Here is a 72089-nt window from a genome sequence, read left to right as displayed (position 1 = left end):
TCACGGTGCTGAGTGTAGTAAACAATGTCGGTTAGGAAAACAAGCGTTGATTTTCGCTCAGAGTTTCTATAAAACATAGACTGATGGGGCTTGTCATTAAACTTCCGTGACATTTTGAAAATATTATTGCTTTTAGCTCAGTTGCGTCATTCTTATGTATATTGTAAAACGTATTTCGTAAACCATACTTCACGATATACATATATGGCGACGAGGTGCGGAGTCAACGATTTTATGCACCACATTTTCAACGGCGCAGCCACGATTCAACTTCTAATACTGTGACGCAAAGTGGTACTAATCACGGATATTTTAGGCGACCTACCACACTTCGTGACAACCTTTCGATACAGGTAAAATATATGCGACTGAGGTAAACAAAGGTATGTTGAGTCGTATAAACAGGACGTTTTGTATGAAAATAAATGACGCAATTTCTTACTTTCGGTGCCAGGAAATGAAATTGAATTGTACGAAAAACGATAAAAAAATAAAATAACTTTTTAGTTACTTGTCTCACGGCGGAAATAGCGCCCATTGCCAAAACAACGCGGAAAATATATTCTCAATCTAACGGTTCTAACTGATTCTATCCGGTGCGAATCGGTTTGAACCATTATTGTTGCTCCCCGTGATTGAACCGAAAGCCGTGAACCTGAACCCCGAACCGATGCGAACCGATGCGATAAAAAAAGTTTCGTTCGACACCTTGACCTCACCTAACTATATCCTGATCCTACGGCCTTTTCTTTTTCCGGTAGGCTATTTAGTATCGTGAAATTAAAAATAGATATTGTGAAATCTGCTAGTGAAAAGGATGACACAACCAACATTCAAATGTGCCCGCTCTCTTCAGTGCCGCGACGTCACTGGAAGGCAGGCTTGCAGGTCGAGCGGGCAGTCTAAAAATAGACTATGCGGATCATTTGTTTCGTGCTGTTGCACGGGTGCTAGAGCCAGCTTCCAATGCATTCATTTGACACCATGAAATTGTTTGTAATCAGTTGGAAATAAAGTTTACAGTTCAAAGAGGGAACCCCTACCTTCCGCTGACGTCATTTTTTCAATGTTGCCAGAATAATTTTTTTTTTTGTTGAAGAACTCGGTGAGGAGCAAAGTTGTAAATTCAATAATTTTGCGAACGAAAAATATTTTGGTTCGATATTTGGGTGGCTATTTCAGCGATGTTTGCTGGTATGCTTACCCAGTTTTTAGGCAAATTGGGAATTGTGAAGAAAGCGCCGGAAAACGCCTTTTAAAATCATGTTTCAAAGGCTCCGGTAGTGTGGTACGTGGAAACCGGTAACGGCTTGCTAAAAGTGCCCAATGGTAAAGGTACTGCATTTCGTTAAAATGTTTGGTGAATGCAAAAGCTGGTTGATCCGGATTTTCCAAATCAAATTTGGAGGATTTACGTGCCAAACGACGGGCATCTGGCACGCCCCAGCGGAGGACTAAGGATTAATTTGGACCATTTGGGGATCTTTTGACCCGCAGCCGAAAGCTCGATTACCCGGCGCCTTCTCAGCAATAAGCCTCCGTCAGATTGCGGGCACCTCGGCCGGGATTCGAACGCACCACCTGGGGATACGTAGGCCGGCGCTCTCGCCTCGGAGCCAATCCCAGCGTCATACACGAGACACAAAAGAGCTAGGAACACGGGGCGAGCGCTGGAAGCTAATATATAAAAGTATGCAGAGTAATTTACTTCACTTAGGCGACAGCAGCCGTCCTGGGTCTCCGCTTGGTTCTCTGTCTCGAATGTACAACCCCTGCTATACTGTTCACAGAAAAAAAAAAAAAAAAAGTAAATTACAACACGCATTAAAAATAGCGCCATGGGGTGAGCCTCCTTGAAACTGACGCGCGCCGGCCAATGAGAGCCCATCCATAACATTTTTGCTTCTCTTAGAAAGGAGAATTTATTTGCCGTCTAGCGCGGCTTTTTGCGCGACTTCTAAGCTGAGAGCCATCAGATCGCGGCTTCAGTTCACTCCATTGGGAGAAGAGAATTTAGCTGCCGTTTTTCGCGGCTTCAAAGCTGATGACGTCGGCTCGCTCCAAGACACAGTCGATGCTTTTGCATTAAAAAAAAAAAAACAGAAGAAACGGCGCCAGCTAGAAAAGAGCATGACGCTGCGGTCATGCTACACGGACGCGCGCGCAAGCAGCTTGCGCCTGTTGCGAGCAGCAAGCTCTCTTTATTTTTTATTTTATTCTTTATTCATGAAAAACCCGCAGCGCCTATACAGGCATTATTGCAGGGGGGCACAATGCATTAAAAAAGAGATCCACAGTCTCGCGGCACACCATTTCCGCCGGCAATGAATTCCATTCCGCAATGGTTCGTGCAAAAAAAGGGTGTTTCATAGTGTTTGTTCTGGAGAAGTACGGCTGAACCTTATAACAATGGTCTGTGCGAGCAAAACTGCAAGATGGGGAATGCAGAAACTTTGCAGCACAAATTCCTGTTTGGTTGTGATAAATCGAGTAAAACAATATGAGACGCAGCCTTTTACAACGTTCATTTAAATGCACCCATCCCAGTTCCTTTTTCATTTCAGTTGTGCTACTGAAACGATCGTATCTTCCCAAGACAAACCGAGCAGCAACAGATTGCATACCAAAGCTGTGTGTTGGGCTAGTTGGTATTGGTCTTGGGTTGCCAAAGGCATGGTAGCGCTTTTTTGGACGAGGACAAAAGAAAGAAAGACAAGACAGACACGAGCGCTGCTCGTGTCTGTCTTGTCTTTCTTTCTTTTGTCCTCGTCCAAAAAAGCGCTACCATGCCTTTGGCAACCCAAGATTGCATACATTCTATAGTACTGATACGAACCTGGTAATACGGATCCCACGTATGACGAGCATACTCTAATATCGGTCTAACATACGCTTTATACGCTGCCTCCTTAAGCTCTTTGCTTACATGTTTAAGGTTGCTCGCGTGACTCGTGCCGAGCCAACGAAAGTGACTGTGATGGAACTTCTAGCGCACATAGGGCGCAGCGTCGAAGCTTGGGTTGTGGTAGGACGCACACTCTCACAGCGCCCTTCTCTCCACCCTGCAGTTTTATCAGTTTCCAGAGGCCTCCAGGAGGCGCAGCATGCGTCGACGGCCACTCGCTCCGCTGTTCGTTTTTCATTTCAACCCGATAGTACGATACTACTATCATTGACGTTATAATTTTATGTTTATTTCGAGAATTGATGAATGACATTGTAAGTACGAAAAACCACTGGGTCAGCCATATTTTCCGCAATGTGCATTTCATTTTTACTTCGAGACCACTGAATTGGGATGAGGAAAAGGTGAGTCGATTAAACTTTCACGCAGATAGGTTGTTTCTAAAAACCTACCTCGAAACGCAACTACAATTTTAATGTGGATGTACATAAAACGTGGTGATGAAACGAAGGTTTCATTACCGGAAGTCTAAACAGCCGGTCTATCGAGAAAGGCATCCGAGTAATAAGGAACAAATATAATATATACGGTACCTTTACCAGCACCCTCTTGCATTCGGCAAGCGTCCTTTGCACGTCAGTCACGGTGCAAAGCAGATATGTGACGAGCACGACGTCGACGGAATTGTCTGGAACGTCTGGCATGTCCTCGGCCCAGCCTCGAATCCAGCGCTCCAGCTTCACCTTGGGGTTCTTCCCGAGGTTGGACAGGAAGTCCTCGTCGAACTCGCGACTCGGTTCCACATTCGTGTACCGCACTTTCCGCGTTATGTGCTCAAAGTTTGCGCCATAGCCAGTGCCAATCTCCAGGACTCTGATGGCGCCCTCCTCCTTCAGATCGTCGTCGTGGGACTGGAGGTCGTTCAGCTGGGAGACCACTCGCCGACGAATCCCGTCGAGTTGGTCTCGGGACAAGTGGAGGAGCGCGGGAAAGACCAGGTGCGCACATGCCTGGCGAAACTTCCTGCTCAGCTTCAGCGGTACAAGGAACAAAAGTCCGAACGTCAGGAACCCGTACAGGAAACAGTACGCTGACAAGTTGACGAGTCGGTCCATGGCTCCACCTGCGACAGCTGTTTGTGGGAAGACGGCCGGTAGCAAACTCTGTTTTTGGGCTGCGTGTTGCCTTAAATTCGCGGCGAATAACTTATCTCTCGCTCGTCACCCACCACTCATGAGCTGCTGGTTACATCGACTGATGCTACGTGATGACCGTGTAATTCAACTGACTGACTCACGCACAGAAAAAAAAAAAAGAAAAAAACATCGCAGGATAAAGGCGCATTTAGCGTGCGTCACTGGCATATCCGGTGTTAACGCTCCCCGGCAGCAATGTCCTTCCAAAACAATAAAAATTCAAAAAAAATAAAAAAAAAACGATACGCAAAATTTTGCGTATCTTACTTTTGCGTAGCGTATTTTGCGTAGCGTACCAAAATTTGGCGTAGCGTATTTTGCAAAATCACTGCCCAAGAGCGGGGAGCGAAAACGCACAAAGACGCCTAGTGCCATGACGATGCACTTTTCTTGCTTGATTCGGTCTCGGTCCATCGCGTCGTAGAGTCGGCTGCTGTCAGACTGAACTCCGCCGATTTTTTTAGCTACCTAATCCAAGGGCATCATCGGAATGCGGATGGTTTATTCCTGATTCCGAAATGCTAACTCGTTCCCCCAGATTCACTCTAGTGAAGTAAAGAAGTGATATTTTGTACGCTGTTGAAACCGGAACATCGTCCTCCCTCGTTTTTCCCCGGTTTTCCCCGCCACCGAAACATGACGTCATGGGTAGGCAGCGAGGCGCGCGGCCGGCAATCGGGTACGCTCCTGCTTGCCTTTCTCGCGTCCAACAGCGAGAAAACATAAGCGTCGGTGCTATCTGAAGGAGATAATAATCTATATTCGCACAAGGTATGACCTTGGCTTACCTGCTAAACTACAAGAAAGTAAAAAAAAAAAACGAAAGCAATTGGGATTTTGAAAGACTTCGCTTTTGCAACTCGTTACGCTCAAGCCGCGGCTCGCTGGTTTTGTAAGATCGCTAGCAAATCCCTACTGTTTCTATCAAAAGCTGGCAGTTACGCTGGTGAAGAAATATCGACGAGTCATTCAATACCTTTTTTGAGAAATTACCCGAGTACCACGAAGAGTGCTCGAAATGCGGACACAGGTGCCCCACACGCTCGTCTTAGCTTAGAAGGAACGTACCATTTGATTAAGCATATCTTCAAAAATGTTACTGTTGTAGACGCCAGCACGAGTAACTACTCTTGTAGCATAAATATGCTCCTTGGTGCTTAATGACATTTTCAGCGTTCGTGCGTGTGGCGCGCATTTTGCTCGCCTTCTAAAGCGGTGAACATGCGCGTGCTAGGCTGTGATTCAACACATGTAGGCTGTGATTTTTGTAAACGTTGAAATGTTTGGAAAGGAATGAACTAACTGCATTTGTCAAGGACAGATGGCAGGTTTCTGTTTATAAAAATCGCGCTAAAATAAAAAAAAAACAAAAAAACACAAGAACTCCGCAACCACCAAGCCAGACATAAAGGAGGAATGAAAGGAGTATAAAATACCCCAAATACAGTCATCTTCAAATAAAAATATATGCTCGAAATAGTGCGTAAATAATGCCCTCCTGGCGATGTATGTACTGTGAAAATACATGAATATATAAACAAAAATATTCACAATAAAAGTTTTAGCATAAAATAAGTTAACAAAAGTTACCTCTCAAATTTGTAAACCTGCCCATATTTTTTCTTTTTTTTTTTATTGTTGGAGTAGAATCCAAGACGCTCAAACACTCATCCACGAGTGCACATTGGGAAGGGGTGTAATACCATATAAGAGGTTTTATTTAAAAATAAGTTTGGATTTTGCACAGCCTCCATCAGCTGTAAATTTGCATGACTCTTTTCAAACACATTACTATTTTTATAGTTTTAAGAACTTTCCAGGCCCTATATAATACTTCTCCTCAAGAGAATAAAATAAGAACGTTTCCTCCACGTCTTCTGTAAAAAAAAAAAAAAAAAAAATGCATATCAAACATTTGACAAATCAGGCAATGGCTCAATCGTATATTAATGGGGCTTAGCACCTGCTCCCTAAACCTCTGTAATATCAAACACGAATAAAAATGTGTCGAAAGGAACGTGTAAACTCAGATTTCAACTTTGTTTAGACGTTTCACTTCTGATCTTCAACAGATCGGCCACGTGAGTGGAACTCCGACAGTAGCACGAGATGGATCCGATGTCCACACCAAAAATAGTGTTTAAGAAAAAAAAAAAAAAAAAACTGAAGTAAATGTGAACCACAAATGTGACTGCGCCGAATAGGCTGACCACCTTCCTGTTAGCGAAATGCGGGACATCCGTGGCCGGCGGTGGCGGGGTTCGCGGGGGGGGGGGGGGGGGGGGGGGGGTAGAGGAAATTTATAAACACGTACACAACGACACAACGAACCGAGGCTCTGTTAACGTATTTATTATCCTGTACTGCTTATAGACCTGCTAATTGTATTGCAGCAATTAAGCTCAAATAATTTCCACTACCAGTGATATTTTTAATGCCAAACATGTTATAAATGCGTCAAAGTTTAGGACATAAAAATTGACTGTATCATAACTAACTGCATCAAATGTAAATAATAAACCGTAAATCTTTTTCGGGTCATTGTTTCCTGTCAACGCTTACTTTTACCAACATGGTCCTACAGACTTTTTTTTTACCATTATGTTCTTTTCCGATCGTTGCGAGTGTGACTTTTTTTACTAAAAACAAATCCACAGCAACCCTTCCACATTGACATAGCAATAAGAAAATAATGATAATATTTTGTATTTAAACTTTTGGCGAGATATTTTTCTTACAATATTTTCCACCAAAAGGAGAGAGAGGCACAACGGTGCATGCGCGTCCGTTCTCCTGCAAGAACCACGGTCGATCCCCGCAATGCTTGGATAGAAAATGGCATACCACTGCGATTCACATGATTACCAGTGACCTCGGCGCTTCCATCTGCCCCGTTGATCCGCAGTACCATGAGTTGCAGAGTAAATTTTACGACAGTGTGAAATGCGGGACATTTTGAAGATTTCGAAATTTCTCGCGGGACACGGGACACGAGCCCTCAATGCGGGACAGTCCCGCGAGTCGCGGGACGGGTGGTCACCCTAGCGCCGAATGTGGACTATACTGCTAGAATGGGCATTATCTTTTTGATATTATTAGCGCTCCTCTTTGGACGAATGTTGTTGTGGTCACAGCCGGCTGGGGTCAGCGTTTGCCGCTCTTGATCGAAGCTATTTCAGATGCAGAAGGATTCTCAACTCGCAGCACGCGGCTATAAAGTATGTAGCCGCGTACTCAAGCCTGTAACCCTATGAACTATTCCGAGCATAAGCGGGAATGTTCAATGCGACACCAGTTCTCTCGACATACAGTTCGCGCAAAAACACCTTAACGTGGGTGCATGGCCTCCGTTGCTGCCGGGGAGCGTTTTATGTGTTTTTCCCGCCAAAACACTCGCAAAATAGATTTCCCGGCACTGCTCTTACAATGTACCGCAGAGCGCAGATTGCTACCCGTTGCAAATAAACTTGTATGCTTCAAGCTGGAAAAAAAAAAAATCTCAATCGCTAGCGCCCGGAAAGCCACTTTGTGGCCCGGGTCGCTCGTCCCCCTGCCCGCCGGTGACGTACACGGGTAGAGAAAAGTAAGGATTTTCCATTTTTACCAGTAGTGAGTCGCCTCCTGGCACCTTCGCGGCCGGCGTAATTCGAAAATTCAATAACTTCAAGGGAAATTTTTATTTTTTAAAAATATGTTGGCTATCAGTTGAGCAAGTATTATTGATGCGGTCTGCCGATTTTCAGCAAAATCGAAGACTGTCGAAAATCGCCGGAGTTCCTCTTTAATGTGAAAAGTAGGGGGAGAGATTGAGAGAGAATGCACTTTCTTAAACACAAATTAAGTGTTCAATATGTCCATAGCTTGTTAGACCAAGGTCGTTTGATCTTCTAGTTGCTCCGACGCTAGCCAGGCACCTCAGGAAGTTGGAAGGGGGGGGGGGGGGGGGGGGGGAGTTAGGGAGGAACGGGTTAGATACAGCAACCGGGCACTGTAGAAGGCAATGTTCTAGATTGGCGTATAGGAAGGGAGTTAGGGAAGGAGGGATCGGAACGGCGTCAAAAGTGGTAAAGCCTAGCGGGAGTTAGAAGGGTATTCGTTTGCATCTTTTTAAGGATGCGTTTTTTTTTTTTTTTTTTGACGTCAAGGTTAGGGTGAGGCCGAGGTGGGCGTTGCTGAGAGTAACGGAGCTGTTTGCAGTGAGGTTTGATTCAGCGTTCGTAGATTAAAGCCTAATCGCTTGTCGGGGGGCTAAGCCAGGGGATCACAGGTGCCCGGATATGCATTTCGCGGGTAAATTGATGACCTAGCTCATTACCTGCAATCCCTGCATGACCTGGGACCCACAAAGCCGCCTGTAGAGCCGCCTCAATGTCTGCTCGCAAACCTGGGGGATTTTACGCTGCTGCAGGGCGCGAATGGCAGCCTGGGAGTCCTATAGATCGTATAACTTGGTGTACGAGGCAGTTAGACAAAATCTTGTATAGCACGCACGATGGGAACTAATTCTAGTGTGATGACATTGGGGGGGGGGGGGGGGGCTGTTATATAAACCGCTGGTGTGAACTTGGGGGGGGGGGAGAGGAGGAGGGGGGTTGAGAATTGTGGTGTGTAGGTTGCGTGTGTCGCAGACGGACGCATCAGAATAAGCTATGATTTGTGTGTGAAAGGATGGGTTTTGGTGGTTAGCTTGCACCCTCCTGCGTCTGTCGTCTATATCCGGAGACATATGGTGAGGTACAGGGGCAAAGCGCATGTTTGAGGGTAGGGGTTGGGTATGTATATGTAAGGGAAGTCAATAGGAGAAAGTACTGCCTGATTCAGGATCCATATACCCTACGGTGTTCCTGAGAGGCGGGCTATTTGTCGATCCCGATGTAGCTTCAGAAGAGAGGTGAAGGGGAGGAATAGTCCCTTGTCCTGGAATTTCTGCTTGAAGCTGGAGATAAAAAAGTTTAGGGAGGCCTTATATAGGGGTTAAATGCTGATGAGAGTTTGGTGAGTTATTGTGTGAGTGTAAAATATGGTATAGAATAGTGAATCATACTGAGAGCTAATGCACGAACAAGTTGGATCGCTTGTTTTTCATAAAGACCTACATGCTTTCTTGACCACATTGCGTACCCAGTAAGTAACCGAGTAGCATATGTTTATGGCTGAATTGACATTGGCATGGTGTGTCTTCTGTAAATGTACGCCTAGAATTTTACATAAGAAGACTTTCAGGATGGGCGTTTGTCCGATGTGGAGAGACGGGATGATTAACAGAGCGCTGATATTGGGTTTGTGCAAGGAGTAGTTCTGACTTGTCTGATGCAGTTTGAAGGCCTGCTTTTGCGAGGTATTCACTTTTGATGTCCAGTCCTTCCTGCAGAGTTTACTTCACTTCTCCAGGTGACCCGTGGGCGCTCCATAGCGTGAGATCGTCCGCATAGAAGATTTTACAGATGGGGGATTTGTTAGAGGCGGCGGGCCATCTGGGCCATGCCAAGATTAAATAGGGTAGGGGAAAGAACCGCTCTTTGTGGGGTGCCGCCTGTGAGCGTGATTGGTGAGGACGTCTCATCAGAAACACTAAATCTGGCTGTGCGATTTTCGCGGAAGTTGAGGATGAATGAATGTGTTTAGTTTGTGTCCGCAGCTTGTTACTCGAACTAAGGAGAGTAAGTGGTCGTGATCCTGACGTAATCAGATGCTTTACGAACATCAGTAGTGACAAGGGAGTGCATTTGAGCACAAGATGGCAACAGAAAGGTATGCTGAAGGAGGAGAAAGAAGTCTTGGGTGGATTCGTGTCGGCGGAATCCCATTAGTGTGTGTGGAAAAAACGAGATGGCTTCAAGATCAGGTAGCGGTCTAGGACCATCCACTCCCTCGTCATTCCCACGCAAAAAGTAAGGGAAATTGGGCGAAGGTTGCTGAGTGAGGAGGGTCCTAACCTTGTTTAGCGGCGGCACGGCATGATCCTAATTGTACGCAAACCCTTACAGGTGATTCGCTCTGACCAGACACCTAGTGCTGCGTTGTCATCTACAGCCAGCGAAGTTCGACGGGCAAAGAAGACACGTCACGCGAAGAGGCGATGAACAGCGGCTGCGTCACAACCGCTAGTTGTGACAGATGCGTTCCAACCAGCAGGTTAGCACAAATATGTTGGTTGTGACGCATGTCTCAACCAGCAAGTTTTGTTAGTGTTTTGGAAATGTTTGGTTAGTGCAAAACATTTACAAAATTATTTAGTGGACTAGCTGTCGCTGCTGCCAAAGGTCTTTCTGGTTTTGAACATGGCAAATGACATTGCTAGAGTGTGCAATGAATTAAAGGGGAAATTGAAATATGAATTTAAGACGTTCAAGGAATCGCTCGAACGGAAGCTTAAAACAAAGATTCGCGAACTGAGCACTGATGTGAGGGAAGTGAAAAGAGGAATGAATTTCACAACAAAGTATTCGAAGATATAACAAAAAGCTCAAGGTGCTCTCTCTCACTCTCAAAAAAAAAAAAAAAAGCACTGAGTTTAAGCGGGAAAATGCGAGTCTGCATCAATCCCATGAAACGCTGCTGCAGGCGATCAAAGAAACAGCCGCGCGTCTCGTTCACTGTGAACAGTACTTGAGGGACACAAACCTAGAGATTAAAGGAATTCCGAAACAAGAAAGTGAAAATGTGACAGATATGGTACAGAAGATCGGCGACCTTATTGGGTCGCCGATAGCATTGAATGAGATAGAAGTTTGTCACCGCGTTCCAACACAGCATAAGGAAAGCAACATCATCATTCAAATCCGGGGCCGAACGCGTCGAAACGCCGTTCTGGAAGCTATTAAAAAGAAGCGTATAACAACGAAGATCTCAGGTTCACTAGTACCGCATCGATCTACATAAACAAACACCTACGTCTTGAACGTCTTGAAACGACTGCTTGACGTCGTTTCAAGACGTTCAAGACATAGGTGTTCGTTTGTTTGTTGATAAACGTCTTGAAACGACTGCTTGGGATGTCAATAGCGAAAAAAGCATGAATATAAATGGATGTTTCTGTAATTCCAAAATGGCAGGACCTTTGCCAGGAAAAGAAACAATGTATTTATACTAGAAATCACGCACGCGGACGACCTAGAGAAGAATATATAAATGTTGAATCATGTCTCGTAATCGAGTTTGTGTTAAAATGACTGACCAAAATTACTTTTTGCCATAACAGGTTACGAAAATAGTCAACACAACTAAACATGACATATATAGTGTATTTCATCTTAACTTACAATCTGCACGTAAAAAAAAGGATGAACTTAATACTTTACTAAACAACTTTGGGTTTACTTTTGACATTCAAATGTTCACGAAGATATGGTGCTACGTAGAAAGAAGGTGAAGTTATACATTTGAAGAACTACAAAATATTTTACTTAAACCGCTCAGGTAGACGTGGTGGCGGCGTATACATCCAAGCAAAAAATAGAATCGAGTGCGAACTCATAGAACAATTTTCTGTGATTAATAAAGGCTGTGAGATATTGACCTTAAAACATAGCGACTTTTCATTTTCAGTTCTGTACCACCCACCAGGCGGTAATATTGCTTAGTTTACTGCATTTGTTGAGTCTCTATTTTGCTTCGTAGGAGACAACGGCCTGAGATTATTTTTGGAAGAAGATTTTAACATTTATATGTTTTAAGCGATTAAAAAGAAAAGACTTTATTATGTTGATTGAGACTTTTGGATTTGCTAATATTATAAATTTCGCTACTCGTGTGACTCCAAACTCTAGCACACTTATAGATATGTTTCTCACAAACGTTGATGCCTCACTTTTACAAAGTGGTGTTGTGGGCTGTTAAATCAGTGATCATCTACCCATATATGTTTTTGTCCATCGGAATTTGCCCAAGGTAAACATAAATGATGCTCCTTGGTTTACATTTCAAGACATGTCCTTCACTGCCTTAGAAAGTTTTAAGTATCAAATCGAACAAGCGAGCTGCAATACGGTACTCTCTACGTACTCTGTTCATGAGGCATATGACTACTCTATCAAGGTATTCACTACCATTTACAAGAACAATTTTAAATATAAAATACATCGGGCTCCAAAAGGCTTTCGCAAACCCTGGGTGACAGCCGAACTTAAACAAAAATAAAATTAACACCAGAAATAAATGTATAATTAATTGTTCGTATGAAAAATTCTAAAATACTAAAACTTTTTAAATTATGTCGTAATGAAGTAACAAAATTAATTAGGCGAGCTAAATTTACCCACTACTTTCACATGTTCAAAAATTTAAGTACCAGTGCCATTTATGGAAGTAACTGAACTCGACTTTAGGAAAAACGTCTGCTTCTTTTAGAACTGAAACACTAAAATAAACGAACAAGAACTCGGAGGAGTTAAACTAGCCAACAAATTCAATTAACATTTTATTAATTTAGTCTTTATTGACCGCAGTAGAGTGAATGGGGCACTGGTGTATGTATCGAGATGTATGAATGAAAGTATCTTCTTTTATTCAAACGAATGTTTATGTGGTCAGCTCTGTGTTTTGTAACCTTAACAATAGTAAAAGTTGCGATATTGAGTGCATTCAAATAAAACCGTTAAATATGTGATTGCGCAAATTGCACATATTTTACCTCATTTGTTTAATCTATCGTTATCACAGGGTATTTTTTTCTAAAAAATGAAAATAGCACAAACGTCAATACTCCATAAATCTGGAGGCCAAAAAATTATTTATCAATTTATAGACCGGCTTCTAACTGATAGATTTTCAATTAAAGCAGTTTTGTGAAAAATTTTCAGTTGTTACAGATTTTTAATTTGGATTCAGAAAAGGGCGATCAACTGAACGTGCGCTGCTAAACATAAAAAAAAAAATAATTCTGACAAAAAAAAACTAAAATAAAATTTTAACGGTATGAATCTTTATCGACTTTTCGAAAGCCTTTGATCGGTTGAATCATTACACAGTAATGAGTAAACTTCGCAATTATATGGCATTCGTGGAAATACGGTGGCGTTAATGAGAAATTTTTTGAGCTATATCGTTTTCAGTGCATTCACATCAATGGAAAGTTTTATGATCTAAAACATCTACAGGTAGGTGTATCACAAAGAGGTTTGTTAGGATCTATTTTATTCAATCTATATATTACCGACATTATAAATATTTTACATAATTCCCAGATAATAACATATGCGGACCACACGAGAATTTTTTTTTCAAGGAACGGACATAAATATTATTACATCTGAAGTGAATAGTTTCCTCAATGTGTTAGTTCATGGGCACTAATGAATTCGTTAAATACCAATGGCAATAAAATGAAGACCGTTTTATTTCGCCCTAAATATTCTATGAGTCAAATACATATACTACTTAAGTTAGCTACATCTACCATACAAGTTGTTCCAACGGTATAAATACCAGGGGTGTCCTTCAACCAATACATGATTTGGAATGAACACATAAAACATATTGTGTCTAAGTTATAAAAAAAGGTATTATTTATAAACATCGCTTTTATTTACCAGAAAGAGTCAAGATTCGTATATATTACTCATTACAGTGAGGTCTCATTCTCATGAGGCAGCAAACCTCATGAGACTTTAAAAATAAAGATGTTTCGATAGAGACTGCAGCAACGACTGATATGTGTGGTCTGCAGTATTTAATAAATAAAATAAATAAGATAAAAATAAACGTCAGCCGTATATAGACTGAAGTTCTCGAACAGAAACATTCCCAACTTTCTTGGACATAACATCGTAATGTTCTCTGGGGATATTTTAGATGAGTCATAAAATATCAAGAAGGAGTAAATAAACTTTCGGACGCGTATAGTTTTCATTCCACGGCTCTACAATTGCTTTTGCATTAAATACTATAAACGGGCGCCCTTAAAAAAAATCTTCAATTTACGCTTCTCTTGACGAAATATTGTAATGTTCTCGAGGACTGTAATTGGCTGGGTATCATAGAACCCAAATCAATTATAATTTTGATATTTCCCCGAAAACATTTTAATCCGTGGATTATTATTATTTCTTATTATTATTTTTCTTTGCAGTCAGTCACACGGATATTAGCTATTTTCAGAAGTGGTTTCAACTCGGCTATCCAGCCGCTCGTGAAAGTTGGTACCGCCGGTTCAACGTCAGTGCGCTGTATGTCGAAGTGAAGTTTGGTGGTGCATAATATGGGACAGCCGGTGTAAGAATATACATCTTTTTTCTTTGTGTACCGGCTTTGTCTTTCTCCTATTTGGGCTATTTTATTTGTTATGAGAAATTACACCAACTAGAGCACAGACGTTTGCTTTGCTACGTATAATTGACGTGTTTTTTTTATATTCTCAGTCAGTTCTTTTGTATTCATTTTTTGCAATTTATCTACACCTGTTTACTTCGCAGTGTTTCAAATAGCTTGCACGGTCGACTTATTATGTGCCGGCGCGAAACCTGCGTATCATTTTAGCATTGCGAGAAGAGACCGAAAAAAGCAGCTGTGCTTCCAGTGCATGCGTGCTCGGGCAAGGGAAGTGGCGTTTGAAGCTCCAGGTCGTCTGTATTTTTGGAGAGACTGGCTGTTTCGTGATGATGCACAGATTAAGTCTAGTGGTTCGCTTAGCTTACACCCATTATATTCGTTAAACCGTAAAGAAGAACCATACCTTCTGAGACCCCGAAGCGCGCGCTCCTCCGGCCGTCCCCTTCGACTCGCTCCCCAGCAGTACGAGCGTAATTGCGCAAGCTCCGTCGCGCGCCGCTAGGTGGCGACGTCCTCCTAGTCGTTACAAAGGAAAAAGGCGTCAGCGTCTTAGGCGTCACGGGTGGGTGGTGTCAGTCGCGTCGTCGGGCTTCATCTTCCGTTCACCCGGGCTCCGCGTTCTGTTTTGAAAGAACATGTTCTGGTGGTACTGCTGAAGCGATTTTCTTTTATCTGCCGAAACAGCTTTCTACAAAGCTCGTTTCACGCGAGTTCTGCGTGTTTACATCATATATCTGCCAGGCACGTAGCCAGGATTTTGTTTCGGGTGGGGGGGGGGGGGGGGGGGGGGGGCCATGACAAAATGTTGTACGAGGGGGAGGGGGAGAGGGGTTTTAAACAAAATGGAAGATTTCGAAGGAAGCCCGGGCCCCATGCCCATGCCCCCCCCCCCCCCCCCCCCCCCCCCAACCCCCGGCTACGTGCCTGATATCTGTTATGGGCTCTTCCCACACTCAAAATGACGCGGGGCATTTCTGTTGTCACGTGACTTTATGATGTCTTGTGGCGTCACATTGTCACGTGGCGCCACACTGTCACGTGACATTATAGTGTCACATGACGTCATAATATCACGTACGCAAGTAGTCGTGTGACATCATCTATCGGGTTAGTTTTATGGTTATGGATAAGCGTGCCACACTGGAGCAGGTATTTGCTATGGTTCCTCCATCTGCAAATTGCAAAGAAAGCCTAGAGATTGTAGAGAAGAACGTCCATCTCGAACCATGGCGAGCGCTTGCAATTTAATAACGGGCACCTCCCGCGCCGTTTGGTCGCACGTGCGCATGCGCCGCGTTTTCGCGTTGTAAGTGTGAAAGCAGGAGGAAAGGCAGAAATGCTTGCAGTCAACCAACGCCATACTTGCCAACGCGCTCGTCACCTGTGGAAGTGCTGGTAACTGTCAAAAAGGTCTTGGCATTGATGTTCCACATATTAGAAAGCACAGAGGGCTTAAAAAGTTTACAGCACTGATTTTGCCGTATTTGTAGAAGTGCTCCCCTCCCTTCAAGCATGCCCAGCAAGAGATGACCACGAGACAAAACTTCTAGAATTGTAATAGAGAAGTTTGAACTGCTATTCCTGGTCAACAGTGGCATGCCTATAACAGACAGGGTAGCGTATCGAAAGAAACTGCTCGAAGCCAATGCATGGCAAGCTAGTTTGCGCCTAACCTAGAAGCTCAAGGTTTGGAATCTGTAAATAAACTAGGTTGGAAGTTAGAATATCGAATAAACCAGGTTGGAATAAGGTTGGAATTTATAAATAAACCAAATTTATTTTTCTTGGGATGCCATGGTTTGTATATCAATTAAGTTACATCACAAGGTGCATAACGGGATACGGTCGATTGTGTTACGCATGTGCCGAAAACTAGACGTTTACTAGATAACGCCCTACTTTTGGAATCAGTACTTTTAATTATCACGAAGTTTATACAAAAAAATTGTCGAATTTATTGCGAGGTGGTCGTATCTCACTGTCATAATTTGTTTCCCTAAAGCCGGGCTCACACTACTTATACATCATACACTGGACAGTCTTCAAACAGATTCGGACGCAAGTCTCCACGAGACCTGTGCTTCGAATGCTGCATGGTAACAAATTCAAGGAAAAATTTGGCACACGACATTCGAACCATGAATATCGTGGTGACTGATATCTGCACACTAACTTTTGTATGATGTGTAAGCAGTGCGACCCCGGCTTAAAGATGCCTCTAGTAGAAAAAAAACAACAAAACAAAAAAACACCGCAATATCAGCCGCATAAATTGCGTAATAAATAATAAAAAGTAATTAAAGAAGGACAACACGAGGACTGCACTTTGATAGCATCAAACCTCGTGCTCAGGCTCAAAACGCTGCGTCAAACTGCGTGCGAAAATTCAAATTCGTTTCTAATTAAATACGCATCACTACTTGTCTATCTATACTTCCCAAGATCAGCTTTTCACCATTCTACCACAAGACACAAGAATCTATCAGTAGAAGCTGCAGTAACTCGACGTAACACGACTTTTTCTTAGACTCTTCTCTCTTGGTCCATGCTCAAACAACTGAAACGGCGAATTCGATGCCTGGGTTGAGAGCGCGTCCCCGAGGAGAGACGCCGCCGCCTCCTCTTTTTCCGCTTACGACCTCTCCGCACGAATGGGACGGTAGGAGAAGCGTTCGCGCCGTTCGCGCGCTTCTGGATCCCGGTTGTGGTGGTGGAAAATCGTTTATTGATACATCAAGCACTCGCATAATGCTGGGCTTGGTCTTGCGACTGCTCCAGGCCAGGGGAGAAGCCAGTGCAGTGAGTCACGGTGGCGAAGGATGGCGCTACTACCGACAGCGGGCAAACGGGCGACGGCCCGTTTTTAGGTTAATGGGGGACGCGTCCTGCCAACATTAACGTTGCCTTATGCGGACATTGGTTGCTCATGCACTTGCGTGCGTTGCCGCAGTGGCGGAGAGGCTGAGCAAAGCCTGGAGACGCTTGCAGGTGCTCGACGCTTTTCTCTCAGCCTGTAATACACAAGTGGTCTACAAACCACGTGACTCTTATCCAACAGTTGGAAACACTCTCAAACCTAGGCGCACTACCCGCAGAGTTTGCTCAGTGGCGGCTGTGTCGGTGCCCTTCGAGGATAACCGGTTTGCTGCCGTTTTGCGAGGCAGCGCGCGCGACTGCGAGCGGGGAACGCCGTTCGTGTGGTGCAGCAGCCATGGACAGTAGCGGATACCCGGGCCAATTGAACGACAGACAGAAGTTGGCACTCGGTGAGGTAGGTGCCTCGTAGTGCGGCCAACATGGCACAAGGAGGGTCTGACAGACCTGCGACCTGCTATATTCAGTTTCGCTTTAACGTGCGAGCTTAGCATAAGCGACGAGAGCGAGCTCCGGGCTTTCAGTGTCCCTGCCGGGCACGCGCCGAATTCGTGCAGTGCAGGCGTCGTTTGGGGCGCCACTCTGCTCACTCGTGCTTGTAGTTTCAACTTCGCTGGCACATAAAGTGCGGGCGAAGTTGAAGCTGTCAAGGCTGTTGGAGCGAGCGCGTGGCTTTATCTTGAGATTCATTTGTTTGCTCCCGCGCAAAGGAGGTGCTCTAGGTGATTACAAACGATCGTGCCAGCAGCTTTGACTGCGTTATACAAATTTTCTGCCGCATTTCGGAAAAGTGAGTAAACACTTTTATTTTATTGCGCGAAGTCTGGTGGGGTTTGCGTTCAACAGCTTTAATCGTCGCTCATGGGCCTACCCACCCAGGCCGGGGGGGGGGGGGGGGGGGGGGCAAGGGGGCTTCTGCTACCCCCCCCCTTCCCCACTTCTCAGACAGGGGAGGCAAGGTGCGTGTTTTGCCCCCCTGAAACTGCCACCACTGGGCAGGGCAAACACGGGCCATAAGAGCGAACGTATGTTTTCAGTACTACGATCGCTGCCATAATAGCAAATGGATTTTGTGTAAGTTCGGTACTCTCTGCTATTATTTTTCGCGGCGTGGTAGTGTGGCGCCTTTGCATGGCGCCACACTACGGAAGAGGGCGGGTCCCAGGCTCCCAGCAGCGCGGCTAGGTTCGGGTCCTTGGATGACGCACATTCGCTCGACACGGTGTATAGCTGCCACTGGGCCGGCTCACCGATCCGAAGCCTGTTTTTATTACGTAGAGGCTCCGACTTTCAAGCTTGCAGCGGTACGCCTGTGTGTACTCTTACAAACGCGTTGTTGAACCTGTACGCTACGCACCTGTCGGCGTCGCCCCGATCGCGCTAAGGAGAAAAAAGCGGCGATGTACGGTGGAAAAGCTCCCCCATTGCCGTTTCTCGAAGGAGCTGCGGTCGACGTCTGCCCGAAGGTGAAAGTGGCTGACACCAAAATGTGTACCTCGCTGGAAAGATAAAATATTTTTGTTCCGAACGAGAAACGCGCACATTATACTCCGTTTCATTTTAAGTATACGACCGCAGCCAACGCTACGATCCGTCGGAGGCAATCAAGCAGCACCAAATGTGCACCGTCACGGCGCTTGTGGTCTTTGTGAGCTTGAGATCACCGGCTGAACAAATCACGCACAAAAATAAAAAAAAAGTAAAAAAAAAAAATTCATGAAACAGTGTGGCCAGTACAATCTAGCAAGAACCAAGTTCTTGCTAAAATGTATTGGTAACCGGTGTTCCTTGACATGTTTTTGTTACTTCCTCATTATTTTGGATTAAAAAAAAATATTTCTTAGGATTGAATAAGTGGGGGATACAAACTTCGACAACACACTTTTCGAGATAAATTTTATTGCGTTTATTACATCCTTCGCTTTATAATTTTTCTAAAATATTTCTTTTTTGAAGCTCTGGTCGGTTTTTTGCGAAGGGCTCAGAACGTTTATGCACGACCATGAAGCGCACCAATAGTTCTTGTTTCAAGTGTGCCGTGACAACACGACCTAGAATAATCAAAGCCTCCGCACTAAAATTTTGACGTCATTACAGTGAGATCGAGTGAGGACAGAAATTGGATACGAGGGTTGCGTTAGTACACGGCTTGGCCTCGTCTCCAACCGACGCCTCGAAGGACTGTGAGCATCGGGCTCGGGTTCGATTTCAGAGTTGGCGCAATCCGAATATGGTGACATTTCATGGAAAAAGAGCAGGATGTTCGCAGGCCTTGATTATCCTAGGTGGTGTGGGCCGGGCGTAGCTAAAATCCCCCCCCCCCCCCCAAAAAAAAAAAAGAAAAAAAAGAAAAAAGAGGAGTACAGTAAAGCAAATAATTTTAGATTTCAAGTCTACGTCTGAAGGGGAGAAGTGGAGAATTTTGTGTTCCTGGTCACCGGACTTGCGATAGAATAACGTAGGCGATTCAGCTATAGTTGCTTTTTATTATTATTATTCAAAAGTGGAAACGGCGCAACGACAAGGACAAAGTAAAAGAAGACTGACGACGCTGCTGTTTTCCAGACTTTTGTTCTTGTCGTGGTTTGTACTTCTCGCAAAAGAAAGAAGACCGCTTTGTTGCCTGACCTTGCTTTCCGGCTTGGCTCAATCATTAGGCCTCGGTATCTGACCCATTCTTTCCTGTCAGCTGCACGCCACGCTTTCTGAACACACATACACATACGCTCAAGGTCATGCGCCAATGAGGGGAAGGGGGGGGGGGTACGGAGACAAATGGACTCGATTTATTGAGGGACCCGAACGCTGTTCACAAATTCGCTAATGCTGAGAACCCATTTCCATTTTTTGTTGTTGTTTCCTTGTATAGGGAGTATTCACTGGCCGTCATAGCTGAGCTCGCTGCTGCTTCCTGACCACGGGGGAAGAGAGAGAGGGGAAATATGCTTTTGTACGAATTTAGAGTGGCAAGTTAATCTTCTATAATCTTCTAGAGGGAGAATAGCGACGTTTAGGCTACCCTGGGACCTACAAAGGAGAGCCCCGGTAATAAGAGGATTTCTTCTTCCTCTCTTCTCTTGCGGTTGCCCGAGAGCTGACCGGAAACTCTTTCCGGGCATGCGCTGTGCGCAGTTACCTCAAATATGGCGTCCAGTGAATACCCCCTATACATTCCTTCTTAACGGCGTAGGTGGGCGGGAACCACCACTAAGGTGGAGGATGGCAGCCTTTTTGACGTCTGGGCATTGTTGTGCCCGTTACCGGAAACAGGAAACGAAAGGGCGTTACCCTCTAATTTGATAACAACAACAGCAAGAACTAACGAGTTCCTTCAAACGTAACCTTTATTGTTTCGTATTTTTCCGACATCACAAACGTTACTTTCAAGGCGGTACTTTGTATCACAGTAATTGTTACTTGACTTACAACTCGTATCGCAAGGAAATCCTGAGAACATATACGGCGGGAGGGGGGAGGGTTAATTTGTCCGTGTTTATTAGGCGCCGTTTACCGGATATATACCGAATATTTACGTGCTGTTAAATTTGCGACGCGATATACGATCTTTTCTAAAACCTCGTCGAGCAGCACTGGCGGTCGATCGATCGCCATGACTTGGGCACGAGGCGCGTGATTGGATCCGAGTCCTCGCCGAAGGCTGACGCAGGCCTCGTGCCCAGTACATGCCCAGAATGATTGCGTGCCCGAACAAATGGCGGGCTCCGATAATTGGCGCGGAAGCTACTAGACGGCGCGAACTTCTGAAGCACGGACTATTTGTTAGTTCAACCTGGGGGATTCCAGCAGAGAAAAGTATGAGCAGATTCCACTACGCGATCGCTGGGAACGCAGAGTGGAGACCTCGAAACCTTTACGAGAAGGTCTCCTCACGATGGTACGGCGGAACTAGCTTTCACGGACGGTGACACCAGAGTTGTACGCGGTACTCATCGCGAGTAATCTCAGTACTTGTAATCTATTACGTTTTGGAGTAATTTTGTAAACATTTGATCGTATGTATGGGGAAGTAATCGCACGAGTAATCCGATTATTTTTTAGAAGTACTACAATTACTGGTAACCGTTACTCTTTCTCCCCTCTTGTTTCTGATGGCGCCCTTCGTTTGTGCAACATTTCTACGAAGGAATCCTCGAGCCAATGTCAACGCCAGGAGGATAGATAATTGAATTGGGTGGATTAAGGTGATAATTAGTTTATAGTTCGGTGATTGTTAACCAGTAATGGACGGTGCGAAAGACCCGTTTTCTAATTGGCAGAAATAGCTGTCCTTTTGAAAATCTAAAGCAATAAAAAAGTAACGGTTACATTTTCATGTAATGGCCACTTACTTTTCTTCCCAAGTGATCTAGTTGAATGCTTTTAAACCAGGAGCAATTGTAATCCAAATCGATGACTTCTTTTTTTTTACGAGTAACCTGTACAAGATGGGTTGCAACCGACGTTGTAAAAGGCTTCTTTCTAATCAAAGCATGTACCAACGACGGTTGAGCGTTTCGTGCCGCGATAATTGTGACTTTTCTTGGGGGCAAGTGGGTGAACGCGAAAACGTTCTCACTGAATAATTTTTGAATTTATATCTCGTATCCGTTGTGCCGTTTTTTAGGGAATTTGTTTTTCTGTGCAGCTAATCGAAGGCAATTTTAATCTTTTTTTTAAAGCAAAAACGTGGCAGATGTTAGTAAAACGTAGCAGCGTTGACAAGTAACGCGATTCGATAAGGATTCTGTAAAGCAGTAAAACATTCTTTACTTGGTTGCCCTTAGGACTGTACAACTACGCAGAAACTTTAGAAAGAAAGAAAGACCCGGCTAGGTGGCGCAAGCTACTGCCCGATATAAAGGGTACAGCCGTTAGCATCCATCCATCCATCCATCCATCCATCCAAAGAAAGAAAGAAATTTAGCGCTTTACCACTAACAGCATTACTTCTATAGGCGCGCCTAGGCAGCTCTCTCCAGTAATACCCACAAGTTTATTCGCACGCAACATTTGCAGGTGTAGATTGCAAACACAAAAATGACAACAATTTTCAACAACAAGTCCAACAAAAAAATTGCGATAAAACTTTAGTTGGGGCTAGTTGGTACGTACATATCGATTAAAAGGTTGAAAGACGCGAACTGAAACAGGACGGAAAAAGACGCACGTACGACACGGACAAGCGACACAAAAATGACGGAAAATTTCAAGAACAAACACAGCTATGTTAAATCCGCTAAAAAAAATAAAACATATCAGGCTTTTTTTTTGTTATTGTGTGTTTAATACTGGAAACCGCGCGCTGCCAGCTGCTGCCGGCCATGTGGAGAAAGAGAGAGAGAGAGAGAGAAAAGGCTAGGAGATATGGAAAGGGAACTGGGGGGGGGGGGGGGGGTCAATAAAGCCGTCCTTGAGGAACTTAGCCTCGAGCGCCTGAGCCCCGGCGGGATATGCGAGGTCCCACGTGAAGAGAGGAAAGAACGCAGGGAGAGATGTTTGTGTTGGGGGCCTCGACATTGTCGCGACTCGTATTCCGGCTCGCACGACTATTCGCACGTTTCCCGATGACAGACACACAGGTGTCTGGAGAGATCGGTGCGATGTCTCGATCCGGTGTTAGCAAAAGCAATCGTTAAAAAAAGAAAATTGAGATAACTACACTGCCGGAACCCAAGAAATGTCCTCAAATGTTAACCGAACATATTTCGTAAACAACATATGCTTCTTTTGCGGGCAATGGGGTATCTACACGAAGAAGAAATCCTCCACTTTCCTCCGCAGATTGCGCATCACGTGAGACATACGTCATACCTTTTTGAAGCCTCGAGGTGCCGTTCTCTTCCGTGCTGGAGGCGCGGAGGCTTCGTTCTGTCAGCACAGCACGAAGGTTCTGCAGGTGGGCGGCGGAGCCGAAGACGGATTTTCCCGGGTTGTTGACGTCACGACATCCGTCCGCGGAGTTGTTCTTCGTGTGGATACCCCATAATCACCATGGAATGGTGGGACCCTCGGATCCGCCCATTGATCCGGAAAGCCGCCATGTTTTGGGAGGGCGATGATGTATGCGCGCCTTTGTCTCTCCGATGAGATTTTGGCGGGCATTTTCGGCATTTTGAATGGCATACAAAGCACGCCGAGCACTATACTCCGTTTCGCTCGAAGTCCGACCGGAGAAGATACTACGACCTGGAGGAGACAATCAAACAGCGTCAAAAGTGCATGGTCATGGCACTCGTGAAAACTCGGGGAAAAAATACTAATGATCACGGCACACTTACAGCGCGTGATTAGTGTAGTTGGTAATAGCAAACGCACAAAAAACAACTAGCTCCGTGAAGATGCACTTTAGGCGGTACTCGATTGGTCTGATGGTAACGTCAACTGCGGTCGGAGTTCAACGGAGGAGTCTGGCACGTGGTTGATACGCGGTTTTGCTGTCGTGGAGGTGCACGGAGGACGCGTCTTCAAATATACTGGCCGAGGCGTCCTGGCCTCTCGAGATATTCGATAGAGCCCCAGAGGCCATAGGGTTGCTTCCTCGTTGCAGCTCAAGAGCCGCCTGGCGGACGTCAAGTCAGACCAGCACACGGACTCTTTCCTGCTTCGCTGGCTCCGAGGTGAGCCAAGATTCCGGCCAACTTCCGCGCCTTAACAAACCACCTGTCAAAAAAAAAAAAAAAAAAAAAAAAAAAAAAAAATAATAATAATAATAAAGTGTTTGCCCTTTACGGGTTTTTACACTCGTTTTAATCCCAACGACGGTCGTTTTATTCCGAGTGCCATTCAATTTAATCCCAGCGGAACCCAATTTAATTCCGGGGTCAGTCGATTTAATCCACAATATATACGTGGGCTTATTTGCTTTCGGTGGTCGTGTTTCGCCTGCACTTTTGATAATTTAGAGTAATTGTTTATACATTTAGATTTTGTTGGGGACAACTGATAACTTGATCTCTATTTCCATCACTTGGACTTACTAGCGCGCAATCGATGAGGCTTAATTGACACGTTGAGCACTCTTTTGGTAATCTCGAGTTAGTAGTGGCGCACTCCATGTTCTTTGAGCTGAGTTGACGTTTTTTTCTCTCATATTTTTTACACTTATTATAGGTACAATGAAGATGATATAGGTGCGATGACAATTTGTGATTACTATTTTGATTACTTCGCGCTATTATTGCCATATCTTACTCTACTTAAATTTTAGTTGATGATGGCTTGTACTTCAAATTACTTCGACTTATTAATAACAAAATTTACATAATAAAAGTTAGCCAACATTTTTGAATACCCTCTCGATTGCATCGATGAATTATTAACACAAATATAACTTGGGAGAAGCTCATTTGACCCTCTGATTATTTTCTGGTTATATAGCTCTTATTGACATGAATAATGTTATAGATTCAAGATTTTAATGACTCAGTCGATTACTTTGAATTATTTTTGTTCAGCGCGACTACATAAAAGCTCAGCTAAGATTTTGATTAATAAATTCTTTGATAACTCTGTGTTTTTATTCACCCAAGTGACTTTAAATTAACTAAATTAACTTAGGGGTCCCTTTTTACCTTTCCCCGATACATTAGTCGCACAACTGAGTTTATATCAGCGTTATTGACATCTACATTACTTTTAGTAACTCTGACCTATTTGACTTTATATTGGTCTAATTGACATAACACTCACTCTCATTATTATTGAGTTTTTATACAACCAAGTGATTTATTCTCGGTTCAGTTACCATTATTGGTTGAATAGTTACAAGTAATCAGAAAGAGTCATCACAATATCATTCACACCGAATTAAAGTTCATTGGGTCAAAAGCAATTATAAGTAACTAAAACTGTAAACTAATGATGTGATTTGAGCTCATAATATATCAATGTGTGGTAAATTAACTTGAAGTAATGAACAGTGTCACAAAAATGTAAATTATGCCGAATTAAAGTCAATTGGGTCAATAGTAACTTACAGTAATCAAAAGAGTAATCATCATGCCTATTAGACTTATAATAAATCAATTGATTGAATATTTCCTCAAAGTAATAAAAACGTCATCACAATCGCAATGAGGCCGAATTAAAGTCAATTGTGTCAAAATAACTCAAAGTAATCAAATAAAAGAGTAATAGAGAGAGTAAGTAGTAACTCAACGTAATCAAGAGGTAATTATAGCGGTTGAATATTAGCTCCAAATATAAAAAATAGTCCTCGTAATGATTAGGCCAAATTAAAGTCCTTCTGGGCAAAAGTAACTCGGAGTAGTCTGAAAAGTAATAATAACGTGAATTAGGCTCATAATAAATAAACTGGTTTTATAATAACTCGAAGTAATCAAGAGATACCAAAATGTAAATTAGGCTGACATAAAGTCTATTGAGTAAAAAGTTACTCGAAGTAACCAAAGTAGTAATCATAACATTATTAGAGCTCGTAACAAATAAATTGGTTGAATACTTGCTCAAAGTAATCACATAGTCATCAATATGTCAATTAGGCCGACTTAAAGCCCATTGGGTCAATATAGTAAATCGTAATTAATAGTAATTTAGTGTGACTTCTTATAATAAATCAGTTAGTTGAATATTAGCTCAAAGTAATCACAGAATTAATCATGATGTCAATTAGGCCGAATCAAACTCCATTGGGTTAATAGTAGATGTAGTCAAAAGAGAGATCACAATGCTAACTGAGATCAGAAATCACTTGGTTGTATAAAAACTTAATCATAAAAGCAGAGTGCATAGCATGTCAATTAGACAAATATAATGTCAAATGGGTCACGTAACTCGAAGTAATCAAAATACTAATAATGCTTATATAACTTTAGTTGTGTGACTAATATATCACGGTAAGATAAACAAGTAACTGCTAAGTTAATTGAGTTCATTTAAATTCAATTGTGTGAATAGTAATATGAATTAATCGATAGTTATTCAAATCTTAGCTGAACTTCTATAAAGTCGGATTTGTCAATATTAATGCAAAGTAATAAACTGAGGAACAAAAATTTCGCTTCTATGATGCCATTTGCGCCGGTAATAGCTATATAACCAAAAAGTAATCAAAGTAATAGGGAGGTCAAATGAGGTTCTACCAAGTTATATTTTTGTCTATAATTCCTCAAAGTAATCGAGAGAGTAATACAATGTTCGTCGAACTACTTTATGCAAATTGTGTTGTTAACAGGTGGAAGTAATTAGAAGTGGAAGCACTTTCAAATGAGCTGTGTCAATAGTAGTGCGATGTAATCAAAACAGTGATCACAAACAATTCTCTTATATCATCTGCATTGTATCAATAAAAATCATTAAAGAGGGTTCATTTGTGGATCGTTAGGGAATGCATTAGCATGACTCTTGGGAAACGCTAACGCTGACCCTTCACTTTTCTGCCTCTCTCTTTTGCTTCCTCTATTTTTCGCTGCCTCTTTTTGGCTCGTTACGGACTCCTTGTGAGCGTTTTCCAATGGGGGACGCGTGGGGCGTTTCCCAAGGATCATGCTAACGCATTCTTTAAGGATCCACCAAGAGATCTTCCTTTATTTTTTTTTTTGCCGTTTACTAGGACCAGCACTAGTACTTGGTTCTCACTCCATTTTGTAGCCCAAACCAAGGCATGCGCGCTCCGCACACCTGCAAGCTGAGACTCGCCCCAGCATCCGCGCTCCCATTGGCTTCCGCCCCGTGACGTCACCTCCCCCTCGCCCTTGTCCTTCGCTACTTTCCTTCTCTCTACTCAACGCGCTTCCCTTTCCTCTATGCGCTCCACAGACGGACGCCTCAGCTTTTCCCTGTCATGTGGGTACTAATGCTAACGCTTTAATAAGTCGAAGTAATAAAAAAAAACATGAACAAAACATCAATTGAACTAAAATAAAGTTTAGTTCGCCACTAATAACTCGAGGTTACCAAAAGAATAATCTTCGTGTCAATCAGGCCTCGTAAATCATGCGACTAGTCACTAGTAAGTCGAAGTGATGGGAATAATGATCAGGATATCAGTTGTTCCCAAGAAAATCTAATTGTGTAAATAATTACTCCAAGTTATCAAAAGTGTAAGCGAAGCACGAACACTGAAGACAAATATTTGCTAACACCGCGGCTTGGAGGCATTTCGTTGCACAGTTATTTAAACCCCTTTTTCGGTCTTTTTACAGCACGGGAATTTGATGTCAACAAGGCGGAAAAAATGCTGCGGGAGGTACGTACTTCTAGGTCTATCGACCTACTGCCCCGTATTTTATTGGGGTTTTGAGCAGGCCACCAATAGATGCTTGTGTATCTATCGGTGGCCTGCTAGAAACCCAGGCGGTCTGTACCGACAAGAATTGTACATGTGGCGCACTCCCCGCCACATGTACAACAACTCTTGTCCATGTTGAATTAACCTGAGACGTTGTTTCCTTGTTATGTTTTGCCTTTTTTTTTATTTGTGCGAGCGTTTTATCATAGTGTGTTAATGGGGCTAATACGGGTCGTCTAAAAGCCGTTTCCTGCTTTCCCTATTACCTAGAAAGATTTTGTATGTCACCTTCTCCATTACATTAATCTGAAGGGAGCAATAAACGCTCTTATTTATTTGCGGGCTACATGATCGCCGGTTTTCCATATAGATGGTCCTCGTTTACGCGGCGAAGCGTCCGCTTCAAAGTATTCTCTATTCCCATCGGAATTATTTACTGAACTTAAACAAATTCTATAAGCCAAAGGCAGGGGCGGTCAGGTAGCAATTACTTCATAATGGCTGTTAAAGACCCCAGGTCAGCCGTCGTACTGGCTAAAATGCATTTTGGCAGCTTTGAATTTCTATTCCAAAAAGTCAAATTAAGATCGACTTCTAATGATATAAAATAACAAAATGTGCAATTTGCTTTGTCAAATTGATTTTCAATTTTCGTCTTACTAGGGTCGGTAACGAGGGAAAAAGATATCAATGAGAGACATTTTGAAGAGAAATTATTTTCGAATAAAGACTAAAACAGCAAAACAAAACATAAAAATGGAAGGTGATATTGACTGATTAAGAATTACAACGGCATTCTATAATAGCCACCCAAAAAAGGCTATACATATGGGTCAAGCTTGACGTTGGATTTGTTTTGGAATGGTTGCAGGACATGAAATGGCGGGTAGATAGAAACATCGGATCCATCACGAAGACGTACAAGAGTTCGGAAGTAAGTTGCCGTTTTCTGGATGCTTGGGTTGACATCGAAGACCATTGAAATGAACCTGCAATTCTAGCCCTCCTAATTCAGTTGAGATGAGCAGTTAGACAGCGCACTTACTAAAATATTAAAAATAAAAATGTACTGCAGGAAAAGGCGCCATTTTGCGTGGTTGGTTTCGAAGATACAGGAGATGACCTATGGCAGAAGTTTCAAACTGATTGGAGCTTGGGGGCCAAATTTATGACTCCTGAAAAGTCAAGGGCCAGCGTACAGAGGGAAGGAGGGGGATATTTTAGGGAAAAGAAAAATAGCTCTGGATGTCCACGCTGCGGAGCAGCTTTGTTTATCAGAACTCCTAAAACATCGACTTCGTACTCTAGGGTGCTTGTAAACTCGATTTTGGCACTGACATCTTTAGCCTTGAATACTTCTAGCTGCTCTGGATAAATACTAGGGCTGGGCGTCGGATAAAAGTTTGAATACGATAAATCGCCACAATTTAATCGATTCATTAATTGATTAATAAGTCTCGTTTATTTTTAAAAATAATATTAAAAAAGTCAAGATATTTTTTTTATTTTTTAGCCTTTACTGAATATGTAGTAAGCGTCACAATATACAACTTCGATAATGAATAATTCTCGATGTGCAGTTAAAACAGTTCAAAGACACTCACAGATTATTACTTCGGCTGCATGAGGCAAAGAGGTTCTTTGATATTCTCCGGAAAGAGCGACCTCCCCTGATTGTCCACAATAGTCGGCTGCGCTAAACGAACACTCCATCGGGGTTGAAGTGGCCGGGACAGATGTAAACTTCTGCACTTGTCTGTAGTTACATAATTTCGCCCCTACAGTTTACTCTGTTCTGATATTTGACCTCAAGTTTGCCCTTCGTACAGGTTTACTCGTCCACGTCTGCGTGGCGAAAGGGTTCAACTTTTATGTTCGTTCGTTTCGTTAACAATTTACCGATCAAGCGGTTAAAACATTTAATCGCGATTGACGCATTAATTGGTTAATCAATGAAATAATCGATCAATAGACCAGGGGGGCTAAGCTCGCCTCCGGCGGGAATCTCTCCGATGCCACGTCACGAGGGAGGGGAGGAGCTTCTTTTGACTCCGCCCCGGCGAGTTTCCCACTTCCCCTCTTACATTTCCGACGCCCCCCCCCCCCCCCCCCCCCCCCCCCCCGGCGGCGGCGAGTTCCCCAGCGTAGCTCCGATTTCTCCCTACGCTCCCCAGTGAAGGGTTTTTATTTTATTTAAATCTGGAGATCGGTGGCCGGCTGGCCTAGCGCACACCAGCTCGGAGCACGTCGAGCGAAAGGTCCGTTGCAGAACCCAGGATCCTGGGTTCAATCCCCACCCCCGCCCCTTTCGATCTGGATGAGCATCGTACCGGTGTGCAGTCGTGTATCACTACTGCGGGATGGACGTTAAAGACCCCAAGCTAGCGGTTGTACGGCACTGGTTAAATTTCTCATCTACAGCTGGGAGAATCGTCCCCGTTGAGGCAGACCAAGTTTTAGGCAGTATTAACATACATACAGCCCATTTTTTTTATTTAAATCGTAAATGACAAATAAGAATAGGTAACAGCAGGGATGCTAATTATACAAACATTGCTTGGATATGGCATATGGGCTAGTTGACTATACATTGTGGTTATTCGCTGCGCTACGTAGATGCAAGAAAAACGCTCTTGATATTGATTGAAACTAAAGGGGAGAATCGACGAAAAACAACATACAGAAATGGCGCAGACTAACAACTGTAATTTATTTCTCATCTTTCTCCCCCCACACCGCCATACAATCACAATATGTTTTTCTTTTTTTTTCAAAATAGGGTGCACGTGGAGCGAAAGCTCGCGCTGCAGAACCCAGGATTGTGGATTCATCCCCACCCCTGCCCGTGTCGATCTGGATAAGCATCGTACCGGCATGCGGTTGTGTATCACTATACTGCGTGGTGCACGTTAAAGACCCTACGCTTGCAGTCATACTGCACTGGCTAAATTGCTTATCTACAGTAGGTAACAATGACGCAATGTTCTGGCATGTTCTCCTGCTGTATAAACAACTAACGGCCAATTTGTTTGTCAAAATACGGTGTGGAGGGAGAAAGATGAGAAAGAAATTACACAGTTGTTAGTCTACGCCGTTCATGTACATTGCTTGTCTTCTATCATCTGTTTTAGTTTCAATTTTATCAAGCGCGTTTATCTTGCATCTACGCAGCGCAGCAACCCATCAAAATAATTGTAAAAGCCTGTAGGCAGGGATGGGCAGTATTTCAAATACAAGTGTTTGAAATACGTATTAAAAATACTTTGTGTATTTTGGATTTGTATTTAATTACAAATTGGGTAATGTATTTGACGTGTGTATTTAAGTACTAAAACGTGGGTATTTCAAGTACATTTGTAATTAAATACAATTTTGTGAGCGAAAATACATTCTCAAATTTATTGTCACTGTCCAGAGTAGGAAGAAAACTACGTTCTGCACTGAATGTAGTGTCTCTCAATCAAGCACAAGCGTTTAGTGACTTTGTGATTACGGTGCTAGTTTAGGGCAAGAATAGTGACGAAATCGACGTTCACAGGCAGACTGGCTAAATAAGTTCCTGTGACAACTTGTGATGCTTTCCAGCCTGATTTCCATCCATATTTTTGCCTGGAACATTCTAAGTGCGCGGGTCGTCCAGATTTTTGTAACTGGTGCGAGTTGCAACAATAAAAAATTCTCTAGCTAGTGCTGCGCGTCTTGGTCGTCTCGGTTCTTTGTTGGTCTATACCAAAATGTAATCGACAAAAAAAGCTGCTTGAAGTTCTGTACTTTTTTTTCACCTATTACGTCCATGCTGATTACATTTGTTTTTTTGTGATTATATTTCTATTACGGTACTAGAGCCTCGCACACTAACTCCCGAGTGTGCGATGCAAAAGTAAAATGAGATACCCAGAAACCCGTTGCAGGTGCCCTGAAGTCGCTGACGCAAATTTTGAGGAATGTATTTGGAAAAGTATTTGGAGGAGACCAAATACATTTGGTTGTATTTGTATCTTGTATTTAAATGCTTTTTTGGAAATGTAATTAGATTTGTAATTAAATACTTTTTTGACGAAGTATTTTGTATTTGTATTTCGATACATATTTGCATGTATTTTGCCCATCCCTGCCTGTAGGTAATGATAAATTGCGTTCCTGGCTGCAGATTGCCGTAAAAACACACTTGTTTCTAGGATTCACTTTGTAGAATTTGTATGTACGATTCACGACGGGACGACGGTTCATTCACGGCTCCGTCGCCTCAAGCCCGGTTCGCCACGCAGTTCATCGTACAGCCACCGTGCCACGTCTTCCGAGAGGCGATAGTGTTGTTGAAAATCAACGTCGTCCCTGTCAAACACATTGGCGTGGCTTAAATAGCTACGCCGACGGCAAAGCACGGACAAATACGCTGCCAGTTTGGACGCTTCTCCCTGATCTCGCGCCCAACTCGCCCAAACTAGCCTAGGTCGGAGCCGGCAAGCTTTTCCCATCCGCGACGGCTTCTGCCACGTCACAATGACGTCACCGCATCTCGCCGAGAGTTCCGAATATGCAACTCTCCGACCGCCTCAAACCCTCCGTTCAACGTCACGATCTAGGGAGTGTCTGCGCGTGTCGTCATGCACGGCGCCGACCAATCGCGGCGGTCGGCGAGTTTGGCGGAGAACTCGCCTCGATCTCGCCGCACCGAGCTTAGCCCCCCAGCCCTCAAAATACCTGATGGGGCAAGAAAATGACAAGTGGCGCCGCCCCGAGAATGTGCTGGCTTTTTTCAATTGAACTTGAGGACATACCGTCGTTGCCCTGCCATTCGACTCGCTCAAAAATTAGCTAAGCTCGACGTCATAAAAAAAAGAGAGAAAAAAGAAAGCTTTATGCGTCAGTTTTTGCTATCTTGGCGATTTTTATAGTAGCATTATAAAAAGTAAGGCTTAGATTGGAGTGTTCTTTTCTGCCCGCCCATTGATCATTTTAACTTACAAAATGCAACAGCGAAGGTCAAAAGCTTTGACAGTTAATGATGTTACGTAAAAGTTTATGCATCCGATCAGTGTTCCTTAAGGAAAAGGCCCGTGCTTGTAGCCTTGTAATGGGATCGTCGTACAGGTGATTAAAACAAGAAATAGTTGGGAAGAAAACTGGAAACGAAACAACACTTGGAGGAAAGGATGGAACCGACAACACGAGACTCTTATGGTGCAAGCCATTCGCCGTACTCGGACATCTGAACGGGGCTGCGCAAGATGTTTGCGGTCCGCGTTCCAGTCAGTTGTGGGCCGCGTGTTTGAGACCTCTGACCAAAGGTATTGGAAAGAAATCAGAGGAATCTTTGTATGTGATTCAAGAAACAAGTCATTTGATGGGTTATAAAGTTTTGCCTGAAAAGAGCAAGCGACATTTTCATTTTCGACATAAACTTGCAGGAGAAAAGGTTTCTTGAGACAGCTAATATGTCTGGCTACCCTTGGCTGAGTGTGGTTAGGTCGAGACATGACTATGAGTTACAGATGACGCCATTCCCGACGGCTTCGGTAACTCACGACCTTTTTCGACCTAAGCCCCCGCTACGTGTCCACACGCCATACCGTGGATTAATCTCAAATCGCTCGATCGGGGAACTCCTAGGACGGAACTTTTGGTTATTGCCCCTCACTCATATATGGTAAAGGTAGCAAAGAAAATAGAGAGTTTTTGTAGATCGTTTTCGCTGTCCCGCAGCGCTCTCCGCAACTCGCTACGAAACCCGGAACTCTACAGTCAAGGCTATCGGCGCGCAGGCGCAGTAGCGGCCTCTTCGTTGCGGAGGGCTTAGCGGAGGAGGAAACGCGGTCTACGAAAACTCCCTAATAACCTTAGTTTTATTAAATTTGGTTCAAAATGTTTCGAGTTTCAGTGTTCTTTTTTTTGCCATACTCACAGTTGGTGTAACTCTTACACAATAAAAATTTTAGCTCCACGCATACAGACTCCTTTCGAAATTCACGTGCCGATTATTAGAAGGTCGGAACCACTGCACAATGGCGGAACAACAGCCTCAATGAACGTGCAAGTCATTCCATAAGATGGCGAACGTCGGAGCCGGGCCAACACACAAGGCGACGAGCCAATCAAACAGCGTCAAAAGTGCTACGTCACTGCGCTTATCACCTTTTTCTGTGGGTGTGTTTTTTTCCAGTGTGCCGCGACGTTGAGGTTTTAGTCCGCCATTGTGCAGAGATTTCACAGCTGCCAACAGAGGGCAGTATTTCGAAAGAGGTGTATTCGCGACTCCAGCGACCTATAGGGGGCGCCCCCACCAAACAAACATGGCGGCTGAGTCCAGGTCGCAGCGGCTCGGCCGGGCCGCCTGAACAGGCGGCGCGTTCAATTTAACAGATTTTCTTTTGTTTAATGCCCCATTTTATAGGTATTTGAACTGAGACGGTTAAGTGTAGCCGGTGCAGATAAACTTGCAAAGCATACTTTTGTTTTGCCGGTGTTTTTTTGTTCTTTTCGTGTCAAACTTTCGTTTCGGAGATTTCGTTCAAAACCGAAACTATGGGCTCCGGAGAGACGGTAATATACTAATCAGTTTGGATCATCTAAGGAAAGCGGCGATGACTATAGAATTGTTCCACAGAGAGTAACTTTACAGCTAACTCGCATGCCTCGACCATGCGACTTATCTGTCCGCGAAATCGAGCTTTTGTGCGTATCCGCGTTTACAAAACTGCTCCAATCTGCTCGGCCAACAACACAGGCTGCAGGAAAATTACGAAAATTAAGCAACCGCTTCTTGAGCCAAGGACCATGTTAACTCGCCGGCGGCCCACTAAGCAGCTGATACTCGTATTTCAATTCAGGTTTTAGTAGCAATCAAGAAGTCATTTTGACGAGCGGGTTATTACGTACTATGTCCCACTAAAGCGATATTAGTATATTCTTCGGGTTGAAATATGAGCTTAGTTGACTAGCTATAAGGTGAACTGCTGGATAAAAGTATAGTTGACAGACAGAGAGATACTACCTAAACTCAGCCATATAGTTCTAGCCGGCAGCACGAAGACAAACTGAAGAGAGTCTTCATCGGAAATTCACGCAGAACCTCTCTGCATTGAACTTTGCTTCGAATCCTGAGCGGAGAAAATGAGTATTTTTGTGACCGGTCAACCTGAGCATTGTAAACGGATATGGCTGTTGGCTTTGACGGGGGTATAATCTAAATATTGGGAGGCGCAATAGATCAAAATGCCGTGACAGCTTCTAACGTCGCGAAACTCGTCCCCCACCTTTTGAAAACAGATAATTTCCCTCATTAATCGTATGCAGCGAGCAGGTTTTCCCAAATGAAGTAACTGCGAAATCAGCCCAACTCCTTCAGTGTGGTCCAGAGGCTTTTTCGGCGAAAAGCAGCCAAGATGAATAGCCAACGCACAGACCGGCGTGGGTGGCTCAAACTTGAAGCCAACCGAACGCAACCAAACTCAAGAAAAACAGCTATCGAACCTTCCCATTCATTTGACTGCAGCATCGGTGTTTCCTCCAGTATCAGTTACCAAGCAGTCGTCACTTTGAATGTGATTCGAGACAGACAAGAAATCAAAAAGTTTTTTCCGTGATTCCTCCCCATCCAAGAAATTGAAAGCACGCGACCGTGTGCTGGGGAGTAAACGGGCTTTCAAACACGTAATAGAAGAAAACAATCTACTGAGGCTTTACCACGCTAACGAACATTCAGGCAAACTCAAGAACTATTCGGACCTTCGTCAAATTACATTGTTCGCCACCGCGCCGACAACACGTCTCCGCGAAAGCCATCAGAGACGCGGAGGGGCGCGGAGCGACCTGGACCGGCTGGTTCCCGGTTTTCCCGCTTGGCGGCGTCCGTTTTGCTGGAGTCGCGAATACCACTGAGAAATAAATGAGTGTTGGTTCAGGAAATTTTGCGAGTCGTCGATCTGCCCTCGTAGAACCGGCCTGGTGTGTTGGCTAGGAGAACTCTGAGCTTCTTCAGCCTCTAAGAAGACCGCTGTTACGGGGTTTGTGGGCGCAGGTGGTGCGGCGGTACTTCCCGGGCGGCCTGTTCAATCACGATCGGGGTGGCCGGCCCGTCTGGATCCTGCCCTTCGGAGACGGTGACTTCAAAGGTGCGACAGCAAATTTCTGCGTGGCGAGGCCACTCCAAAACCGTTTCATCAGCTGACAGGGCGAACACGGTCTCCTTCAGGAATGCTTCAGTGCGTGCCCCAGGAACAGCTTGTCGATGAGGTGGTGTACACGCTCGAGAGGATTCAAGAGGAGAAGCAGAAGCAGGTTGAAAAGGTTTGTTTGCTACAATGGTACTTCGTGACTGGTTCACGGGGCAGGTTCGCAAAGTGCCCTAATCGCTGACAGCCTAAAGAATGCAGGGTGTGGCCTAGAACCCTTCTTGCTTTCTCATTGGTCCATCGGTGTTCTTAGCGTTAAATGCCGCTATCTCACTGGCGGCGGAGCGGTAATGATTTCCACGGGCCTCCACACGTGACTACAGTGTCTCGGACTCTCTCTCTCTCTGTCTCACTCTCACTCTCTCTCTCTTTATATATATATCCTTCCCTGTGGTCGCGACGCGAAGCCACCTCCTCGCTATGGTGTACTAGAACTGATATATATCCTCGCCTCCCTCGTAAGATGGAGGGAAGTAGGGCGCACGTGTGTTTCGCGTCCTGGCCACTGGGGAGCAGGACCGCGGGCGCAGAGATGCGCTCCGGTGATAAACTGAAACCTAGAACTGCGTCCAAATTGAGCGTTTTTACGAAACGCCGTAAGATTCTGCTCTTGCATTTTATCTTTCTAAAAAGAGCTGACTTAGTGGCTTTTCATGACGCTGAGCAAGTTCCTAATTTGAAACATATGCCTATTTATGCCTATTAATTAGCCGACAGATCGTTACGATGAGCCCCCGCAAACCGCTTAAGTGTAGCTTTCACGGCTCTTTTTAAACAAATTTGTAAATCTAAAAAAAAACACCCTATACGTATCTATACTGATATATAGATATGTCAGGCTCTTTATAATAACCAAGAAGGAAGCTGAGAAGTCCGTCTTATTTTCGACATCGAAGAAATATATTTGCGACTAATTTTTCTCTTTCTTTTCAAACTCACGTAAAGAAAGAAAAAGGAGACATATTGGCAAAATAAATAGGTTGTGTCTACAGTGCCGCCCGACGGCATTCCACTCGCACCTGCAAGTGCCGCACTAAAAAGAGTCGAACGAGGCGTGTATCACCGGGGAACTCGTTAACACGCACCACCGCCTGCGTTCACGCCGCTTCGCGGCGACAGTATGCGGCTGGTAATTACAAAACTATTAACCCACTTGGCCCCGTCGTACACGCCGCTTCGCGGCGTCCAGCCGGCAACCCAAACCCCGCCGTCCCGCTTGCACCTCCGGAAAGGAAGTCCCATATCATTTCGTTCAGCGAAATTTCGTCGACAACATTAGTTTTTTTTTTTTTCAGTGTTAATCGTAAAAAAAAGAGATGTCGTAAATATCGCCAGATGCCTCGACAAAACAAAATGTTCGAGAAAAAAAAAAAAAGTAAGCCCGCACTGATTAAACCTGGGACAGCTTTCGTATGAGGCAGACATCCTACCACTAAGCTACGCTACCGTTTCGGCAATCTCGTTTTGACAATGCGTTTTATACAAGACTTTCGGACGGCACTTGAACGCTTTGCAAGAGTGCCGTTGGACGGTACTCTAGACACTACGAAATAAATAACATAGTGCCTAGAGTACCGTTTTAAGGCCCAAAAATGCAGATTCTGAGATAACATGTGTCTTTTATACAATGGTATATCCCTGAGATACTTCTGCAGAAACGGCGAAAAAGTATTCTGGAATACAGATACAGATACACATAGAAATACATTTGTTCCCGAACGGTGCCACGTTGGGAGGGCGCAATTCGTGGCGAATGCAAAAGGCAATTTATGCTTGCGCTCCTCTTTTTGTGTCATGTTATGCACTTTTTTTTTTTTTACCTCGAACTCTTCTTTTATTATTAATGCCGCTAAAAACATGTTACCCCCGGTGAACCACATACTTGCTGAACGGTAAAGACTGCGTGTCATGCTTGACAAAAGGCGTCTGCACGAAATGAACCCAGTTCTATCGTAAGGGTGTATCTCAAGCTGTCGTATTATATGCTTCTGTGTCGCCCACATGTGTGGGGAGACTGGACAACAGAGCCGTACCTTTTCTTCCCTGAACTCCATTACACATGGGCGTACCGACCGGGGGGGCAAGGGGGGCACTTGCCCCCCCAGCTCTCAGAGTGGGGGGGCAAGGCATGCGTTTTGCCCCCCCTGAAACGGCCGCCACTGGGCAGAGCAGACACAGGCCGGCGGCGCCCAAGGAATACCAAGGGCACTGCCCCCCGACCCGCGCGGGCATATTTTTAACGCGCAGGCGATACAAACCCTAGCAACGGTGCTCACGCACGCCGGATTGGCTGGTTCGTAAAGCCTTGCTCCACGAACAAGGCTACACGGTAACCTTACGGAATCCATCCGCGAGACATGGGCCGGACGGGCCGTCCAGACCAGGACGTAGGCCCTTACACAAAATAAAGTTTTGCTTGCTTGCTTGGAGATAGGCGCTGCTGCCGTCAACATAGGCAGCGGATGCAATGCGAGTTTCCGAAGAGGTAGCGTAACTTAATGGTGAGATGTCTGCCTCATACGTGTCAGACCCGGGATCTATTTATGATGTGGGCCGGCTTACTTCTTTTTATTTTTTTTCTCGAACATTTTGTTTTGTCGAGGCATTTGGCGATATTTACATTTCTTTTTTACCATCAACACTAAAAAAACGAATGTTGTTGACGAAACATCGCTAAACTAAATCGTATCGACTCTATTTACGGAAGTGCATGGGGGGCAGCGGGGCTTGGGTTGCCGACCGGACGCCGCAAAGCGGCGTGTACAGGGGGTGGGGGGGGGGGGGCTAGGTGGGTTAATAGATTTGTAATTAGCAGCCGCACACCGTCACCGCGAAGCGGCGTGAACGCAGGCGCGGGGGTGGGTTAACGCACTTCGAGTGATACACGAGCAGCCCATCCGGCGTGAGCGTCGTTGTTAGGGGTTCTATCGCCTGCACCGTAAAAGGAGCAGTGTGTGCACCTCCTGTAGTGGGCAAGAATTCCTACATTGGAGAGAAGCGGGGACAAGCCCTTTCTTCAAATGCGTCAAGTCTCCTTGAGCTTCGGAATACAAAGAAACGCCACTATTCGGAGCTAGTCCCACAGTTACTCGACCTCTCTTGCGTCGTGACTGTTCGCTCCCCGCGCCTCGTAGCAGTGTTGTTGCAGTGGGGGGGCTCGTTAAAATTTTGGGGTTTTTTGGACTATCTAAATCACTTTCTTCCTTCCCATCCCCCCCTTTTCTACTCCGCATGCTTCCCCCTCTGCAAATACCAGCTGACCTTCCGACCTCTGTTCTCTGTTGATAGGCAAAACAACCACTAAAATTAGAAAGTAATTTGTAATTTGAGTGGAAGTCACTCGGAAAAGTAGTTAAAGTAAACTACTGATTACTAGAATAGAAATGTAATTAAAAGTTACTAACTACCCAGAAAAGTAGTTAAACTACAGTAACTTGAGTAAAGTAGTTGAACTACGTACAAGTCTGGCCTGGCAAGCGCTCTGCGTAAGTGTTTTCACTGATCTGCCTAGCCCCGCACACCATCACATGGGCCAAGAAAGGTGTAGTTTTACTGCAGAGGAGAAATCAGCAGGGTCCAAGATGGTGACAATGGAGGATGGGGGACTGTTCCAGTGGCTGATGGCTTGAGAAAGGAATGACCAATTGAAAGCGTTCGTAGAGCCAGAAGTGTGTTTGATGGTGCAGACGTTGTTGAGGCGAGAAGATGTTCGGTCGAGGGGTGATAACAAAGTGGTTTTGAGGTCGGGAATGTGGTAGTAGATTTTGTGAATAAGGCACAGCTGAGAGACTTTCCTGCGAAGCTGCAAAGAGGACATGGTTAGTTCAGTTTTTAGCGCCGAGACACTGAAAGAAAAGTCATAAGTGGATGAATTGAAGCGAGCAGCTCTGTTCTGAACTGCCTCTACAGCGTATTGATGAGGTACAGTCGATGGGTATTCCAGATGGTTGAAGCATATTCTATTTTTGGTCTGACGTACGTGTTAAAGGTTAGCTTAGGGACAAAGGGTGGAGCGATTTTTTAAGTTACGTCTGCTTAGTCCAAGAGTTCCAGATGAATCTGCGGTAATGACTTCAATGTGGTTATTCCAGGGAAGGTCAGATGTTAGTCTTACACCAAGATATTTATACACAGTAGCGGTCTCAATCAGATCGGAGTCCAAGAAGTAATTAAATGACAGAGTGTTTTTTTTCTTTGTGAAGTGGATTAGTTTGCGTTTATACTTGTTTGGTGACATAATGCACTCTTTGCACCAATTGTTAATTTTATCTAGATCTTCCTGAAGCTGGTTATTATTTTGCACACAAGTTACTTTGTTATGGATGACGCAGTCGTCGGCGAAAAAGCGTTTTTTTGAAGAAATCCCAATGGGAATGTCATTAATAAATATTAAAAAGAGTAAGGGCCCAAGTACGAACCCCAGGGGAACACCAGGAGACACATTTATTAAGGAAGATTCATGATCATCATGGACGTGACCTGTACACGGGAGAAAAGAAAGTCACGAATCCATGCAAACGGTTATTGGTCGAGGCAAAAAGATGATAGCTTAGAAAGAAGGCGTTGATGGAAAACACGGCCGAACGCTTTGGAAAAAAAAAAAAAAAACTGCGTCAGTTTGGACGTGACATTCAAGGTTAGTGTGCAAGTCATGGATGAAGTCGCAGAGTTGCGTTTCGCAGGAAAGTACCTTTTGAAAACCGTGCTGCTGTTTAAAGAAAAGAAATGGGATGATAGGTGCCTCATGATATTGGAGTAGAGGATATGCTCAAGTAGTTTGCAAGAAATTGAAGTCAATGAATTAGGGCGATAATTAGATGCGGAAGAGCGGCTGCCCTGTTTAAAGACTGGGAATTACCCTTCCCACCTTTTGGTCAGATGGAAGGCAGCTTTGAGATGAGGACTGAATGAAGATGAGTTTCAAATACTCACTAGAAATAACACGGGTGTTTCTTTTAAATTTTAGGGTTGATGTTATCGGTTCCAGCGGACGAAGTAAGTTTTAGTTTATCAATCAATGTTTTAATACCAGCGGAGTTAACGTTAATAGGATGCATGCGCTCGTAAAGCTCTTCAGGGAGAGTGGGGACGAAGTCCAAGCACTCGTTAGTAAACACTGATGAAAAGTATTCGTTAAACACAGAACTATCATGCTCGATGTTGCTCATCCGACATTCCTAACTCTCCCCATCTTCCTAAACGTCCGTGTGTGTCCTAACACCAGAAACCGGAATTTTAAAGGTTAAAAACGGCACGTTGCGAATATGGAACGCTCACTTTCATGCAAAGCTGACGTCAAGTGACTCAAATCGAAAAACATGCATATTTACAGTATTGTTATCTCTTCTGGTGAAGGCTAAACACCATTGCATCCGTTTTCGCGCACGAAACGGTGACTCCCAGAGAAAGTAAGAACGCAGTGATTGTCTTTATTTTAACAATGTAAACACACTTGCAGGCGTGCGCTGATGAAGCCTCAAAATCAAAACTCTCGTAGTGTGATTCGTGACTGCTCCGGCTACTACCCAACCTCGTTGTCACGCCACTTTCTGCAAGCAAACACTAAAATTGCCAGTAAACACACAAAAGCGACATCGATACAATTATCTTGTAGAATATCACCTTATTTAATCATAACTGTTTCAATAGGCACTACAAGTTGTATTTATTTTAAGAAGAAGAAGCAAAATTTTTTCGTGAGAAAAAACAAAATATCAATGTTAAGTCTGGTAACGTTGTAATTTTGCCGAATCATTGCCACATCTTTAGAAAACTTCGACAAAAGTTGCGCCGAATTTTCGATTAAGGGGGGGGGGGAAGTGGGTCGGGTTTGCCCCCCCACTCAAAAACAAGTTGGTACGCCACTGCCATTACAGCGTTCGCTGTGCTAAACTGGAAAGAGTGAAGGGCTTGGCGAGAGGAGGTTATTGTGTTATTCTTGCAAGTAGCCTTCTTTAAACCACAGCTTTTTCGTTGTTGGTGACTTTGATGGATCATGTTAAAGGGCGGGTTCGTATAAATTCTGAAGCACCTTGCACCAAACAGATTCTTTTATTTCTTTAAATTTATCGCCAGAACGGCAAAGAAATGTAACGATATCCTCCAGTCTGGCAAAATATCGCTATACAAGCGATACATTGTTAATGTATGTCACTACTAAGATACAAATACATTTTTTTAATGTATCTCGATACAGATATACTGGAAAGTATCTCTAATATACCATCGCGATATATTTGTATCGCGATACTGCCCAGTCTTGCCTTGTATGAACCCCGTGGTTGATATGGCATGTCCTTAATTATGAACTGAACATTTGGTGGGTTCTGGCGCTCGCAATGGGCATCTTTACGGCATATAAATGTTTCAGATTGTGTAGTCCAATTATTACACGTCACAACTGTAGTATTTAGGTTGGTAGGTGAATGTGTATAAATCAATTACAGACACGACTGCACCCATCTGTTTCAAACTTCATTCTGACGCAGCAAAGTGGACATCGGGATGCTCCAACTGATTTACCAAGTGACTCGAACCAATCACATAACTGCTGCGGCTTGCAAACCAAGTAGGGCTATGATAGACGTTCTGAACCTTCCGAGTCTGTACACATTGTGCGATTACCATAAGGTCGCAAAAAGTTAAAATAACAAGGGCTCACTGTCTGCGCTTTCTAGCCACACGGATCTGGTCGCCGTACTTTTCTCCTCCGAGATTGTAGACTTACATCCTTGAATCCATCTTTTCGACAGTTGGGGCAGATCGAGGACTCAGTGACCATGGTGTTCGACTATGACCACCTTTCCCTCCGGCAAGTGTACAGCTTGCAAGGTACAACTTCTTGTATGCCAACAAATCATGCATAGCTGACGCTGAAAGAATTCTGGTGCGCAGTGATCAGCTATTTACGGGCTCTGATGGGGCTTTACGAGAACCACTACCCTGAGACTCTGCACCGAGCACTAATAATCAACGGTGAGTTTGAAGTTGGGTTTGCCGACAACGAGAGAGTGACGCGCACTTGCTCGGTTCGCAGTACCCAGCTTCTTTCCGCTCTTTTGGAGGCTCATCAGTCCCTTCCTGACGCAGAGAACGGTCAACAAGGTGCTCATATATGCCAGAGGTGAGTGCGCACTGTACTGTGGCTTAGAGTCCATCGCCGGCTTTCGTGTGCCCAGGGCTCCCTGCTACTATAAAGCCTACACGTTATCTGGGTTCGCTGCAACTCCAGCGACCAGGGCACCCAAGTGGCGGTGGGTTGCCTTGGCAGTTATGCGCCATACACCAAGTTGCGGTAGCCGGGGTTTTTCCGATTGACAAATTTCTATTCCTAAAAGGAAAGTTTATGCTCGTTTCGACTCGTTACTGGTCGGTGGCAAGTAACATAATCGACCTAAGTAGTCCTTGCTTTACCTCCATGCTGCATGACTGCAAAGGAAATTCTCTTGGGTGAAGATCCTGCAAAGCGGTCAATGTCTGTGTACACTCATGCACATTAACTAAACCACGGAACATCTTGCGCGTGACAAAGACTTTGAAAATAAATTTTCTGATATCATTGAACACGAAGATAAGATTACTGGGATTTTAAGGCCACTGATGGACAGGAAGGAAACATAGAAATTACGAAAATCAGCAGTCAACGCAGTAAGAAAAAGATTGAAAATCCCCGAAATAGAAGTCAAAGAATGAAGTCATGAAGTGTCGGTTCTTCACCCGGAAAAAAGAGATGCGACCTCAAAAGACTTCCATTGAGAAAGACGGTAACACCAGCAATGACACTATTTGGAAACTGTAAATCCGGGGTCGCACTGCTCATACATCATACAAAAGACAGTCTGCATGCAGATTCGAACGCGAGTAACGGCGAGATCTCTTCGTTGAATGCCGCGCACTGAGTTCAAGGAGAAACTTGGCACGCAGCATTCGAACCACGGATATTGCGCTGACTTGTGTTTGCAGACCGCCTTTTGTATGATCTATGAGCAGTGAATACAACGGCGATGAACAAGGCAGAGGAGCGCTCTACAGAAACCAGCAAGGATCGAGACACATGCATGCATCAGCTTACCCCGGCTCTCAAGTCTTGCCAATTCCTTAGTGTGACGAACTTAGGTTTAACTCTACGCAAGTATGGTTTGTGTTTCCCACAGAGGGCTGGCAATCGGCGCTTTTCGAGTGCGTGGACCCCAACCAGCTGCCAGCGTACTGGGGAGGAACGCTTCGCGGTGCAGACGGCGACCCCAAGTGCTCAGACACGGTGCGTCCTCATTTGATGTCTGCCGTCGTTGGCACGGGGGGCAACAACTTTCGTCATATTCAAATGCTCTCCCGGCAAAAACTAAAAAAAAAAAAAAAAATTGGAACGCTGCTTTGTGAATTGGTAACTTCAATAGACCGATATAACTAGCGAGCTTGACTACGCCACCGCTGGCGCGATGCATCGAGGGAACTTTAGTCTTTCTAAACGTGCGACAACCTCACCATGGTTCTGCGAGAGCGGAGCACGACACGGCACGAGCCGTCTGGTGCGCTGCCGCCAACAGTTGCTGCCGCCAACGTTGCTGACGCCTGCCTCCTGTTAAAGTGTTCTAGAAGTTGTAGTGGCAAGAACGGTGCCTGCGTGAAGGCGGTCGACGTAGATGGCCGCGAGGGGAACTTTTCTTGGCAATGCAGTGGAAGGTACAGGCCCGCGTCCCCTCTCCCATTTTGAGTGTACGCGGGCTCTCCTCCTCCCCCCGGAAATGGGGGAGGAGGAGAGCCTGCGTACACTCAAAATGGGAGAGGGGACGCGGGCTCCTCCTCCCCCCGGAAATGGGGGAGGAGGAGAGCCTGCGTACACTCAAAATGGGAGAGGGGACGCGGGCCTGTACCTTCCACTGCATTGCCAAGAAAAGTTGTCGCGGAGTATAGCAGAAATTGTGGCACATGTGTGATAAGCGAAGGAGAAGGCGAGGCTGAGGCGGTACCCTTCTCCCGAACGTAGCGCCGTTGCACTTTTCTTTGTGGTGTAGTGATGGGGAGTCCTCGCCGTTGCGTTGCCGTCTCGGTCATGAATGCAAGGAAAAAGACGGACACAGATTGCTTCGCGCCGGGATGCCAGTCGGGCTACCCAGTCAACAAGGGCAGCCGGAGCACCAGCGATCGTAAGCCGTCGCTGTTTCGTCCGCTAAAGGAGGAGTCGCGCAGATTACAGTGGGAACAAAATCTTAAACGAGGAGTTAAACGCCCCGCCAAGACAACAGTGGCGTGTGAGTGACGTTTTGAACCGCGCATTATCCTTCGAGACTATGTGCACATCGTCAATGGCGAAGAGGAGTAACAGTAAGTTTCCTGGAACGCGTCTCCGACTGGTGTGTTTACCGCGTCATATAAAACTGGTTCCTCCATTTCCACCTGACGACGTTATAGAAATGTAATGTTGTCGTCGGCCGCGATCCTGGCGGTGACAGACGCCTGTTTCGCTGCAGGCCAACCTCCAACTTGACAGTCTACGGAAGCTGCAGCAGCTAGGTGCTGGTACTCCGCGACGACAGCGACGGTCGTGTTCACTCATACTTTTGCCAAGTCGTTTAGCACGTCCAACCACCAGGATCTCAAAATCCAACAACATGACACACCGGCTTCTGTGATGTCGTTTGGTGCCACTTCTGCACCCCATTTGATGCCAGGGGGCAGAACAACACGCTAGAAACACCAGTCGAAGACGAGTTTCCGGCAGTATATATATATATATATATATATATATATATATATATATATATATATATATATATATATATATATATATATATATATATATATATATATATATATATATATATATATATATAGCGACATCGGGTTTTGCTGAAATCACCCCTTGCGTGCAAGGAACGCGGACGACGGTGATCAGGGAAAGGGCACTGCCTTTAGATTCGTCCCGGAGGCGAGGTCCCGAGCGAGCTGTACACGGTGCACAGCCCGGGTCTGTGGTCCGAGCCCGGTGCTAAGCGGTGCAGCCTGGCCCGGGGTGCCGTTCTAACGGTGCCCGTCGTCGTGGAGCGAGCAGGCGCCGTCCTCGACTGGCGCTTCCAGAGCAAGTCGCACGACCTGTGCTTCGGGCTGACGCTCCAGAACGGCGGCCAGTCGAGCAGCGAGCTACTGCCCGCGAGGAGGGTCAAGTGCAACCAGGTTCCCGAAAGCGGCCAGCTCGAGTGCCAGGAGCCGGGAACATGTGAGGGACTGTTCCCCTCTAGGCTGCTGTGGGTTTGTGTGTCGGGCTGCGTTACAGTTTGTGTTTCAGCCCAGAGTGTCTGGGAGGTTGAGCGTCCGGAAGTGTTTAAAAATGCATCGCTTCTTCCTTTCATGTTCTCGTTCCTGTTTTTGCAGTTGTATTAGGTACACAAAAAACAAAAAAATCCGCGTGGGAAATTTTTGGACTTTTGTAAAAGCTAATTCTACGTGTCGCAATTGTAGCGCAGTTGTTGGAAATCTAAGCCTGAGAGACTGGCGTGCCATCAACAATGGGGCAGCAAGTACTGTCCATGCGGCCGCCTGAAATACGATTTTGACCCATTCAAGATTTTAAACCTGCAAACGCTGTCTCAGTGACATGGCGTCAGCCCCGCAGTAGGCCTACGCTTGGTTGCGGACGTGGCTTGGTCGGTGAACAAAAGCTACAGAAATACAGAGGCCGCCACCCAAAGCTGGTTTAGTTATCTGCGTTTATCTCTAACCGACTGCTTTACTGCCGCTTATGAATGCTTACGACGAGATTGGAATGACAAGATAACACACTGGCGCCATCCATCGGGTAGCCCTGATCCCCTTCAGGTCTGGGTATATATATATATGTATATTTTTTTATATGCACGACTCATATAATATAGGGTTTAAAATGTCTCTGACTATGATGTAGTGACCATTTCTTGTAGGTAATACGACTGGCGTCTGTGCCGCAGGTTGACATTAGCAGTGCGACGCAAACACGGAGCAGAAGGATCGACATCACGAGCGTTCTTCGCGCGATTAACTTCGGTTTGAAGCCGCGTCCAAGGATGGTAATTCTCGGCCTGTAGCTCCCACTACAAATTTTTCAACGACAATTTTACGCCACAGCTAGATCATACTAAGGTGAAGCGTCGATTTTCCAACTAAGTACATTATGACTCGTAAAACTGACTTAAAACAAAATTAAAGATCCACTAAAATAAGAGGAAAAAAAAAAAACGCCCTGCACACAGGAGAGTTGGTAAGATTGAGCTTAGTCGATGTTTGTTTGCGCTACACAACGCAGCACGTTTTTAAATCGTTTTCTTTTCCTCTTTCAGACATCTTCAAGTTCGACAATAGGCACAGCTGGTTTACGAAGAAAGATTTCTGCTACATCGTCGGGGTCAAGGACCAGGAACCAACACCGAACGGCGGATCCTCGGAGGTCTCTCATTGAATGTGCGCGCACAGTGAGAGAAGTGGAGCCGGCGTGGACTGTCTCGTAGCCTACGAGCGTCCGGGACGAGAGACACCACTCGAGTGAGCCACGGATGACCGCGGGAGGAAAAGTGCGACAGGATCGTTTCTGCGAGTGCGGTGAACCTACAGCCGCCCGTCACACTGCTCGTGTACATCGTACAAACGACGCGGTGTTCGCTGGAGACACGATGACATTTGCACGCACGCCTCGCGCATGTTCGAAACAAGTCTGGTTTATACACATGTGTGCTCCGAACACGTCTGCGGAAAGTCTTAGTATCACTATGGTGCCTGGAACGCGTCTCCAACCGGCGTGTTTACCGCGTCCAAAAAGTGGTCCCTCGATTTCCTTCCGATGACGTAATAGAAGTGTCAATCTGTCGCCAGTTGCGACCCTGGCGGCGTCACGGCAACGTAGTGGTGGATGTGGCAGACGCCTGCCCTGCCGCAGGTCATTCTCCAGCTTGAAAGGCCGCGGAAGCTACGGCTGTCATAAGTTGGGACGCCGTGACGACAGCGACACTCGCGTTCGCTTGTGCTACTCGCAGCTTTTCTTCAGCATTTCTACGATCGACCGCCAGGATCGTGACATTTAGCAGGTTGACACTTCGGCTTCTGTGACTTCAGTTGTTGCCACTTCGGGCCACTTGATGTATGGGCAGCATAGGACGCTAAACACACCAGTCGAAGACGCGCTTCAAGCACCATAGTTTCACCGATGTGGCAGAACCATAACACCACACCTCCGACAGCATATGCAGATTTTTTGCACGATGCATTAGCAGTGTGATATCGACTCAATGGTGATATCCCTATGTATTTTAGATACGCATGCGCTAGTTGTACACGCATGACCGGGTCATTTGACTATCGCCACCGACAGGTTAAGAAAAGCAGGGCGGGACTGGTTAGGTTTGCGCTTCTTGCTCTGATTGGATCTTCGACGTTTTTTAACGACAGACGAGAACACTAAGTCTATTGTACGAAGCGAGAGGAGCAGCAAATAAAAACGTAACACGAGCTTTCCGCGAACTGTATTTATTTCCGAAGTTTCTTTACCCCTAACTAAAAAAACAGTGGGAAAGACTGGTAATGGCAGGCTATGGGGAAGAGTACATCAAAAGGCAGATTGCCCTACAGTGCAGGGAGAAAAAGGGGAAGACGCAAGAAATCAGGAATAGGTACGCTGTGGTTCCGTATTTTCACGAGCTGTCCCACAATCTTAGAGCATGTGCAAAAACATATGGCGCGGATGTCGTATCCCGCACGGATTTTAGGTTAGATAGAATGACACCTTTTGAAACGGTTCCGAGGGGCTGCCAGAAGGCGCATAGGGAAAAGTCGGTGCCGTGTAGCGTAGGCGTGGTGTATGAGGTTCCTTTGGCGTGTGGTTTTAAGTATCTAGGCCAAACCTCTCGGTGTTTGAACGATCGTTTAACAGAACACAAAAGGTATGTTAAAAATAATGCAGCAAATTCGGAGTTGGCTAAGCATCTGGAGGAGTGTAGAAACTGCACAACGGGTTGGTCTGGAACGGATGTAGTTGTTAAGGAAAGCAACGATGTTAAAAGGGTGGTAAGAGAAACAATTAGGATTAGATCGTTGGGAAATTGCATTAGTCAACCTTCCATGCAAATAGGGAACCGCTGAAAGCAATTTCTACAGTTTTAAGTTTTTTTTTTTTTTTTTAGTCATCCTGAAAGGCTTCTTTGGTGTGTATTGTCTGTGGTGTGTATTGGTGTGTATTGTCTGTTTTCTATAATTTTGGAGGTGACCGGTTTTGAGTGGGATGTTGTTTTGGGCTGTTGTCCTGTTTATTGTGAGGACACAAAAGAGTTGCTTGAAGTCCTTGTGAGGCATATCTTCTGCTAGAACCTTTTCACTTGGAAACGTTGGGAGTGTCCACTTCTTTTGTGATAGAGTGGAACCTGTAAAGTCACGGCGCAGAGGACAAGTCGTATGCGATTGGTTGATGACGACGAGAACAAACTATATAAGAGGAGGTTGTTGAAATAAACTTGTAGCTGAGTTTGAGACCTGTCTGTTTTTTCTGTTACTTCTGCTCTTCTAAAAAAAACCCCAGTCTCAGGGTAAACGACGAAATGGTTGACTTCCACCAGCTAGCTTGTACTTTGACTCTTTTCTCGTTAATTGCGTTTCCTTTTCTTGGGGAGTCTCTAACACATGCAGACACGTTACGCACACTACAAGTATGAGGTGAACATCTACTTAGCGCGTACACAGGCATCGCACATACAAACAACAATACACCAGCACACTACCCCGATCGCTACTCCCGAGCCCTGCGTTTCCATCTTTTATACTGGTCGTTTTGAAAGTACGGAATTTTTCGGTGACTCCCTAAGCAATAAAAAATATTCCGAACATGTTCATTTTTTTCCAGCAATGTCATACATCTGAGACTATTTTTAATGGCTCAGGGGATGAATCTCTTATTAAAAGGAAAACGCTCGATCATGCCGTAATTATTTGAAAGCCAATAAATCGGGCCGCTCCAATGTGGTTCCAAGCCATGAGTTTGTTTTCCCGCACGGTCCTTCGTAGCCAGTATTTATACTGTAGTGTTTGTTTTTCTTTTTGTGCTGTTCGCGCACAGCTGCAATTGCCGTCTTGAATTAATCTTTGTAGAGCGGATATTCACTCAGCTGGAAGTGATGCTTCACGGGCAGAGAAATCGCTTTTCGATCAACTTGAATGCAGTCAAAGCCGTGAATGCGGCAACTGTTAAGTGTACGGAGCTACGCTGTTGCGAGCTCGAAAACTTCTAGCGCTCATCCCAGCGCGCCACTTGGAGGGCAGTTTCTACTGGAACCGTAATATATTTAAACAGTAAAATAAAGGGTAGCGTTTTTTTTCTCGATTTTACCGTTTTTTTTTTTATGCTAAACTTCCATTGTAAATATACGTACTTTCCGTCATACTTTCGTATTGTTCAGTCTTTTCCCCAGAGCGCAATCGCTCTCGGGGACCGACAGTCACATTGGCCACTGTACGATAGGAGCTTACCGTTCAGACCAGCGTTCCAACATGACTATCCACACGTCGATCGACTGCACCTAATCCCTCAAGTGGTTTTAAACTCTTTAATGTAAGAGTAAAGCTATACGCACTCCGGAGTGCGCTTCGCGCGGAAATGGCTATACGCACTCCTCCGAGAGATCATGCCGCTCGGGCCACCCTTTTCGAACGGCGCGTGAATCACTGGGGCGCTCGTTAACACAGCCCCCCGCCTGCGTTCACGCCGCTTCGCGGCGACAGTATCGGCTGCTAATTACAAAGCGTAACCAGTACACGCCGCTTCGCGGCGTCCAGCCGGCAATCCAAGCTCCGCTGTCCCCGATCGCACCTCCGGAAAGGGAGTCCGATACCATTTAGTTCTGCGAAGTTTCTCGACAACATTCGATATTTTTTTTTTTTTTTTTACTGTTCATCGCAAAAAAGGAAATGTCGTAAATATCGCCAAATGCCTCGACAAAACAAAATGTTTTGAGAAAAAAAAAAAAAAAAAAGTAGGCCCACCGCGGATTGAAGCCGCGTCCACTTGCGTATGAAGCGGACGCCCTAACCCCTATGCCATGGCACCGCTTAGGAAACTCGTTGTGTCCACTCTTTTTATACGAGAAAAGCGGAGTGCGTATAGCCATTTCCGTCCGAAGCGCACTCCGGAGTGCGTATAGCTTTACTCTTAATGTAAAGCGGAATGTCATCCTGCGACACTTCGCTCCCTCCGATAACGGCCCGACCAGCGGCATCAATGCCCGACAGTTTACGTCATCTCATCTTGTTGTTACACCACTGATACGCGAACACACGGTCACATCGGCGATAATTCCGGTCTTCTGTTCACAACCCACAACACTGCCATCACAATGTCGCTGACACGCAGAAATACAGAACCCCGTTGACGATGTTGCTGACACGCAGAAATACAGAATCACGTTGAGCGTCGGTTGGCACTCGGCACGGGACAACAGAACCGAACTCAGCACGGAAGGCACCCAGGCAGCCGGCAGGAAAACCTGCCTGCCTCGGACGCAGTTCCCGCGATTTCCATAACGTCGAAAACGTCGACACAGTTCCTCGTGGTTTCGCTGCTGTAGTAGCTGTAGTAGCTGTAGTAGCTGTAGCGGCTGTAGCGGCTGTAGTTCCGCGTGTGTCCCGCAAATCGGAGACGGCCGTCTTACCCAGTGTATGTAGCGCTGCTGGCACTGCTCCGGAACTTCGCTGTTTCTCGCGGCTTCGTTAGCTCGTTTGATAAAATTAGTGGTAAAAACGTCAATGCAACCGAAATATTCTGCACGTTTGGACTAGAAGACGGAATTACATGCGGCCTTCGCTGCTGCTGAAGCTCAATCAACTCAACATCAATTTATTAAACAACGTGCGCGATGTGCTCGAAAAACGAAACCGAAAGATGAGTCGGGAGGGCGAAAGCTTTCTCCGGTCTGCCTGGAGAAGGAGGAAAACGTCTCGGTGAATAATAAGACTTTATTTTTCCTGTCATCGGTCTGGGTTTGTTTATGTGTGTTTTGGTAGCGCGATGTTTTACCCCTGCGCCAACTGAACAAGGAGGAACTCGCCCTCCTCCTTTCATCTGAACTGCCGTTCCTCCCTTCTCTGGGCAACTTGTCCGCAACGAGGAGGAACAGTCGCTGTTGCTACCTTTCTCCTCTTTTTTTTCTTAGAGTGTAGGGGGGGCGGATGTGCTACTCATGAGTGAATGTTTTTCGCCGGGAGATGTAAGTTTGAGTTCGGAATTAAAACGAATAGACCGATCTCAGCAAGCGTTCCACGCATGCGTGACGCCGCCATAACTGTAGTTCGTAGGAGGCAGACGCCAGTTCACGAGAGAGCACATGCTGCCTCGTGGTGTGCTCGCGCAAACCTCCAGCAGGGTTGTCGCGCGTGCAGAAAGACTACAGCTCCCACATTGCACATCGGCAGCGGTGGCGTACTCAAACTAGCTGGTGAGATCGGTCTATTGGCGCTTACGTACCACGCGAGGGTTGTGGTTGCTTCCTCCGTAAAAATGCAGGCGACAATAGTTGAGGCTTGTGTTTGATCGTGGTTAGATCACTTTGCGTCTGCTACTCATTGCATAGTAGAGAAATCCTCTCTTCAAATTTGTTTCGAGATGGCACGAAGGCCCGTCTAGAAACCGAGAAACTCTGAACGGCACCTTGTTTTTAAAGCTATTGGAGAAAAATCGAGTTTCCCATTTTTACGGAGTGCCAACAACTACTGATATGTAAACGCGCGAAACGCGAGCCAAGCGAGTGCTAGATAAATCAACGCGGCGCCTTGATGGCTCCTTCCAGTGCTGCGCAGCAATTTCCTTCCGACGTCCTCATGGGGCACGCGTTTTAGTACATTGGCCCATCTGCCCTGCTTCTGTTGTTTCTGGCACGTTTCTGGTATGAAAACACTTGTTCGCGTTCCATGGATTCACGAACGACCTTGGCATGCTTTGAAGCGGGATTTCGTGAGAGCGCTCGTGGTGTGCACGCGCGTTCTCTGCCCTAAACAGCAGTTTAAATTTACTATTTTTCGTCGAAAGAGCCTCCGTAAAAAAATTCAGCTCACAGCTGAGCGCTGCTACCCCCCTCCCCCCTTCATTTTGGAATGGTACGGCCAAATACTTTACCTGAACGAATACATTCCACTCCTCTCAAACACAATAGCCTGGGCGCGGACAGGATTTCTGGGCTCGGCGAGAGCCATCTATCGTCGAGGAGGTCTCGGCAATCGGGCGGTAAATGATGATGATGACGATGGTTGTTCTACTTACCAAATTCATTGTTGTGGAAATGCTTGGGACACGTGCCGCGCGCCACTTCTAGGAGGAACATGGCGTCTAAAATCTAGCTCAATGCTGCGCCAAATACTTTGCTGCCCTGTGCCGCCATGATCTTCCCAAGGGTTGCACGTGTCTCGTGCATCGACGCACCTTGCGCTACTTCTGAAACACAGAGGGGTTTACACCGCCGCAACCGCCGCGAACATCCACGTGCACATGCGCGTGGACTGAAGTGGACCTCCCCTCCGTCAGGGCTGGATCGGCGCTGTGGGCGTTCTGTCTATCGCAAATGAGCGGAGTGGACTGTATTCCCCCTAGTAACTTTGGTACGACTATAATAGATGCCCGTGCATTTCTCATACAAATCCTGTGACAATTTGGTTTCGTGCATATATTGTCACTATTTCAACAGCATGATCTGTTTGTATGTCGTTTCCTTTATCTTTATTTTTGTCATGTTCGCAATCGCTAATATTGTTTTGAATAAAAAAGAAAGCTAAACATTTGCGTAAGCTTGTTCATGCTGACATAGACTGAGGAAGTACAGAATGCGTTTTGCACGTTCACACACACACGATGTTTGTGTGGTCCTGCATCGATCCAGCGTGGCGATCATTTTATGAAAATCGGCTGATAAAACGCGTTCTATGTTAAGTAAAGGTCCGCTTGGGCATCATAGGCCAAACTAAAACAGAAAAATATCGCCTCCCTCTGGGGGATCAGCCGGTACTACGTCGATTTACTTTGGGCGATACCAGCCACAAAAGGTGTCCGCCAGTTTCTTCGGTAAAAGAAGCAATAACCACAACCCCATTTTACACAAAAAAGTTTGACTAATTTAGAGGCAACAGGTTCAGCGTGAAAATTAACTAGAGAGGTGACATCAGGCAGGCTTATTCCACGAAGAAATAGTTTATTACTCTCTTCAAACGTTGAAAGATAACAACAAACAAAAGAAAAAAAGTTGCGATTACAAAAGAAAAAATGAAGTACCGGCTGACCTTCCTGGAGGACATCACATAAGAATGAATAGGCACATAAAACGTTGCTGGAGTCTTGGGGTGCACTGGCGGAAAAAGGCAGATATCTGCATTTAGCGCCGGAGCTGCAAGGCCGCCCACTCAACTACGCACGCCGCCGACGATCCGAGTACACCTTATCAATGGCTAGACGAATTCGACCCCTACGTGACCCAGGAGCTACAACGCAAGGCACGATGAGAGGGAAATTAACTGTGCCTTCTGTAATAGTTTCGCCATAACCATACAACCCCCTATTGCCCACCCCACACTGCAGAGAGGACAGATGCAAAGCTTCTTCGGCGTGGCCAAACACACTCCCTCTGAACACTACACTACCCTCCAGCACGTTGCTGATCTCACTGAACCTCCTAAATGCGCATACTTCGGTGACTACCCAAATAACTCTCATACAATAAGTTAAGGACTGCGCGTCAGTTCAGGATCTTGCAGAGCATGCACTGAAAACAGTCGTCCCATCTATCGAACCAAGGAGCTGGGATGATTGGGTCACTCCTCCACAGGCGGCAGAGTATAAATTATGTCCACTCCTATACTCGGCGACTTTTCTTGGCAATGCAGTGGAGGCGTACAGGCACGGGTTTCCTCTCCCATTTTGAGCGCTGAATAAAACTGCGTGCGGGCTCTCCTTCTCTCCACTGCATTGCTAAGTTGTCGCCGACTATAGTTAAGCACATTAAAGGGACTGTGCAACGACATTGGGTAGGAATATTTTTTACTTTACACCATCTTCCTGGCACTATAGTGGGACCCAAGAATAAGGAGTATCCACTGGGCGCCATATTTGTGGGTGCTGTTTAGAGCGCATGCTCAGAACGAGCCCAAGTAAATAGGCTGCTAAGACCGGCAATCTTGAGGGTGCGGAATGCACGTTACAAAAGAACTGTTGAAGCTCGCCATCAGCACGCGCTCAGCAGTCGCGCACACAGCTATGACCGCCAGTGAACACTTCCTATACTCGAACCCAGCACCACTCACAATGAAGCGTCTTCGTCGCGGCGGAATTCAAAGGATGAAAGCGGAGCTTCTCTTTCAGTCTCTCCTTTCAAAGTCGCCTTTTGCTCCTTCGCAAAATTTGATGACGGAGCTGTGGGGACAATGGCAACAGTACGATCCCGAGAAATGCGTCATCGAGCTTTGCGGTGACGATATTCAAATGCTGCTCACACAGTGGACGCGAAGACTGCGTGCGTATCTGATCTGAGCTCGTGAGAATCGATGCCTCGACATGCATACGGGTAGTGGCCCGTGTCCAATCGCTGCAACGACGACAATAGCCGAGCCATAACAATATCTGGAACTCAGCGCGTGTCATGTGCTTTGCCAACCCCAGCGCGTGGCTATGATCAACATTGGCGGCATATAATCGGCTCCAGATCACGTGGCCGCTTGCTCTGGCTGCGAGTTCAGGGGGTGAACGGTGCTCGTTTTTCTTTAATTTTTTTCGGGGACTTCTTTTGCGTGGGGTGAAAAACGAACGCGTCTTTTATAGGTCGTTAACGTCAGGGATCCGTTTTAAGCGGTATTTGCGCAAAGTACAGAAAAAGAAAACAACAGCAACCGCATTTCCACGTGGTGAATGATGTTGATTGGGGAGAAGCTCTGGTGGTGCTTGTCTGCGCAGACGCTGAGCCGCAGCATGCCGAGCCTTTCGTTCGTTTTCATCCATGTCACGCTGCGGTCAAATGCTCAAATGCGTATATAACCACGTTCCATACCGCACATTCTCTTTCTGACATGGATGAAAACGAACTAAGGCTCGGCATGCTGCGGCTCACCGTCTACTACGGTGTAAGATACACTCTTTAGGTGAGGACACGGCGAGGCTGATCGCGCGGCGCGAGGAATCAGATAGTGTTCGTTCGACGGGCATCCGAAAGGCTGCATCATTCCGCTGCCACCGTGCCCGCGGCTGACAGTAGGGAGTTTTCGTAGATCGGTTTCGCCATCCCGCAAAGCCCTCCGCAACCCGCTACGATAGCGGGAACTCCACAGTCAAGGCTATCGGCGCGCAGGCGCAGTAGCAACTTCTTCGTTGCGGAACGCTTAGCGGAGGGGGCAGCGCGGTCTACGAAAACTCCCTAGTGTCGTCGGCGGTCAAACGGCGAAACTGTGTGAGAGTGAAAAAAATTATCTCGTTGCCATGACACCCCCGGTACACCGTGGTCTTCCTGCACGTGCGACAACCTCGCTGGAGCTCTGCCCGTGTGGTACATGAGGCGGCACGAGCCGTCTTGTACGTGCCCACGGGTCGACGAGTCACCTGTCGGCGCCGCTTGAAACCATAGTGAGAGAGAGAAAGAGAGAGAGTGAGGATTGAACTTTATCGGGCACGTCGCGAGGAGCGCGCCAAATACTTTACTAGGGGGAATACATTCCACTCCTCTCAAATACAATAGCCTCGGCGCGGACAGGTTTTCTGGGCTTGGCGAGAGCCATCTATGGTCGGGGAGGTCTCGGCTATCGATGATATTCATGTTCTACATACAAAATTCATTGTTCTGGAAATGCGCGAGACACGTGCCGCGCGCCACTTCTAAGAATAACATGGCGTCTCAACTCTAGCTCAGTGGTGCGCTAAATACTTTGCTGCGCTGTGCCGCCATGATCTTCCCAAGGATCACACGTTCCACGTGCTTCGTGCATCGACGCACCTTGCGCTACTTTTGAAACATGAAGGGGCTTGTGGAATCGGAGACGACACCGCCGCGGCCGCCGCGAACATCCACGTGCACTTGCGCGTGGACTGACGCGGACCTCCACTCCGTCAGCGGCGCTGTAGGCGTTCTGTCTAATGCAAATGAGCAGATTGGAATGTATTCCCCCTATACTCCGTTTCACACTTAGCGTGCAACGCTGTCAAAGCTACTGGCGCGAGCGCGTGGCTTCATCTATGGTTTTGTTTGCGCGAGAACGCGTGCAAATGATCAACGAGATCAAGCCCCATGCTCGCGCCAAAAGCTTTGACAGCGTTGCACACTAAGTATGAAACAGAGTATAGTAAAGTATTTGAGCGCGCTGTCCTCACCTGAAGAGTATTAGGGAGTTTTAGTAGATCGTTTTCAAAGGCCCGCTACCACTACGAGCGCGCGCTTCAGAGCTTGCATCGAAGTGGCAGCGCGAGCTCCCGCTACGATTAGCGTGGCCTGAAAACACGATCTACTAAAACTTTCTACTATCTTACACCGTGCCGTCTACGCAGACAAGCACCACCAGAGCTTCGCCCCAATCAACATCATTCACCACGTGGAGATGCGTTTTTATTTGTTTTGTCCTTCACGGAGCACGGCAGCACTTGCTCACGTGCTCGTGAGCACGTGAGCGCGTGAGCTCAAGAGCAGGAGAACGTGCACCCGACGGCGGACGGACGTACGGACATGGCTAGCCCCAGAGCCGTAAATGTAGAGAGTTTGGCCATTCGTTGGGAAGTATAGGAGACAAATGAGGAGGCGCCATTGGCCAAAAGCGGGCTGGGCGTGTTCCAGGGCGTCTTCAGAAATTCGAATGTGACCAGCCAGAAGGCGGAAATAATACCCTGGCGGTGGTCGCGAGAAACAAACCTGATAACTGCATTGGAGTAACTCTCAATGGCTGAAAATATGGTACACGTGATGTTTCAATCACGTTAATCCAAAATGATGGTGGAAGGGTGCGACTAGCGCGACGATCGACATGATCCGTACGCCAAGCGCCCAGGGTCGAAAATCTGCCGTCCGAACGCTCACACTCTGTCCGCGCAAAACAGAGTTGCGCGGCGCATTCGTTTCTTACATCTTTCTGCATGATCATAATCAAAACAACACTTGCACCCTATTTTCAACTACGAAGAGCCACTACACTTCACTCTTACGCGCTTATTAAAACTATATACGAACATAGACTTTTGATCAGAACTCTTTGCCGCTACCACCGCTAGGGGATTCTTTTCGGCTTCTGGTTGGTCAAGAGAGCATGCCAAGCCCTCTTTCCGACTCTGCCGCACGCCCTGACTCTGCCCGCACCTCCCATTGACCAAACTCTCTCAATACACGGCTCTGGCTAGCCCCTCAGGAGCTTTGACCCTAAAATTGTTGCATCACCCCTTTAAGAACGTACATGGACAAGGAGAGCCCCTAATTTCATCGCTCTCCGGTAGCACCGATCTTAGTACAATTCAGATGTTTCACTTTCTTTGTTCGAAGTCTTATTGGGCCTAACACGCAGGCCGTCTCACATCACAGCGCCCGTTCAAAGGTAGCTAACTCACAGCGGCACAGTATTGTTCTAATGATGGCCTCAGCTCCCTGTTCCAATGGAAATAGGCCAGACGATCCTCACACATAAAAACTTGAAACCTTTGGGATTTGCCACAATACCACTTACACTGTTTAGGAATTCAAGCCCGCGAGTTGCGTTCCCTTTGCCATGACACTGCACCTTCCTTTACAAAGTACCTGTAGCACAGGTCTCTCACGGCAGTGGCCACTGTGTTGCGTTTTCGGGCAGATTGATTTAGGTGACGCGATCTCAGCATCGGCAGGTAAAACAACCCGTTCGTCTGCTGAGAGGCCTCCTTACGCCACTGGCCACCAATAATGTTGCCGAAGCGGTAGACTCTATCAGCACTTGTTGTCTCGTAAGTAGTTGTGCAGTACACAAGCTGCGGGGACGACTCCAGTGGCGTAGTCTGGGAGGAGGCCGATTGGCCTGCGGAAGGTGCGGAATCCAGAAGCCGAAATTCCGAATGCCTTCTTGACGCACCTCCTGGAAATGGGACAAAGACAACACTGTGTTTTTGTTATTCTAATGCAAGGGCTACAATTCTAAAGGTTAACCTCGCTCTACGCAGTCGATAGTTGAATATCACAAGATTATCACTGGGTATCTGCCAGGATAGGTCCTCAGTTGAAACGCCTCGTCTCCAACAAAGACGTACGGGGCGATAAAATGGGAAGATGGCAGCTGATTTTTTGGTGGCAAATTCAAGGCACCCTGACTGAAGCACTGTCATATTCTTGATGCCTTGAAGACGCCACCATCACTTTGGTGGCCATACGCAACAACGTCTATGGTCACAAACCTCGACTTGCTGTCCACGACAGCCACAGCACTATAGAGTATGTATTCTGAAAAGGCGTATGTTACGCCACTTCATGCGCTTTTGGAAAATATATTTGTTAAAGTCAGTTTGTAGACCCATAGACAGCACCTTGTAGTTATAGTTAGGGTTCTGCGTTTTCGGTTTCTATTTTCTCAAAATTCGGCGTACTTTTTTCGGTGTTTATTTTAAAAGTCAAATTTCGGTTTTTTTCGGCGTATATTTATGCCCACCAAAATTTATCGGCTTTTTTCGGTGTATATAAAATAAACACCAACGGACACCGGATGAGATGATCCTTGTAGCTCTGATATTTTATATCACTCAAATAATAACGGCACAGATATATTGAAAAAGAAATGGACACTTTATTTCGCAAATGTGTGCAACTGTAAAGAATCAATAAAAAAAACAGAAGTAAAAAGAAATCAGATATGACGCCTATGCCCAAAAAACATGGAACTTCGCCTTCTGTTTACCAGGATTACCTGCTCTTATTACAGTACACACGCATGTACTTTCCCAGGTTCTCTTCGTTGTTCCGCACTCTTTCTTTCCTGTTAATATGACACTGAGCTTCAAAAATGCCCTCTCAACGCTAACCCGTACTGGACACTGGCAGGCTGAGGAGATGAAGCGCTGCCTGAGTCAAAATCGGCCAATCAACCAATTGTGAGCACCAAAAGAGACACGGTGCGACGTTTTGAAGCACAACACAACATGCAGAGCTTTCATGAAATCAGTCTTCCTTACAGCGAGTTTGAAAACACGCCCGTACATGGCGAAGTCATGGGGCATTTCGGACTTTGCGTTCCGATCGATGATGCGCACAATAAACCAACACGTCGTGATGGCATCCGTGTATCCCATACATTCGGAAACGTTTCGATAGACACTGTCGTTCTACTTTTTCGCCACGGGTCTGCGGTACGACTGGAAGGTTAAAGTGACCGTTTCCGGTTAAAACTGATCTTCAGAAAATGGATTCGACGTACTTTTATCGGTTTTTATCGATTTAAATCGAAAATACCGAACCTAATAACTGACTTTTTTCGGTTAAAACCGAATTTCCCAAATTGAATTCGGCGTACTTTTATCGGTTTTTATCGGTTTAAACCGAAAACTCCGAACCCTAGTTATAGTACAGGCTTCCAGAATCGGCAGGGGCTTCGATTTGTACGTGTTCCGCGTCAACGGCTCCAACACAATGAGGAATATTCCACTCTGTCTCAAAGCCCCGGCAATTTCCTCCCAGTCTATGGTGCTTGATAGGAGCTAGGAGTACAGCACAAAGTGCAGACATGGTTTTAAGTTGTTATATAAAGGCAGTTTATGTAATTTTTCTTTATGTAAAGTAATACTGGAAATAGATGAATCCTCAAATATGAGAAATACTTGTTCAAGCTTAACCAATTGGAATACTTTTGTAACTGAATTTGAAAAGCTGTGTGTCTGTTTTTTCTCCCTCTCTTCGTTTATTCTACGTTCAGCTGGAAACTTTCAGAAGCACGTTTAACCAACCAGCTCAGCTCCAGGCACTCGCAACGTAAGCTAGCGTATGATGCCCAAGTCAGGCCGGTGTCACACTGCTTACACAAAAGACAAGTGAGACCCATGGCACTGGTCACGCTTTACTTGTTTATACAAAAATATGCGACATCGTCGGCATATGCTAGAACTTTAATTTCGGTGTTGCCCAAAGTAAAGCCTTGTATTTTTTTACTTCTTATTATGCTTTGGCACAACGGTTCTAGATATAAAGTGAAAAGTAATGGAGATAATGAAGAGCCCTGTCGAACTGAAGAACAAATTGGGATGCTTTCTGTAACTTTGTTATTTATGATTAAGCGTGTGCAACAGTTTGTGTACGACATTTTAACGCCATGAAGTATCAAATCACCAACGCCAATGTGCGACAAAATCATAAAAAGAACATTATGACTAACACGGTCGAATGCTTTTGCGAGATCAACTTGCAGCATCGCTACCTGAGAGCTGCTGTTGGTAAGACACTCTAATACGCTTCTCGCAACGTGAATATTTGCCTGAATGGACCTTCCACGAATCCCACACGTCTGGTGATCCCCTACTAAATTGCAAATGACGCGCTGCGATCTATTTGTCAGTATTTCTGCAAATATTTTATAGTCCACGTTGCATAGTGTGATTGGTCGATAGCCAGTCACTTGTGAAAGCTTGTTTTTGTCATCTCATCTCTCTTTGAAAAAAGAATAGTGTGTGTATGCAGAAAGGAGGACGGTCGACTTTTGTTTCTGTAGGCCTTTTGAAAAATCTCCTGCAAGATGGGGCATAAGGTGTTTTTGTGAAGTTTATAAAATTCTGCAGTAATACCATCCGGTCCTGGGGTTTTGTTTGTTGGAAGGGCATCCACAACGTTTTCTACCTCAGCTAAACTGATCGGTTCTTCCAATTCTTTTGTGTGATCTTTATCTAACTGGGGAAGCAATGTTACAAGTTCCTTTAGGTTCGTTTTATCTGTGGAGGCAATCTTTGTGCCGAATATTTTTTGTAGTGTTCAAAAAAGACTTCGGCTATAGCTTCGCAATCTCTAATAATCATGTTGTTTTGCCTTATCTCTTGAATTGCTTTTGTCATCGCATACCTTTTTTCCTCCCCCATAACCTTTTTTGTCGGCTGTTCTCCCCAAAAAAATATTTTACAGCACGAGAACGTATAACAGCGCCTTAATAACGCTCTTGATGAAAGTTATCGAGCTCAGCGTTTATTCGGATAATATCTTCCAAACCCTGTCCAGAGTTTTGACATTCAAGGTGAACCAAAGCACGTAAATTACTTATCAACGTCCCCTCGGTGTCAGACTTTTAGAATTTTATAACACTAGCTCTCTCAATTGCAGTCTTTTTTAATTCTTATTTAAAAAGCTCCCATTTAACAGGTATATGTTCAGTTATTCTCCCTACTTGCTCAAAAAGACCAGTTACAGCTACGACAAAGCTTTCATCTTTTTACAGTTGATTATTAATTTTCCATAGTTTCAAGTTTACACTCTTTTTTCTTTGTTTCCTTCCAATTGTTTTTGATACCATGCAATGGTCCGTGAAAAAAACTGCTTCACGACATAACAGTTTAAATTATCAGTAAGGTCTACTGAATAGTAAGTTCTATCAAGTCTTGGGTGTGATCTGTTTTGAAAATGGGTACATGGTAATCGTTTTTCCTTTAGCTGAAATGATGCAACATCAAAAATATTAGACTCGTCCACAATGTCTTGTAGCAGTCGTTCACTTTTGTCAATTCGAAATTTATACGGTGCTCTGTCTGCTCCGTCGCAAACGCAGTTAAAGTCTCCAAGCAGAACTACCATTCTATTGCAAAGTAAATAAGGTCGCAGGTGATTAAAAAAAGTTACTCTGGCATTCACCTCAATCGGCGCATAAACGTATATCACTCTCCACATTATGTCGGAAAATCGGAAGTCGCACATAATGAAGCGTCCGCAAAGGTCTGTCGTGATAGCTAAATCAGACAAATGAAAAGACTCTCCAACACGCAATAAACATCCTGCGGAAATACCTACAGCATGGCTAACGCATACCTCGTAGTCACACAGGAAATAATGTATGGCCTGTTCTACCTGTTCTACCGTTGACAGTTTTCTTTCCTGTACGGCTAGAAAGTCTACCTCTTTGTCTTCAAGTAAGCGTTTCAAATGATATTGTTTCTTTCGGGCGTTAAATCCCCTTACATTTAGGGTAACAATACGAAGGCTATCAGTTAAAGGTAATGAAAGAGGAGGAGCGGAATGAGGATGGGATAGGGGAGAGGGAGGAGGAAGGGCAAGGGGAGGGGGGAGGGTGGGGTTTGTTCATGTATACTCTAGTGTGCAAGGGAGGTTTTTCGCTTACTCGCGATGGTATCAGGCGGGTGTTTTTTCCTCTTGGTGTCACTAAAGTCACTGGATCCTGGGAAAGTAACGCCATTGCCTTCCCTACGTGCTAGCCGGACACAAACGAATGCTAACATACATACGACCCAAACCTTGCAAGGCGATTGGCTGATCGGTCTAATTAGAAAATTTATTTGCAACACTGTGGACAGGATTTTGTAAGAGACGCGCAGAGGTTAAGAACACTGTGTACACATATATGCGCGAACCAGTGTCTGTACAGTTGGCGGGTCTTTGCCGCGGAGCCACACGCACAAGTTCGGAGGCGCACACCCGAGGTGTCCCCGTCCGCGCGATCACTCACGCGGCCGAAGCGTCATCCCAGAGCCGCACACCCGCGCCCGCGCCCCCAACGGCACCGCTCTGAACTCAGGGGCCTAGAGGTTGTCCAGGTACCTGAAGCGGAGTTCAATCCGCGAGTCGCGTACGCTCAGGTACCGGCAGGACCAGCGCCTGAGGAACTCTTGTTCTCCGAGGAAAAACAGTTGCTCCTCGAGGTGTCCCACGAGCTCCCGCCGGAGCCGCCACAGGAGGGGCCAAAGAGCACGCGATCGACGCGCCTGTCTCACCGCGCAGCACCGGTTCCTCCACAGCACGTACTCGGCCGCGGCGAGGAGGAGACGGACGAAGACGCCCGGAGGGCATCTCCCGCGCAGCAGGTAAAGTCCTACGCCCAAACCGCGGAAGCCGGTGCGGATGACGCGCCAGAACGTCCGCGCCACAACGCACTCCTTCACCGCGTGCACATTCGTTTCGCGATTCCCACCGTTAGGGCACTCGTCCGTGCGCGACACGCCCCAGCGGAGCAAGCGGTCTCCGCTGGGGAGGACGCCCCAACCGTGCTGCCATTCGAAGTCCCGTAGGTGCCCCGGGAGATACGAAGAAGTGAGGCGGGACCAGGAGAAAGAGTCTCCGAGCTCCACCTGCGTTGCCGAAATCTGCGGCTCCAGGAGGACCTCTGTGAGACGAGCCGTCGGTGTCTTCACTACGTCCAGCTGGGGTGCCGGCTCTTTGAGACGTTTGAAGAGCTGCATTACCCTTCGGTAGTCAGACGGCGGGGTTTCGGCACAGGGGCCGGGTGAGCTCGGCGACTCGACGCCCAGTTCTCGCCGGGAGTGCCCCACGAAGTAGAGCGCGAGGGATCGGGCTGGGCCGTGCTCATCGCGCAATATCTTCAGCATGGTCTTGAGTTGGAGTACTGCGGGTGCGATGTCGACACAGGGAAAGCCCCACCCTCCACGCTCGCGCGGGAGGCAGACAACCGGCCGAGTGACCAGCTCCGTCTTCTCTGACCAGAAGAAGCTGTAGAGCGCGCTTTTCACCGGTCGGATGAAACGTGAGGTCGGAAGCGCCGTTTGCGCCAGATACCAGAGGCGTCCACAGAAGACAGAGTAGGCTAGGTACCTGCGCTCAGCCAGGGGAAGGGCGTAGGTGCGAGCAGAGTCCACTTTCTCCCCGATGTCGCGCGCCAGGCGCGTCCACATGTCCGCCGAGACTCCTGACGAGCGGTAGGTGACACCAAGGATCGTGACAGAAGTTTTTGCCGGGATCGGTGAAGAGGGGTCAGGCGGTCGGTTAACCCACAGCACCGCGCTCTTCTGCTCATTCAACCTCGCTCCGGAGAGAGACCCGTAGGTCTCGAAGATCCGGAGAGCCGCTCCGAGGTCGTCGGTGTCCCGCAGGTACAGTGTAATGTCGTCGGCGTATGCCGACACCTTCACCTCGCCGTTTCCGGGCAGGGAGAGTCCGCGGACCTGGGGGGTCCTTTCGACGTTGGCTAGGAAGGGCTCCAGGGTAAGGACGAAGAGCAGCGGCGAGAGCGGGCAACCCTGGCGGACCCCCCGCGTGACGGGGAAGCTGGCCGTCACACCGCCGTTTAGATAGAGGTCGCTCTGCATGTCACTGTAGAGCGTCTCGAATAGTCGAACCCCTTCAGGGGGAATACCGAAAGCGGTGAGCACGGCCAGGAGGAACGGGTGCTCCACCCGGTCGAAAGCCTTCGCTTGGTCCAGGGAGGCGATCAGGCCTCTGGCTTGGCGAGCGTTCGTGTACTGCACCACGTCCCTCGTCAGGGATGTCAGGGTCTGAATGCTGCGGCCGACGATCGAGCACGTCTGGTGGGGTGTCACCACGTCCGGGAGCATGCCGTGGAGGCGCTGCGTGATGATCGACGCTAGCAGCTTGTAGCTTGCGTTGAGTAGCGTGATGGGACGCCACGCGCCCGGGTCGTTGGGGTCTCCTCCCTCCTTAGGCAGAAGAATGATTCTGCCTCGGCGGAACGACTCTGGAAGGCGGTGCTCCGTGAAAAATTCCCGGAACACGGCACAGATATAGTTGCCCAGCACGTCCCAGAAGGTATGGTAGAATTCGGCGGGAAACCCATCTGGGCCCGGTGCGGACCCAGTTTTCATTCTTGACAGGGCAAGGAGCACCTCTTCGGGGTTGGGGGGCTCGTGCAAGTGTGCGGCTAGGTCTTCGTGAACTTGCGGGAGATCGCGTAGGAAGGGGTGCGCCACGAGGGTCGCACGGTCCACCGCCGATTCGGTGGTCGCCAGGGCCCTGAAGTGGGCGCTAAAACCGGAGACCGACGGTTGGCCTGGTGTTGCTGGCGCGCCTGGGGTTGTCGGCACTGAAGGGACGCGTCGCTCCCGCACTTCGGTGCGGTGGGCGTAGCGCAGCACCTCGGGGTGAGCCGAGGGCCCGACCCGTCCGTGGTAGGCTGTGGCTGCGTTGGTACAAAGTCGTAGCTGTCGCTGGTAACGGTCGAGGAGCTGCTGCAGGTAGCCCCGCATAAGCGGAGTCCCCGCGCCGCCCCGTCGCACGATCCGAATGCGCAGAGAGGTGTCTCGGAGCTGCTCGGCGTGCCGCCGACGCAGTGCACGACCCTCCGCCACGCACGCCACCCGCCAGCTGTCTTGAAGCCGGTCAAAGGTCAAGGGGTCTGGTGCCGCTCCATGGAGGGACCGGCGCAAGGCTTCTCTCAGGCAGTCGCGGCTTGTTTTGTCTCGCAGCAGTCGGGTGTCGAGACGCCAGGTGCGTTGAGAACTGGCTTTGCTGCTGAAGCGGAGCTCTACGAGTACCGGACGGTGGTCGGAGATGTACGTAGTGGAGGGAGGGAAGTTCATTGCGCAGCAGGCGGTGACAGAGCGGCTCAGAAACTCGGAGGTGTAACACCTGTCCAGGCGACTGCTCGAGTTTCCTCGTTGCCAGGTATGCTCGAAAGCGGTGCCATGGAGCAGAGTCCAGCAGTCCACTAGGTCGAAGTGTCGCACCAGGCGTATCAGCTCGCCGGCGTTCCACGTGGTGCGTCCGTAGCCTGGGCCCCTGACATCGCGCCGGGAATCGACGACGCAGTTGAAGTCGCCGAGGAGCAGGCAGTGGCGAGCGTCGAGCAGATGGACGTCCAGGCTCTTGAAAAAAGCCGGGGATTGCGAACGCTGGGCTGGAGCGTACACGCCCACAGCACGAAAGCGCGTGCCGTCCACGAAGAAATCAAAAGCGATGTACCGCCCGTCGGGGTCAAAGCAGCACGCGCTGAGACGGAGGAGCGAGCGGTTAAAGATAATGACCCCCACCCCCGAGCTCCGTGTAGTGGCGTATGAAAAGAAACAATCCACCCCATACCGCTGCTTGAAGAGGTCCACGTCGCGCTGCCTGTGGAAGTTCGTTTCTTGCAGGAACAGGAGGTCGCAACGGGCGGTTCGGGCGAACTGGATGACCTCGATCTGTTTTGTCACGCTGCGGAAGCCCTGAACGTTCAGGGAGATGACCCGCAGGTGCGCGAAAAGGGGATGGAGGGGGGGGGGGGGGTCGTTGTGTTTACTGCTAGTCCGTGGATGTATCGGATGTGATGCACGAGCTGTCAGACAGCGCGACGAGGTCCTTCCGCAACCGCTTGGGAGCCGCTGCCGATGCTGGAGTGGATCCTGGGGACCCTGATTCGCCGCTGCTGGAAAGATCTCGCTTTTCGTCTTCGGCACCGCCATGCGGGCTGCGACTGCGGCTGCAGGTTTTTCGGAGTTCCTCGGAGGTGCCGCGGCGACGATCTCGGCCGCGCGGCAGAGCGCTGTCTTTGTCGTGGGCAACCTCGTCGATGACGAGGCGGTCGTCCGACGATGAGGCAGAGTCCTCCGTAATGTCGCTCCAGCTGGGAAGCGGGCTGGGGCAGAGTTCCGGCGTTCGCGGGCGTTCCTCCTTCTCCAGTACTTCCTCTGAGCCGGGACTGGTAGGAGTGGGCGCGTGCACAGAGGCGGTGTGGACCGCATTCGAAAGCGCGGCCTCGGCGGCGTCCTGTGACGCGTTCGAATTCGCGTCGGTGGCGCTTGCCGGCTTCGACTGTTGCGATGTCGGGGCGAGCTCGGACGGGGTCGTCACTGGGGGCTCGGCGGGGGCAGGCGTGTCACCGGACCCTTGGGTGGCGGCCGTCGCCGCAGGAGGGGGCGTAGGGGTGGTAGGAGGCCTGCCCTGGGACTTCGGAGCCTGGGACGCCGGAGTCAAGGCCGGGAAGTCGTCCTGGCCGCAGCCGGCCACGGCTGAGTAGCTGCGACGCTGGGTGCAGTTCACCGTGGCGTGGGCCGCTCCGCAGCGTCCGCAGCCGGCCGCGCAGCCGACGGTGTCGTGGCCGAAGGCGGCGCAGCGGGCACAATAGGGCACGTTACAGGCCGCCTTGAGGTGGCCCTCCTGCTGGCAGCGTCGGCAGACTCTCTTGAGACCGCGGTAGTCGAAGGTGGCCCGATGACCGGAGACGCGGAGGAAGTTCGGCACCGGGGTAGACTCCTTCATCTCCATTCGGATGTAGCGGGTACCCGTCCGGAGGTTGGGGTGGTCCTGGTAGACGCCGAAGCGAATATCCAGAACCTTCCCGTAAAGCGACAGGGCGGCGGCGAGGGCTTCGTTTCTCACATAAATCGGTAGGTAGAGGCACGTAATGGAGGTTACTTGCGGGCCTACCGGGACGATGGGGACGCTTTTTCCGCCGATGGTCAGAGCCCCGGCGTTGACGATTCGGCTCATGGCCGATGACGATGTAACAGACATCTGAAAGTTGCTGCCTCCCAGATGCTGTACAGAGAACAATTCGGCAGTGCCGACAATGGCCGCCGCCGCGTCGAAGATAGAATCCACCGACGCGCCGGGCGGGCAGGAAACATCGAACGTACATGCCTTCGTAGGCTGGGCCGGCGATGCGGGTGTCATGGCGCCGCTGACAACGTAGACGAAACGGCCTACGTTGCCATGGAAATCGCCATCTTGGTCCATTTAAATTTTCGGAGCTTCCAGAGGGTCGTTTTAAACCAGACGCTCCAAGATCACCATGGAGCATCATCGTACTGGAAGCGTTCCTCGCCAATATAACAGTCTTTGGCACTCTGTATGCAATCAACTTATTAATCATGCCCATCTCCATGAATCTCTTACAGTTATATTGTTCCTCTTGCGTATTTCAATACAGTAAACTTATTTTTCAGTGCCTCCAAGCACAGCACAGCATCTGGTGGTGGTGCGAAGACGTGTGCGCTTGTTTCGCTGGTGTGTGGTTAGCGAAATCTCTGTATGCAAGAAACGACTCCATAAAGCTACCCGTCACCAGCGAATCTAGATCGGTTCACCAAGAACGGAGGGGTCAAGAAGAAATTGCTCATTTCACGGACCAAGATGGCGACCACTTGGGGAGCTTGGCGTTACTTTCCCAGGATCCAGTGACTTTAGGTGTCACTACTGTCCTTGCACGTGCTAGGGCTCAGGTCCATTGCTCACGGGTCACTTTTGTTGTTAAACGTTGTAAGTCCGTCTGCAGACACCGATGACAGTTTCGGTACTTCCGTTTCCGGCGTTGACAAGATGTCATCGATCGGTTCTTCCTGGGAAGCTGCTTTCACGGCTTCTGTCGGTGTTGTGTCTTCGAGTATCTTTGAAGCTTCCTTTTCATCTTGTTGTTTTGTTCTCACCGGAACTCTGAGGCAGTGTCTCTCTGGGCTGCGCTTGAGTGGAGAGAACATCTCCACTAGCATCCACGACCTCGGAGATGTCCATCAAAAGTTCCGGGTTGGCGTCAGGGTCGTTGTCAGAGCCTCATACTACGATTGCATAACTTGAAAAGCACTCGTCACTCTCATGCCCAAATCAATTATAACGTGAGCATTTTGGCGTACGGCACTGTCATCGAATATGACCGACTTTCTTGCACCGTAGACACAAGGGTGGTCGTCCTGACATCACCAGAAGGGATTGTATGCCGTAAACCTTCAGTACGTGGGGGATGTCTTCCGACGTCACGGTGTCGTGCAGCGTTAGGCACACCTCCCTATTCAGCGTCTCCATGTTCTCCATTCCTGGCACGTGCCACTTTTCTCGCGCCATGCTTCGAACCGTGCCGAACGGTGCTAAGGCTTCGACGACCTTTTTATGTTCTAAGTATGACGGCAGCCATAGTAGCTGGAGCTTCACATCCTTTGAGTTCGGGTCGATGATTAAACACTTTTTTCCTTTCACGCTGAGTTCTTTCGCGGTTTTTAACTCTTCTGTGGCTTCTGGACTAGCCAGCGTCGCCAGCCACACATGGCTCATCGGAAACTGTCCAAGAGATACCACTTCGTTTAGATCGACGACTCCTCTAAGTCCATCGCAAAAGTCAACTGCATGGTAGGGCCGACCCGTGAGGTCGGCGTGGAGGAAGACCAAGTTTGCGCACAAAGCTCAAGGTGGAAAACGTGGAAGTATAATATTATACTCATCTCGGCCGGTTGCCGGAACAGGAACGTCTCTTGGGGCCACGGGTGCCGCTGCAGTGTTCTCCGAGCGCATCTTGTGGTTTCCGTATAGCCTTTCGCTCGTTTTCATCCATGTCAGAAAGAGAATGTGTGGTATGGAACGAGGTTATAAACGCATTTCAGCATTTGACCGTAGCGTGACATGGATGAAAACGAACGAAAGGCTCGGCATGCTGCGGCTCAGCGCCTACGCAGACAAGCACCACCAGAGCTTCGCCCCAATCAACATCATTTACCACGTGGAGATGCGTTGTTTTTTTTGTTTTTTTGACGTCATCACGCAGTAGTGATACACGACCGCACGCCGGTACGATGCTCATCCAGATCGAAATGGGCGGGGGCGGGGATTGATTGCTTCATTTGCTCGAGGTTTCTCGTTGTTGATTGTTTCTTTTTGTCGCTCTAGGGAACTCGGGCATAATAAACAACAACCATTTGTGTCCCTTTTCTCTCTTCGGCTGGGAGGAATATTTGTACTTCTCCTTACTTGGTCATATCATCTTATATTTGGTTGTGGAGGTGGGCGTCCGGAGGAAATATTCCTTCAGTGTACGGGAATGCAAAACACAAAAAATGAGTCTCATGTAACGCTCAAGCTACGAACAGTGCTTCCGGTAAGCTCAATAGACCCTTTAGAAAATTTGACCTCTGTTGTAAGCTGTGGAATCCCTGCACAATTACGGATGCAAGCGTCAGCTCTTTCTGTTCTATGCTCTTCAGCTGCAAGAGTACTCGTGCAGCGGGTGCGCAACCCAAAGGTACAAACTTGGGCTTGCATCATTTGTGATTATCACCTAAAGTTTCAGATTCCCACCTTCCGCAATGTCGGTTGTTCTGCCATTGTGTAATGGATCAGCCGACGTCCACCTAAGTCTAATATCGTCAAAACAAGAACCAACGTTGTGGACGCATCTGACATTTATATCAGTAAAATACACTTGACAGCAAAAAAAAGAAAAAAATACTTGTTTTATTTTTTGTAGGCAAGTTTTTTATCTGCAATAAATACTGGAGGTGTCTACTACTTAAGTTCTTCTTTTTACAATGGTAGGCTCAGGTGGACGTCGTCCATAGAGAAATTCCTTATTTCTTTTTTTATACACTTTATCCAGTTGACATCACGCTCCCAAACTTTCGCGCTCTATTCGAACTGATGGTGTCACATTTTCACGGAGTTTCAACTTCCCGCAATGCGTAATTTATTTACACGGGCCAAAACGCACGCTTTTCTCAAAAACAATATGTGCAGGCACTGCACGCTCTCATCTCTTTTGTATAAGTAATTAGAAGTAAATAATCAATATAAGATAGACCTGAGTTCAGCAGGCTCCTACCAAAAGGCCTGATAAGTCTCTGAAGGCGGGAGCTTTGTTGATTCTATTTTTTGGATGCTATGTTAGCGCGAGGTTGACAAACGCTTGCATACGCTACGAGCGTGGCTGGTAAGCAGCCTAAGATCGTGCAGAGCTGAACAGAGAAACCCTGATATGTATTTGGAAATACGAAAATACCTGAATACATGTCAAAGAGGGCTAAATTACTTATTCCGACATATATCTATTCTATGAAACATTATTTCAGATGTTTTCATCATCTGTAGACCTGGCTGGGTGGGTAGGGGATATAGAAAACAAAAGAGAAGCATATTGTATCTTACTTCAAACAATTACAAGATATTAAGTTAACCAACAAACAAGTGCTTACTGTAAGATGCAAATTGAATTTTGATGTTTGCGTTTTGGCACCCAGAACAAAGTTTTTGTAATCTTAATATTTCCCGTTTTGGCGGATTGCTAAGAGAACCAAGCGGGCCTTCAATATACCTATTGCTATATTACCCAAGCATCAAGGAGAATGCAGGGATTGGTGTTCCACACGCCGCACATTCTGGCCTCAGCAGTAGTGACTTTTCTAAAGCAAATACCTAAAACAAATGGCATCTTGCACGTGCTTTCGTCAGCGCTTTATTTTGGTTATCTACTTCGAATCTTTTATACGGGAAAGGCGTGCGCGTGTGGCGCGTGGAACACCAATCCATGCATTCTCCTTGATGCTTGGGTAATATTAGCTAATATTAACGCCGAGATTAAAGCCCCTTGATAAAAGCGTTTTTTACAAGTACCGCCAACCATTGTTGTGGAAGCGCGCGAGACACGTGCCATGAGCGGGTGCTCCGCCGCCATTCGCTTCCAAGGCCAGCTCATTTCAGTGCTGCGCCGCCATTTGCTTCCAAGGGCCGCTCGAGACATGGGCCTCGTGCACTCGCGCATTTGACGCTACTTGCAAGCCAAGCGCAAACACATTAAGGGGCTTTAGCCGAGATGTTTCCATGGCA

At 46.8% G+C, this 72089-nt stretch overlaps 2 protein-coding genes across 2 annotated transcripts in view; one reads left to right on the top strand and one right to left on the bottom strand.

Annotated features, from left to right (window-relative positions):
• Positions 1–4020, bottom strand: part of LOC8038661 (methyltransferase-like protein 7A) — a 13032-nt gene extending 9012 nt beyond the window's left edge. Inside the window, exon 1 of the mRNA XM_029968207.4 lies at positions 3499–4020. Within this exon, the coding sequence (XP_029824067.3) occupies positions 3499–4020 (522 nt within the window). The remainder of the gene's footprint in view (positions 1–3498) is intronic.
• Positions 4021–27411: 23391 nt separating this feature from the next.
• LOC8036895 (SEC14-like protein 3) lies at positions 27412–48143 on the top strand. The gene is made up of 10 exons (XM_042291266.1): positions 27412–27451; positions 28365–28427; positions 35514–35607; positions 35688–35782; positions 42420–42498; positions 42562–42642; positions 42704–42790; positions 43821–43927; positions 45583–45883; positions 46980–48143. Exons 1-10 carry the CDS (start codon positions 27440–27442, stop codon positions 47096–47098), a joined length of 1038 nt encoding a protein of 345 aa, XP_042147200.1. The 5' UTR covers positions 27412–27439; the 3' UTR covers positions 47099–48143.
• Positions 48144–72089: the final 23946 nt, after the last annotated feature.

This window comes from Ixodes scapularis, unplaced genomic scaffold (assembly GCF_016920785.2).
Source record: "Ixodes scapularis isolate PalLabHiFi unplaced genomic scaffold, ASM1692078v2 PGA_scaffold2__306_contigs__length_199485367, whole genome shotgun sequence".
In the NCBI taxonomy this organism is placed as follows: domain Eukaryota; kingdom Metazoa; phylum Arthropoda; class Arachnida; order Ixodida; family Ixodidae; genus Ixodes; species Ixodes scapularis.
This window is presented reverse-complemented; position numbering and strand designations above follow the sequence as displayed.

What these genes read in the sequence shown, in the direction of transcription:
- LOC8036895 (XM_042291266.1), top strand. An exon ending in GGTGCTCATATATGCCAGAG is followed by an intron (nt 42,791 to 43,820) that starts GTGAGTGCGCAC and finishes TGTTTCCCACAG; the next exon opens with AGGGCTGGCAATCGGCGCTT. An exon ending in ACCCCAAGTGCTCAGACACG is followed by an intron (nt 43,928 to 45,582) that starts GTGCGTCCTCAT and finishes CACTGCCTTTAG; the next exon opens with ATTCGTCCCGGAGGCGAGGT.